General features: G+C 40.5%; 1 protein-coding gene and 1 long non-coding RNA gene across 4 annotated transcripts; one reads left to right on the top strand and one right to left on the bottom strand.

Annotated features, from left to right (window-relative positions):
* Window positions 1-16518: 16518 nt before the first annotated feature.
* LOC142055523 (uncharacterized) lies at window positions 16519-25040 on the bottom strand. 3 transcript variants are annotated; one of them, XM_075089558.1, is made up of 4 exons: window positions 24465-25040; window positions 22564-22651; window positions 19112-19204; window positions 16519-17112 (listed from the first exon to the last, which is right to left on the bottom strand). In XM_075089558.1, exons 1-3 carry the CDS (start codon window positions 24927-24929, stop codon window positions 19125-19127), a joined length of 633 nt encoding a protein of 210 aa, XP_074945659.1. In that variant the 5' UTR covers window positions 24930-25040; the 3' UTR covers window positions 16519-17112; window positions 19112-19124. The 3 variants fall into 3 exon arrangements, 2 of the variants coding, with proteins under 2 accessions (XP_074945659.1, XP_074945666.1); XR_012659969.1 differs by lacking the exons at window positions 22564-22651; window positions 24465-25040 and adding an exon at window positions 19388-20781; XM_075089565.1 differs by lacking the exons at window positions 16519-17112; window positions 19112-19204 and adding an exon at window positions 21275-21393.
* Window positions 25041-25662: 622 nt separating this feature from the next.
* LOC142055519 (uncharacterized) lies at window positions 25663-32676 on the top strand. The gene is made up of 3 exons (XR_012659965.1): window positions 25663-27667; window positions 28716-28945; window positions 29259-32676. It is a non-coding gene; the product is annotated as an uncharacterized LOC142055519 (long non-coding RNA).
* The last annotated feature ends 39413 nt before the right edge of the window (window positions 32677-72089 follow it).

Below are 72089 nucleotides of genomic sequence, written 5' to 3'. Positions count from 1 at the left end.
CAACCTTTAAGATTCTATGATTCATAAAACACCAGCATTGCCTACTCCACCTCAATTGTGTAACAAATGCTATTCTATTATTCTGTATTCCGATCTAAACTTCAGTTTCTGCTTCCCCCAGCGCACTATGGCCTGTGTCCCAGCTCCCTGCCTCTGTATAACTCTTCACACCATCATCCTATCAGTGAAATCAGCAAGTCTCCGTCTGCTGAAAATCCAGTCAGCCCCAAGAAGAGCTCCAAGCTGTGCTGCGCTGAGAGCCACCTCTGTCACGCTGCTCTGCCGGGTTCGTGTGTCCCCCCACCTGCCCCTGCCACCAGCAACGTGCTGCCTTTCTCCTTAAAGCGGAGGGGCGTTGGGAACCCCACCTTCACAATGCCAGCTTTGGCGCCTCATGGCAATTCCAGGTTCAAGCCATCACTTTGGAGCACAGTACCCAGAATGTAACTGCCCAGACGTTTTCAAAAAGGCGTTATTTAATCATTTATACTTCAAGGATAGCTCAGCAGTCAGCCATTTACTTTGAAAAGTACTTCCTACTGCCAGGCACGCGGTTTCCATGGAGACTTCCCCAGAGACTCCAGTGTGAACACTCTTAATCTCTTGTTGTCTTTTCATTAATATCGCTTGTCTTCCTTGCAGGACAGTTAACTCAGGCCTGTACAATGAAGACATGATCAGAAAGAACACCTAAGAAGGTAAAGGAGACTGCAGTAAAGAAAAGCAGCAACTTCTACAAAATAGTGGCATGTAACACAGAGGAAGAATCTGTCGTGTAATTGGAAGAAATAGTTCTGCAACCTGATCCTAATATGAAAGAAAGCTACACTCAGTACCCGTTTCAGTTTAGCATCATCAGTATTTAAAGAAGCCAGACTTCTGCAGATATTTAACTACTCTTCTTCGAAGCATCAACAAAAAGGCAACACAATTTTGCTCATCCCTAAAGACAGAATACACAGAGCAGGGTACCTCTTTTCCCTACATGCCACAAAGGGACAGTTGCTCACATTTTATAAACTCAAATTCAAGCTTCATCATGCCTAGAGATGCGAATTAGTTTCCCTTAGTCCATATCTGATGTTCACAATATTTTTACTTCGTCAGAACAATGATGCCCCAGGAGACCCTGCAATCAGAAACTATTTGTTCAACAAGAGGACCAGGCACCACCTTAGTAAGCGAGCAGGTTAGGCCAATGTGTATGTGTATAGACATTCCTGCTGTAAATGGTATCACTTGCAGCTTCCATAACTATTCCTCATGCCCCTGCAACTTGGGAAGCATTTACTCTAACTATGTAGTTGATGACCAGCTTCTCAGTTTTTGTTGGTGGGTAAAACATATTAAAAGCTATTCCTAAGAGTTATAGTCCACATTACTTGCACCTAAACAGAACATACTTGATGCTTCAGCTTCTGCAACTGGACCAAGAAAGTGTTTATTGTGTACCAGGTTTTAGCTTTCTGTCTTTTTTCCCCCCAAGCAGGTGGGGAGACACAGAAAAATCCAAAAAGATGCATTCCCACAAAAAAAAAGTTTTATTTATTCACTAAGTTCTGAACAACTGTAAATCTCAAATGTCTCAGTTTTGCCTTGCAGTTATATGTGTAAATCTCATCTGTACAAGCTCCATGGTAAGTAACAAGCTGGAGTCACATTCGTTCTACTTAGAACAACAGTAAAAAAATTGGGGAAAAAAAAAAATGCCTCTCAGGACATCCCACTGAGACAATAAAATCCAAGTTGTAGCATCCTTTGGAACTCCAGACCCTACCGTACAGCAGCCTGCCACTTCTACTAGTCATATACAGCCTTAGAAACTGAAATTCAAAGACAAAAGTTGTCTTGTCTACGTTCTTTCTTCCTTTGTGCCCCTGCAGCTCTTACATACAGCTACCCTGAAGAGCAAAATTTGAAGGCACTGTGTTTGCCAATAGTGTTATTTCAGTCTTTATAGAAAAGCTTTACCTAGAGAGGTACCACCCTTGCTGGTGTTTTTTTTTTCCCTTCAGCTCTCATGTTTTTCTAAGTGTGGTTTATCATCCATAGAACAAAACTGAAAATGATCCAGCCACAGCTCTCAAATTTAATTCTGCACTGAATTTTGCCCTTAGGGATCAACTTTTTATTTCTACCTAACTTTTCTCCACTAAGTCCACGTTCCCAATTCATGCAGTGTAACCCAGGCAGTTACAGGTGCACGCTTCACTGCCACTAAATTCAGCATTCAGTCATTTAAAAATCAGGGCAAACCTAGGCACTCCTAAAGGTCAGTAAGGGCTGAAGTTTCCATCAGTCAGGACTCCCAGGCACTTATTTATAGATCGTTAGCAGCTACACGCTGCCAGTGCTAAGCAGGTGACCTACCTCACCATTAGGTCCCACCTGAACCAACAAAGTGAAAGGATGCCTAACAAATCTAAAGTTCAGACCAAAAGGCGGTAATTTGGTCACATCTTATGTAAATAAGTATCAAAGAAAATGAATGTAGACACCCTCATTTTCTTTAATACCATTTGTACATTCAAGATGCAAGTGGCTGTCTGGCTATGTCTGCTTGACACAGATTCAAACCTTCCATACCTCTCCCAGGCAAACATGTAAGATACTACTGTGTTTGTGAAGTGATAGGGCTATGCAATAAAGTCTAAGGTTATTCCAACATGCACTGTAATAGTTGTAGCAACTGGTATGGGGGAGAGCAGAACCTCAGTCTACCCAGCTGGGATACTAGAAGTAAGGAGTACTGGGTGCTGGTCTCTTTCTACAGATGCTCAAGTATTTCATCTTAAAGTGCTAGCACTGAGCTCTCTCTGCATTATAAATCATAGAATTATTTAGGTTGGAAAAGACCCTCAAGATCATTGAGTCCAACCACTAACCGAACACTCCCAAGTCCACCACTAAACCATGTCCCTAAGCACCACGCCTACATGTCTTTTAGACACCTCCAAGGATGGTGACTCAACCACTTCCCTGGGCAGCCTGTTCCAGTGTTTGACAACCCTTTCAGTGAAGAAATTTTTCCTAATATCCAATCTAAGCCTCCCCTGACACAACTGGAGGCAAAATATAGCCATAACTTCCTATTGAAAAGCTGTTGAACCTCCCTGACTACATCACATGCTTTTTATAGATCGGTCTATATTTAGCAAGATGCAATTTCCATCAGTACACAAAACCTTTAGGAGCTTGGGAATGAAGTTCACAATACAAAAAGTCAATTTCCAACCTTACATTTAATTAAAAAAAAAATAAAAATCACACTGTGTAAAGATGCTAATGCCTATCTGCCCATAGCAACTTGTTAACGGGTATTTCTCTGGTGTTACAGGTATGAGATATCAGAAATGCCTCAGTTACAGGAAAAGCTTCAAGTGAAAAATGTGATTACTTTGGATACCAAAGCCAACCACCACACAGCAAGGTTTTGTGAATTCTGCTGCCCCTGACTACTTGTGAAGCTGTACTTCAAGTTTATGTCCCACTTTGTATTAAACAGACAAATGAAACTAGAGTACGGAAACAGCCCCAGGTCCTCATTAAAAATAAAAAGTGCTTAAGGAGTTACTTAGCACCAATTTTCATACCACATCTTGCTGCCACCCAAAGAAACTACATTTACTCTTACATAGGAACAAAACATTTTACAAACTGAAACTGCGAGGCTTCCCGTCAATGAGCTGAGTAGTCTCAGCATAAGGCATATCCCGGACGAGGATCTCCAAATTGTGTGTTTTTTCCTGTCTTGCCAAGAGCATTAACGTATATTGGAAACCATACATTACATGTAAGTGACCTGGAAGTCCACTGTAGGAACAAGAATTAGACATTGTAGCATGTAAATGCTTTGAGAGATTAGCCTGCTTTTGCCCACTGACTGTTCCAGAACAGTGTAAGGACAACACAAACATGTAAATTTAATCTTAGTACTACATGGTTTCAGTAGAATTTATGAACACTTAATACCTTAAAATAATAGAAATATTGGGAAAAACTAGGCAAATAATGAACAAAGAACATATTTGGAAAGTGTTTTATAGGCTTAGAGGAAAAGCTAAGGCAGCCTTCCAGTAAATACTGTACCTCTAACTACATTCCAGCCTTGCCATCAAGTGTAACTCTTATGACTTGAGTACAAAAAGTTAGTTTAAAAATCTTTATTTCAAAAGCAAAAGAAAAAAGTATGTGAGGGTAGGTGTTGGAATGATACCCTTTTTTGGGCTTAATTTCGCTAGAATATGTTGTTTGATAAAACACTGCTAAGATACTATGATGCTATAACAGTAATCAAAACTGACATACAAGTTCTGATCAGCAGGGCTATTTTTGTTCTTTCGTCTCCTCCAGGAGACAGAAGGAAACAAAAAAGAAGGGTGTTGGTAAGAAATTGCATGTTGCAAAGGCTCTTCACACTCACACACCTTTTTTTCACCCCCAGACAGAACTTAATCAGCATGTAACATTCAACTCTGCAGAAATAAGATGCTACATGCCAACGGCACTCACATGTAGCTTTGGGTCTCTACATGATTTCTTTGGCCTGCGGCTTGTTAAGCTGCTCTCTACCTCACTCTAATTTGGAGGGCTAAGCTGTACCTGCAAGGCTGTGTTCCCCATGATTTTGTCCTGCAGCGCTTTCCCACCATAAGCTACAGAAGTTTTGAGAACAAAGCATGGTAATACAACCCAGATGAGAAACACGGCACAAAGGAAAACAGGAACAGAGTACCTACAGTAGTTCAGGATGGCATAATACAAATATTTTAGTTAAAATAGACAAACTGTAGCTTTCTACGGGGTGGGGTGGGGAAGTCTACATTTTCCTTTTCCCCTCGAACATGGAAAATAACTCAGTGAAGAATGTTCCATCTCGACAATCATATTTTCTGGAGCCAGAAAGTTAGAAAAAGTAATTGCTGGAATTTTTTAGTCTTATTTCTACACATTTATCCAAGGCTTTCTCCAGACTTCTAGGACTAATACTTTCTACAAAGTTGTCCATCTTACTCAGGTCTTGTTAAATGTTCCTGCGATGTCTGAAATAACAGCTACTCAACACCTGCCTCTCTGTTAAGAAGTTATCATCTTGCTCTATCAAACTCCACTGCCCGCTAAATCCTTTATTTCAAAGTCTAAACAAAAGTGCTTCCCTTCTTAAGTACGTAAGCAGGTGTGTGAGTAAGTTTAAAGATTGTCTTCATGGTATTTGCTTATTTCTGCCTCTTTTCCAGCAACCGATTCTTCAACTATTCCCCCCCTCTCCTTTTTTTGGTAAGGAGAGCCGTCACCTGTCTTGTCTGTACAATCCTGCAATATGGAGCAGGAATACTGTAAGCTACGCTGATTTTAAGAATATCACTACTGATTCGAAACTGGCATTTTGAAAAGGAGCCCCTTATATTTTTTTCTTAAGCTAGACAGGAATACTGCAGTTTACACTTATTTAAAAACTAAGAAGGGTATTTACATAGTGGCTTAAAACGCAAGTTGGAAGTGTTTGGTTATTTACTAAGCTCCTGATTCTGATCTTTTCTTTAAATTTCTGACTAGATCAATACAGCTACAACTGAATTAACTTGTTTTGGCATTATGTGTAGTGACAGCTGCAAGGCATTGGAGCCACCAACTGTTCAAACATGGCAACAGCTACCTAACTTCTATTCCAGAGTTTATACAAAACACAATGTGCAAAGTTCTGTCACCACTGAGTTTCCATCATTACTTAAAGACACAATATTATCATATTTATGCTATTAAAATTCTGAAAACTTTGTATTTGATAAAAAAGTACATTTATCTCAAATGATTATATTGCTACTTCTAAAGATGTAACACAAACTTAATACCCTAGAAGCTCTTCCAGCTCTCCCTTCAGTTACACAAAGACAGTTACTGATACAGGTACACAGCAGATGCAGTTCCTTGTGCATCCGTTCATAAAAACAAGTTTATACAAGCCTTTTATAAAGAATTTTACACATTTAGCTCTACAAAAACCTATATAAAGAACTTTCAAATACTTAACGGAAGCTAATTAATACATTAATCAGCAAAATGGAAACAGAGTCACTTCAGAGCATACTGGTAAAAAACCTACATGTTCTGATCAAACTACATCTCGACACAATTGCCAATCATTTTGCCTGATTTTTTCTGAAGTTTACCTGAACTTTTATCTTCAAATCCAGATATATATTTATTCCCCCTATTATATTTCCTCACAGTGCCTACTTTAACCATACATTTCAATCATTGAGCTGTGCTAACTCAGTTGAGGCAGCTGAATGGCTCAGCTGTTCCAAGATCTGTCACTCTGTGGAGCTGAAAGCACCATTAGCAGGTTTGCTGATGATACCAAACTGGGAGGTACTGTTAACTCACCTTAAGGAACACGAGGCCTTGCAGAGGGATCTAGATAGATTGGAGTGTTAGGCAATCATCAGTGGCATGAAATTGAACAAGTCCAAATACCTGATTCTGCACTTAGGACAGAGTAACACCCGGCACAAATATAAACTGGGAGAGGAGTGGCTGGAGAGAAGCCCTGCAGAAAGGGATCTGGGGGTGCTGGTCGACAGCAGGCTCAATATCAGTCAGCAGCATGTCCTGGCAGCCAAGAGGGCAAACCACATCGTGGGGTGCAACAAACAGAGCACCACCAGCCAGTCAAGAGGTGATTATCCCGCTGTGTTCAGCATTGGTGCAGCCTCACCTGGAGTACTGTGTGCAGCTCTGGGCCCCCACCACTAAGAAGGGTGTGAAGGTCCTTGAATGCATCCAGGAGGACAACAAAACTGGTGAAAGGGCTGGAAGGCATGTGCTGTGAGGAGTGGCTGAGGACTTTGGGCTTGTCTAGTTCGGAGAAGAGGAGGCTGAGGGGCGACCTCATCGCTCTCTGCAGCTTACTGAGGAGGGGAAGTGGAGAGGGAGGTGCTGAGCTCTTCTCCCTGGGATCCAGTGACAGGATGTGTGGGAACGGTTCAAAGCTGTGCCAGGGGAGGTTTAGGAACTGGACGTTAGGAAGCATTTCTTTACCAAGAGGGTGGTCAAACACTGGAACAGGCTTCCTAGAGAGGTGGTCAATGCCCCAAGCCTGTCAGTGTTTAAGAGGCATTTGGACAATGCCCTAACTTTTTGAAGTGGCAATTGTACTAGATGATTGTTGTAGGTCCCTTCCAACTGAACCATTCTATTCTATTTTCACCTGAATTCAATCCGCACAAGTGAAGGAACACCTGCACAATGAGAGCTTTTGAGAATTTTAGCCAGTGTACAACAGTATCTAGTACTAATTTCAGTTTGCAAAACACCTTGGAACAAGCCGAGTTTATATTACACCACTGCAGTCTTGAGGTAGCAGCCATGACAACAAATAAACTACAGAAGCTGGCTACTAGGTGAGTCAGCCATACAGCTCAGCCATGAGAAGCCTACTTCTTACAAACCAGATGAGTTTTACTTTGTTGTAACAAAGTTGCACTCAGTACTATGAAGTAATAGCTCAAGCACCTAAAAGAATTATTATAAATACAACTCAGGCAGACTCCCAGCAAGAAGAAATACCTTATTAGATCAACTATGAGAAGTTTCATGACACAAGCCTTTCTTTAGATATTTAAGCCATCCTCACTCTGTTAATATTGTATGACCACCTAATTCCCTGATGGAGAAACAAGACTCCCCCAAGAGCACACAAGAAGGGCTGTGGCAAGCTCTGTTCACTCAGTATCCCAACTGTAATAGCCAATCCCTAGGGAAGAATGTAACTTTTCCCCTCCGTGTCCTTCCAACAGTCTGTGACTTCAGAACTACTAGAATTACTGGTCACACTTTCTTTAAACATTTCTTGAAGGATCCCCCCCAAGCCCCAGTTCTGTCCAACTGGACCCCCACCACTCTTAGGGCATTCTTCCATGTTTACAATCCAGCTAAGGTTAAAAAGGCTCACTCTGCCAGCATTTCAAAAAGAGGAAAAAAACCTTATGTGCTTCCAGGTTCAGCACCTGCACTGTCCACAGCTGAGTTCAGTCATGAGAAAATGCATTCAAAATTCATTCTTTCCCTCCCAAAGGTTTTCCTGGTGGTGGCTATGAAACTAAATTCACGAGAATACACGCAAAATGCTGATGTTTTGTCAGGCTACAGTGATTCCTTCTCCATTTCCTGATCATTTGTAGCAGATAGTGTGCAGGAAGTAATTTCACTAACTAAACTGTTCCTTGCCCTACATTGTGTGGACAAATATATACTAGCTTTTGTATATTAGTACCATTCCCCATATGCATATATTTACACACACAATATGTATATGTACCTATACAGAGCCACATATACATCGTAAGACATAATATGTGTAGACTCGGGAAACAAGAAGCAGCTGTGAAAAAAGAACACTTCCCGAAGTTTGAAGAAACTAGGAAAGCTCCTGGTTTGTTTATAACACATTTCTCAGGCCCCTCAAGGGCAAAGATGTAATGTCATTTGTGAGCATAGTTAGTTTTTTGACCTTGTATGCTCAGGGAAAGGCTAGCCCTGAAAAAAAAAAAGTCAAGGGAAACCAGAGAAATTGAAAAATCAGAGATATTGTAAATATCTGTAGCTTTATTAAATGCCTCCCAAAAGTGTTCTTTGGAATCCACAGTATTTATTTAAATCCTGCCCAACATACAGCAAGTTTAAGCTAACATTTTACTATAACTAAGCAATGCTATAAAAGGTTAATTAATTATCTATCCATGAACAGAAGGATGGACAGCTCTAGGTAAGGGGAATATCATTAGATTAGCACTTCTTGCAATGACTAACTCTGGAGAAGCATGGGTGTGGTATAAGAACAAAGATATAGTACGAAATGTTAGCAGTGCCTAGGTCTAATGATTTACTTCACTTGAAGCTAACTGAAAGTGAACTTCCAAAGTTGTATTCAAATCTAAAAATGGGATTCCTAGCACCTTAAAACAAACAAAAAAAAATCAAACACATCAGTGAGTCAGAAAGAATATTCTCTACATACACCCTTCAACCTCAGTTCTAGAATCCCGAAGTCATATATGAGATATCCAACACATATACAACCCCTTGTATATACCTTTACCAAAAAATTTAAACAGTCCATACCTCCACACAGTAGATCAAGGACCTTCCAACTACGACTCCTGTTACTCATGATGTTGTGCAAGTTTGTGTATGAACACAAAACCACCTGCTCAAAGGATTAGACAACCTGTGATTGGAATGTGATGATTTGGCAGCTGTAAAGTCAACCGAGTTCCATTAAATATGATCATGTCCCTGTACTCGGCACTGGTGAGGCCGCCCCTCGAGTACCGTGTTCAGACAAGAAGGGCATTGAGATGCTGGAGTGTGGCCAGAGAAAGGCAACAAAGGTGGTGAAGGGGCTGGAGAGCAAGTCTTATGAGGTTGTTTAGCCTCGAGAAGACTGAGGGGAGACCTTATCGCTCTCTACAACTACCTGAAAGGAGGTTGTAGTGAGGTGGGTGTTGGTCTCTTCTCCCAAGTTACTAGTGATAGAACAAGAGGAAATGGCCTCAAGCTGCCTCGGGGGAGGTTTAGATTGGATGTTAGGAAAAATCTCTTTACTGAAAGAGTGAGCAAGCATTGGAAGAGGCTGCCCAGAGAGGTGGTGGAGTCACCATCCCTGGAGGTATTTAAAAGACGTGTAGATGTGGCACTTCAGGGCATGGTTTAGGAGACATGGTGGTGTTGGGTTGACGGTTGGACTTGATGATCCTAGAGGTCTTTTCCAACCTTAATGATTCTGTAAATAAAGGTAGGTCTTTTACAATGCATGCTATTCGCATCTTCACGAATCAGAGCATGTTTTGGAACTATATATCAAGAAAGGATGTTTTGTCAAAGCCTGAGTGTTTAAGCTGTGAGATCATAGCTAAGGATCTCCAAGTTAATTTCTGATATCCCTGGACATATTAGTTGGGAAGACTGGAAGCTCCAAAGGCACTCAGGTTGGAAATAACAGACACCAATCAATTGTGTTTTTACCCGCTTTTTAGGCTGCCTAAATGAAGGAATCTGAGTATCCCTTCCAGGTCTGAAGACCTAATGGACATTTTGCTAGAGGTTGTTCAGCAAAATAAGAAATGCAACAGGTACTCCTCTTTATCAACGCTCCTCTGCTTAACACGTTCCCTCCAAGTTCCCTTCCCCCCGCCCGTAACTCACTTTTACTTTTGAGACAGTGCAACAACACTCCATTGCACTCACACACAGAAGTAGTACTGGCCCTTAGTACTCCGTCCACATTTGCCGAAGAAGTATGCTTAATATTCTGGTATTTTAGGCAGAAAGTCTTCTTTTACATTAGCATCACAGTGGACGAGAACACACTTAAACATAACAAAGTCAAGAAAGACTGGTACAAATGTTGCATTTTCAGACTTGCTGGCAGACCTTAGCAAAAGGCAAACATAACCCCGATACTAGAACAGACCGACCAGGTCAATCAGGATTATCAATGTCTCTGTCTTTACCATTCATGAGACTCTCAGAATAAGGTACACACAAGCTTCCTAACTGTAAATCTGGAGCACACCAGAGACCCAGACACCAATGAAGTTCTGATTTTGCTGCAGCCATACAAAGCCAATAGATGAGGATATTCCCAGTCTAAGTAAGAAAGAGACACATGTCTCATTAGCTGCTTCGCTCTTCTGTTCACTATCTGCAGCTCTGACAGGGTGTTCAAATCATACAGGAGATTCAACTACTGATTAATGCACCAGTTCTACAGGTTACAGCTACCACATGAAAGACACCGCACATGCCCTGCCTCGCCAGTCAAACACAAGGTGGTGTTGCTGCCCTACGGAAGTGCCACTCCAGTACCTTGAGCACACTGCACACCAGCTCAAGACCTGGCATAGTGAAGTACAGCCTTTATTTCTCTGAACACTAGTGAACTTGGACATCAGGCCAAAACCAAGACACCCAGAAAGAAGGAATTCAAAGCAAGCTGGGTGAGCAGAAGACCTTGAAAGGTCACGCCTCCAAGCACAGGGCTGGTTTCATCACAACGGCAAGGACCACTTAATCCCAATGAATGCTTCTGCCATAGTAGCACCTTGTCCCAGTCCAGAACCGTGGTCTGGGAGTACCATCTGCTGGAAGCCATAAAAGCTGTTACAACAGTGGTTGTAACAGTGATTGATGTGGGGTTTTCTGTTGTGGGCACAAAGCAAAACTTAAAAGGTTTCTCACTGTTGCTCATTGCTCAAGGCCAATATAAAATAAAAACAAACCACAGATCTGAGAAGGGACAAAGGGACAGGTATTTTAACTCCCAGCTTAATTTCACTGAACTCATACCTTTTTCTTTCAGCATGTTAAGGTGACTTCCTATAACCAAACAAAATCTAGTCTTTACCGAGGAGGGACCTTTACTGTCCCCCACTGCTTCCTCCCCACCCCCATCCCCAAAAGTGGCTCTGCATGGAGTCTCTGGCTTAGAGACTATTCGAGTACCCTTAACACTCCTTTGGTAGCCCCCCTACAGCATCCAGCTCTCAGTTATTTCCTTCCCTCCCTATCTCTCAGACAATGGAAGAAACACAGATGCATGTATTTATACAACTTCAATCTAGGTTTTGTTCCACTGCGCTTTATCAGAACTCTCCAGAAGATCACTAGTGTCTTGGAAGCTAGACATTTCTTTCTGCAATGTCTGTAAGAATATGCTTACATTCTTGTTGGCTCCCCATGCTTCTTATAAAAGAATAATATAAGGTGGACTGTAACCTAATTTAAACGTCCTAGAAATCTGCAGATCTCTAGAAGTAGGTGATCCCCAAGGTACTATAGCTTCCCTATCCCCAAAGGGGAACAGGCCTACAAATCAATACACATTTCAGACTTCGAACTCTGATTTAGCACTAGAGAAGCACTTAGCAAGCAGAACTACACATATGCATAGATAGAACAAATAATTTTTAAGTGTAACTCCACATGGTTGCAAACACCTGAATGTGGCTCGGAGATACAGACACCATTTACCCAGCTGTCAATGCCTCGGTATACACAGTGCTGTTCACAGCTCCCACAAACTGTTTGCCCAGGTAACCACTCACATGTCAGAGCATGAATTATGTCTGTCAAGGCCACTGATGTTGCTTGAGTTTGGGTGGGAACTATACCAGCAGACGAAGGGTAGAGCTCAGATTCCAGGTTGTGTCCAGACATGCTATTTTGACAATTGCTACATGAAAGTAACTCAGAAAAGCATCCAATCAGTGAAAGAAGGCTTACTTTTTGATATGCTAGGCTACGCTGCCTGCAACTTTACAATTTGGGGAGACAGCAGTGTTAATACAAGAGTACAGTCATCAGTTGGAATCCAGGACAGTCTTAACACACACCATCACAAAATAACACAGAATGCATTTTCCAAGGCTTTGATTCCTTTTTAATCACTACTCTACATTCCCTCAGTGAAAAATTAAATAGACAGAAGTTTCTGACTTTTGTGAAGAAAAAAAAATAATTTTGAAAATCACCAACTTGAAGGAGCAGCCTGTAAGGATTCTCAGTATCCAAGAAATGACTATCAACTCATGTCACAAGGAAGGGCAACTCTTCACTTACCTTCTTCTTGGAGTAGTTCAGAACTAGAGCACTCTCACATTTCCTCAACTGTCAAAAAAACCAAAACCCCCCAAAAACCAAACAAACAAAAAAATCCACTAAGCCTCTCATACATGACCAGAGCAGAATGGGATACTTTAGAAAAGTCAAAATACTCTTGGGTATACTCAATAGCCATGTTAGGAAACGACAATGACTAAGAACTGAGAATATTCAACTGGCCCAGCAGACAAAGCTCTGCAGGCTTTTTTCACCCCTCTCATTTCTCTGGAGTAAAAAAAACCAAACAAAAAACCCCACACAACCCACAACACAAAAAAACCACACCCACACACCAAACCCAAACAAACAAACAAAAAACAACAAAAAAGCACAAAAATGGATTTTGTTTTCTTTCAATGAAGCTAGATTCGCAATATATACCACTGTTGCAGTATTATAAACCCAGAGTGGCAAAACACTGCTTATCATTCTAAGCACAGCCTACCTCAAGAGTTTCTTGGAGAAAGCGTAGTTCTAGCCTCACCAATATACAGGGTTCTCTTCTGGTAAATATGTTTCTCCCCTTTCCTCCCCTACTCTAGCCCTAAGCCTTAACCTCCATCCATCTCAACCTCCTCTCACGTTGAGAAATGCTTTAGTCACACAAATATCGTATGAATAAACTTACTCTTCTCCTCTGAATTCCAAGTGCAGTACATTTTTTAAACCATGTATAACTGCATCTTTCTGATTGGGTGTTTAATTGTTGGCTGAATTTAATAAACAAACCTTAAAGAGGGACAAAAATAACTTGGAATAGTAGAAACCAGCAAGTGAACATCTGCTGTCAAAGTGATCAGTACAATCCTTAGACACGAGTTGCTAGGAAATAAAGGTAAAAAGAGACATCCTAATTCAGAATACAGCTTCAAACAGGAGCTGACTCAGACCTGGCCAGACAAAGAACACGCTCACTTTTGTTTGCGCTGATCTCCGTGGATAACCCATATTAAAGACTGCTCACGCAGTCTCCCTAAGCAAAACCTGCTTTCACTACCCTGCCAAAGCAGCCTCTCAAATGCTGCCTACTAGGATTTATTCATAATTCAACCATTTGTTTTCGCCTGGGATCACTGAGTTTTCTGCAAATGGAGACAAGCAAGTGGGGAGAATGGGAAAGGACTACTTCCCTAGGCACTCAGATATTAAAGCATGGAGACTAAGGCAGACTTAAGAGCCACTTGTTTATTTTAGCATCTCTAATCCCTGTTTGCCACAAAGTCAAAGGTGTTCCAAGCTTACAGGCTGACTGCTGAAAATACTCCAAGGAAACTCCAAAATACTCTCCACATTCATTCTTGCAATTATGTCAGTAAGTGTATTTGGGTTTGTAACACCAAACCAGTTCTTACAGCATACTCACATGCACAGAAATCTAGCCCAATACTTAGAAACACTAGCTATCTGTTACTGTAAGATCATGGCTAAATCTCTACTAGAAGATACTGACAAATACAAGGAGCATTTATTTGGTGATGTACAAAAGAACATTAAAAAGCAGCTGTACGACCTTCAGACTGGAACCAAATTATGAAGCGAGCAGTTCAGAGGGCAAAACTTGCTCATGAAGGTTAACCACCCCGTGCAACACCATACTGCAACAGGGGCTTCCAGAATTTCTACATGGTGGCTGGAAGGGGATACCTCTTAATGCAAAATGCTAAGAAAGACTATTTCCTGCAACAGATCTTGAGAACACAAGCATAATGTAATTTCAAAGAGATTCATGACTTGCAGCAGAACAGTTGTTTTGACAGACACACTGATACATGCTTATGACTTGCTTTTACGCTTTGTCTGATAATATTCATGCAAACAAAAGAAACTACACCTCAGAACTTTAGTATATTGATCATTTTACTATGTCGTATCAAGAACTGTTTAGCATAATCCAACCACACAGCTTCACCCCACATATAGAAACTTCCAATCATAAAATCTAGGTATCAACTCCTGTTCAATCAGCATGATTTTCAAAAGCTTTTGCTAGATGAGGATTAAAGAGTTTTTACCTAAATTAAAAATCCATTAGCAGAGCTTATCAAACACACCAACACTCTCTTATGCAGTTAAGAAAGTTGTTCCTAAGTCATTCTTCTTTCATTATGAAGCCTTTCATGTCAATGGTTTTACCGAATAGTGGGAAAAATCTGATCAGCCACCTAGTAGTGCCAATTTCTAGAACTTGACTGTAAAGAACGAGAGAAGACACCTAAGACCCACCATTTTTTGGTCTTTGGAAAACAACTAGGAAAGCAAAAAATGAAAACAAACAAAACACAATAAAACACAAAAAAGCCTCCAAACTTAAGCCTGCAGATGTTTACAGGGTTTAACACAAAGATACTCTATTTCACAGTATTTACAAGCTTTTCAAGTATTACAGTAATAATCAGAAGCTACAGAGTTGAAGTTGATTTCCTACATAAAACATGGGCCTTTGCCAAAGTAGCGTGGGGTGGAAAATAGAGAAAAAAGGAAAAAAAAAAGGCGTATCAAAACAACTGGTGACGCAATACTTAGTTCTTAAGTGCTCATATTTTACATCTCTGGAGAGGACAGCTAAAGAACTAGAGAAGTGACTAGAAGAGTGCCAGTCCTGTACAATAGTAGAAGCAGCTTTCCTTCTGCATGAAGTACACTACGCAGGAACTAGTTAATGTGTTCTATAGCAGGAAAAAGCAATGCCATCAACACACTTAGATGATGTGGGTATCTGGATTCTTTTAAAGGTTCTATAACATGTCACCCAAAGGATTTTATTGTTGTCCAATGCCTTATCCATTGTTAAAATCCAGACCATTTCTATCCAAACTGCTGACATGCCCCACAGCAGGACAGTTGCTCTAACATTCTTGTCAGTCAATGTAACGTACAAGGCATAGAAAATAGATTAAGTAACCCAAGTTGTACTAGTCTGCCTTAGCTGAGACTTCTACTCTCCTTTTCCCCCCCCCGCAATCCGTTCTTGGTTTTGTCTTCCCTACGTTTAATTACATCCTTGATCACCTCCTATCTCCCAGGGAATATCACTCATTTTTCAGCAGGAAACAGGCCCACATATTTCTACTCCAAGGGGGACGTGACCAACTGCCACTTATCTGCAGGTCAGATTCCCCAAAACGCACATCTCCAACCAAACTCACAAGAGCAGACGTACTTTCCAGTGACTACACTATACAATGACTAGCACTCAAGCATTTATCATAGACTACTTTTTGTCTTGTCAAACACTGCTCCATTAGTTCAGACTATACATTAAGAGCTAGCATTTATCAACGAGCCCAGCTAACAGTAATCAAAACCACAGTCTGAATCCCACATATGCCCAAAACACCCATCACCAAAATAAGCATTTCTTCAGTTAGAAGTCTCAGCTAGCTCTGTTCACCAAACTTGTGTAATAATCCTGTTCCCTACAAAGCATGTTGGCCTCGCATAAGAGCCATTTAATTTTTTTTTTAATTAACTAGGGAGATTCCTCCCCTCAGCCGCAGTAGGTGCCTAAACGTGGTACAATTTGTGATGCTTGAAGGAACCAGTCCTTCTAGTGATGAACAGAAATGTTAGTATCTTCAAGACACAAAAACCCCATCTAAAGCTACCCAAATTACAGATATTAGATTTACAGCTTTGACTGTACAGTTTGCTACCCCATTTAAAGAGCCTGATCCAGTTCCTAAGAACCCCAAAGTCAACCTTTAACCAAGCGTTCTGTATTTGGACACTTAGACTTGAGTTACCCGTGTGTCATGCCACCCTTGTGAGTTAAGTGTAACAAAAACCCCACAACACCCCACCCCAAGAAACAAACCAAACCCCAAAAACCCCCCAAAACAACAGGTGAGCCCAAAATGAGACTGAATTCACAGAATTGTTCATCCATTAAATCACTTCAGGGAACTATACAAAATTAAGTTTAACAGTAAGAATGAAATGCTATGAGGTGTTTTTTTTCTTAGAAAAATGGAAAATCTAGAGTAACTGAGAGAAGATCCATTTCACAACTCTCCATCTCTACTCACACAGCCACTAGTCAGTTCCCCTCCAGCCAGGAATCCTGCTGGCTGTAGCAATTAACAACCTTGTATTAAATCCTGTTAAAAACCTAACTTCACTCAGTTTATGAAACATTTTTTGTTTGCTCTGTGTTTAAAACAGGAAGCTTCAGAACTGGTAGCGTGTGACACCAGGGTGGGAACACGCGTCCAGCCTCGCCAATTCCAGACTGACAGTTCTTATGCACCATGTTAACAGGAATGTCTCAACTCTTCCTGCTGACTATATCAACCGAGGGGAGACAGATGCTTGTTAACACGGCAACACAGATGTAAATGACAAGCGCAGCAGATAATCCATCAGGAAGAGTATGTTGTAGATAGAGTAGATAAGAATCCTAATGGCACGTTCTTATTATTTTCCCCCAGTATCTTCTCATTTAGGCATCATCTAAAAAAGCAAACAGGAAAGCAAATGACCAAAAATTAAGACTCTGAGAACAAAACTGTAGATTTTCATAGCAAGGATATGATGAAGTCACAACTTGATGTGGTCCACTGCTTTATGATCAGTTGCTTTGTCTCCTGTATCCATGACATCTGTGTTTCCTGTACTGAATGCTATTTGCCTATTCGTCTGAAGCTACTAAACCCAAACATATAGAGGAGAAGGCTTCAGGGAATGAATTCTATTCTTGTGATGGGAGGGTAGCGAGGATAAAAATGGTGTGAAAACAAACCCTGTAAGCCAAATTGCAGATCTGAAGCAAGCTGTGGATCTTTGCAAGGCTTTGTAAGCAAGACCACTTATGAACTACATGAATACAAGTGATGTATGTTCAAGATGAGAATTAGTAAAAAGCAGAATGTGGAATGTTGCAGTCATTTTCTCATTATAGTATGCCAGCTATGCAGGAGATACAGCTCTGCACTGCCACAGCAGGGGATGTCCCCTCCTAGTCCTCTGTGTTCATTTAATGCCTATGAACTAGCTATTACTCAAAATGTCTGCTCCTGACAGTCATCTCACTAGTTGCTTTGGTATTCTAAAGTCAACACAAGAAAGTCAATTCTAAAGAACTGAGCTGGTGTTTCAGTATCATCCAGTGACAAACTGGTGAAAAACAACTGCTTAATTTCCCAGCATGCTTTCAGATACCAAGAGTGTACAGAGAAAAGTTTTCTATGGTTAAAAGACAAGGTTTTCCTTATAAGGCTAACTAACTGAGCTATACTAAACTTCAGACAAGTATTAATACTGCTTGGAATTTCTTGCTTTTTGTTTAGAAAGGCAGACTAAGTTATGCTCTTCCTGTAAAATACACATTAAAAAATTCATTTTAGACAATTCCTAAAAATCCATGCAGGGTTATCTTCGTTAGTGCTAAGCTCACAGAAGTTCACATGGCTCAGACTAATTCATAGCAGTTCACTTGAAAAATTACTACCTGTATCAAAGCCAGTAGAAAGAAATAAGCTTCTCAACCACATGACAGTGTTTTAATAGACTCAGTTGAACACATCTGCAGAAAACGCTTCTTGGTATTTCTGTAGGATTTTCAAATGGGCACTTGTTTTAGCTACCTAACCACTCCACTCCAGTCAACCTTCTACAGAAACATCAGTGACAAGGCTCAGATTATTTCAGTAAAACCAGCTGACCTTAGCAGCATTACTTCTCTCCCTACCATCTTCTGTCAGCTGGAGTTACAATGTCTCAACTATGCTAAAACTAACTTACACAGGAACAACAATCATTTCTTAGGAGATGCTCAAGTGACTATGAAGAAAAAAATAATTTACAGATAACTTGATGTAGAGGGCAAGACTATATTCACTTATTACATACCCAGGAGAAAGCTACGGATACATTAGGAGTTCAAGCACAGTATAGAAGTATTACAAGTATTTTCAGAAAAGAGACATGTGATCAACCTGAAACTTCTGAAAACATCAGTTATATAATTAATAAGCCAAAGTTGTACTGAAAGCATGCAAGTAAGACTGATTATTAGAGTTTACACAGGCATCGTTGTAACTGCCCCTTGACTAAAGCATAGTTTACCATGTTTTTAAAATGCTGTACGAGTTACAAAATGATTCCTCACTGACTTGCACCATGTAAAACCCTTTTTTGGAGTCTGGGCAACTAAAAGATTAAATGACAGAAACACTAACAATGTCACATAGTTTGTTTTCACACAAAGGTATTAAATCTAGGTACAACTCCAACTATCTGATGGACAATTTAAGGCTCCATGGGTATCAAAACGGCTTCTGCAAGCACTCAAGTTTTAATAAGCTTCATTGTCTAACAGTAATGCACACCTTCAGGCATTTCAATATGTGATGCTTACACGGCAGTATAAACACTATCACATATTAAAATGCTTCCTGTGTTTCAACTTTTAAGAATATTGCTTTTACATTCAAAAAGGAGTTAAACCCACCATCAACAGTAGATTATTGCAGAAACTTATGGTACAGGAATCGGGACAAGACACACTTCTTCCATCTGCTGACTTCACTGACACAAGCTTCCTCTAGTCAGCAAGAATAAGAAGAAAATTTTAAGCTTGGGAAAAGACTATTTTGAAGAAGAAACCTATCTGAGCAATACATTCTGAAGGAAGGAATAGAAAAAGGGGTAGAAATTGAATAGCGCATAGTAAAAGCCCAAGCTGGTTTGGCTACTTCAGAAAGAAACTTAGAGATACCAAACCCACCTAAGAATTTTCGATGTCTTGGTAGAGGACGGACTGATATTCCAAGGCAGCACTGCAAGATACATGAACTGATTCTGGAAAGCAGTGTTCAGCACTCTTAGGAACAACGACCTATTTAGCCTAGTATTTCGCTTTAATTTGAAGACCAGCGAAGGCAGCGTTGACCCAAATATTCTTCATTTTCCTACCATAAAGGTACTTTAGAGTCCTATATACAGTCTGGTGGCTATAAGTGACAAATCGAGTACTTTGAATTTACACCATTTGTCCTCTAGAAACCTGTTTTAGGAAATAAAACCATTAATGTTTGAGCCACAGGTGTAGTTTACTAACACAGAACTCATTCAAAAACAAGATGTGTTGAAAGCTCTCCGCTTGCAGATTTTTACACCGCCGCTTCCTTATGGAGCTGGTTATCACGCCCTCCCCAACCAACCTCAGCTTCTCTGAAGCAGTTATACAGATGAGTTTTCCCCCAGGTAAGTTCTTCAGGTAGCTCAAGAGACATTTTATTTCGTTGCTATGCATCACATGCTAAGTGATTCACTCCAAGGGTTAGGACTAGACTACTGCTACGCTCACCACGAATGCAGATACCCCCACAAAAAAGTGGACTCCTGACTAGTCTTAAGGACTCCGCAGCTGAGGAATAATTCCGGCCCTGCCTGCAACCTCATTTATTACTCTTGAATTTGTCACCTTCAAGAGGAAGAACCAAGGCTAAAAATGTGCTGTTACCTATTAGAACATACACAAGGCTTTCAATGTAATAAAAAGCATTACAGAAGAAAGCTGCTGAATCCTCCATGTAATTTGAAATTGAGAACAAGTCAGAACTTTCACCCAGATTTTCTGATACCCAAGATCCATTTTTTTCCCAACAAATTCATAAAGAAACCGTAAACAAGTATCCACCTCAGTTTAATAGAAAGCTCATAATAGCCTTAAAAAAAAAATCCACACTCAATGATTTAAGCAAATACATATTGTCAGCAACAAATCCAGTACATACAAACAAGAACCCAGATACAGAAAATGAAAGTCTGGTTACACAAAACAATGTCATGATGGTTTTTTGAGAAGAAACTTAAAAATCTTAAGTTTCCTGGATCAGTGAAGGAGAAATTCCTTAAAGCTACGAAGGTGTTTCAGCCTCTATCCCCACCAACCTCAACAGGCCGGGACAAGTGCAATACCACAGACACACACAGCATTGCAACTGATCCCAACCTGTGTAGAAAGGGGTACAATTTTTCCACACTCACTGACTGACTTGTCACTGCCACAGTCAGTTTTGCATGGATTTGCACAGCAGAGTATCACACAGCTGGATGCAAACCTGCAAAACTAACCAGAGAACAGTGTTCAATTAAACAAATAAATTGTAAGACATGCTGAATGCGTAGTTCTACAGCTAGCAGTACTTTAAGTGCTTATAATGCAGTAGATTAGTGAACACTACCTGCACTATAAGCACTTTAGTGCTACAAGAGCTGTCATTCGCTAGACTGCTGTTAAAATAAGGAAGGCCATAAAATATCCCATACCAGCAGAAAATTCAAACTCCTTGATGTAGATTATAACAGGCCACCATCAGTTTTGCATAGATTTGCACAACTACACTCTTCTTGTAGTGCAACTATGCAAAACTAACAGAAGACTGCAAAGCAGAAAGCTACTGGAACATCTACAGTCTTAACCTGAGTGACTGGATGAAGACATAACTTCTTATGCCAGAAGGAGCACTTAGGGCAGTAGATGCTAATCTACTTCACTATCTGCACTAGATGCACCTTAGTACAAAAAGCACTTGACACCACCACACTGTACCTTTCCAATCTCTGAAGTCCTGCAAGATCTCCTGAGGCAGTTGTCAACATAATGCTACAAGTGCCTTCACTGCAGTAGGTTCTATATATCACTACCTGCACTGTAAGCACTTTGACATTACTCTGACGCAACCAGCGGTTTTAGTTATTCAAGATATGTTGTCTACCTTGTACCTGCTGAAAGAAAAGAACAAAGTGAGTATTTGATCAGGTTTTGAATTGCGCACCTCTGACAACCAAGCTTTGGAGCAAATATTCACGCTTTGTTTCTGGGCTAAAGACCTCCTTCAGAGCAAGCTGAAGAGGCGCATTAGCCCAAACCTGGACTCTTATATGCAATACCAGGAATATCCAAATCAATGCTGACTGGCAGCAGAAGAGCCCAATTGTGAAAATTAGTTAACTGCTCCTGCCATACCATTTCTCAGAATGCCATCACATATTGTAGAGATAAAACTAACTATTAGCTTTCAAAGACCAATCTGAAACAGGGTAAGAACTCCCACCACCTCTCCTCAATAAAAAAACAGGATGAGGCCAAGTAAGTATTGCAGCAAGCATAAACAAAATTTATGCCCAATTGTAGGTAATTGGGAATTTAAAAGTTACATCGAACAGATGATACCACTGGCTTTCTGAAGTCCAGAAAGTACCTTAGGACATGCCAGGAGCTCTCAAAGTTTTCCAATTACTCGCTTTGCTGGCAGGTTAGAACATTTGCTGCTACTGCCAGAGACACCCTGCCTGAAAATACAATTCATACCATTGTATTTAGACTGGCCTATTAAGCAACAAAAAGCAGTTTCTCATGATGGCTGTGAAAATATACTACTACAACCAAACCAAATTACAACTACTTATTACAGACCCGAGGTTCAATGAAGCAGGACAGCGCTATATTCGAAATCTGAAAGCGTATTTTATTCCTCCTTTAATAGAAATAGGGGCTTGAAGGATCAGGGAAACAAAGTCTCTCTTACTTGATATTTAGAGCAAGCTTAATGTAATACTTTGAGACTACAAGAAAACTATTTTCTTCTAGTCTAACAAAAGTTACAAAGTCTTTTGTTAGCCTTTGCTTAAAGAAAAAAAAAAATTCCCAGATATCCAATTTAAGCATTTTTAAGACTCTCACTGTCCAGCTGCTTTAGTTGGATAAGTGAGTGCCTGAAAAACTTGTATTATTCTCCTCTGAAAGAGAGAAATTGTGGACTGCTACACATGCCTCCAGTCCCAAGGAACTCTTTGGAATTTAGTGGTCCTAACCAACGTCCCAGGTTCAGCCCCAAATGCACTGGTTCTGCCTCTACATTTAAAAAAAAAAAATTATTAAAGAAATAAACTTACCGTTTTCTGTAAAAAGTAACTTCCTCCACAAATACACCACTGCAACATCCACAGAAATCTTCATTATTTCCTGCTGCACGTGTCGATACTGCAAAAAAACCACCAAGTTATCTGCTTTTTTTTTTTTTTGTTTCTGAGGAGAGAACAAAGTCACCGAGCAAGTTCCCGAACGCCAGGGCTCCCCATCCCCACTCCACCCGCGGGGAGGGCGCGAAACGCTCCGGCACCCCCCTCCCCCCACCCGGGCACCAACAAACCACCCCGTGCGACACCCCACGCGCGGGCTCCCACCTTCCCACAGAAGCAACTAACCCCCCGCCCTCCCGCCGGCGGGTACCCCCCTCCCACCCCGGCGGGGCCCGGAGAGGCCGGTGCCGGAGGCCGTTCCCGGGCCGGGCCCGCTCCCCTCACGGCGCAGCAGCACGTGCTCCTGCGAGAACAGAGGGGCGGCCGCGCGCCCCGCGCCCGCCAGGGGGCGCCGCCGCCGTCAGCGCGGAGGTCACAGCCCGGCTACGGCGTGACGCCCCCCCCCGCCCCCAACCGCCCGCCCGGCCGGGCCCGCCGAGCCCCGCGGCCCCGGCGGAGGGAAAAGGGAAAGGGCCGGGGCCTATCCTGCCCGCTCCTGGGGGGTCGCCCGGGCCGGGAAGGGGCCGCGGAGGGGGGAGGGGAAGCGGTTCCCCGTGCCGCCGCTACCCACACGCGGCTCCGGGCCTAACAGGGAACAATCGGCCCCAGCACGCAGCCGCCGCCATGTCCCCCGCCTCCTCCCCCTCCCCAGCAACATGGCGCCGCCGAGGCCCCGCAGCTGCCGCCGCGCCGATTTCGTAATGAAGCCCGCGGCTCCCGAGCGGCGGCGGAGCGGGGCCCGCCCGCTGCCCCCCTCCCGGCGGCCCGGGAGAGGCGGGGAGCCCGCGCCCAGCCACCCGCGCCCCGGCGGGGAAGGGGTGGGGGGGAAGAGGAGGGCCCGCCGCCCCCGCCCCTCCTGCGAACAAAAGCCCATGCGGAGGGGCCCGGGACGCGCTCGCAGCCCGCCGTGCTGCCACCCCCCCGCCCCGTCCCTCCCCGGGGCCCCGCACCCCCTCCCCCGGGGGCGGCGGCGGAGCACAAAGCGCCTCCGCTGGGAACTCCCCGAGAGCCGCCCCACCACCCCCCGCGCCCTCCCTCCCTCCCCGCCCGCCGCCGCCGCCTTTTTTACCGCCGTTGCCGTTCCCCGAGCTGGGCGTGGGCGGCGAGCGGAGCCCCCGCGCCGCCGCGGCCTCTGCCCCATGTGCGGCTTTGTTCTGGTGCCGCCAACTCCCCCACCCCCCCCAACCCCCTCCCGCGGCGGGCACGGCGCAAACTTTCTCGGACGGGCCTTCCCCCGCGGGCCGCGGGGGGCAGAAACACCACACCACCCCCCCGCCCGTTCCCGCCCCCAGCCCCCGGCAGCTGCCATTGTGCCGCCCGCGCCGCCCTGCCCGCCCCGGGGGCTCGGCCGCCGCCGCCGGCCGCTCCCCGCACCGGCCGTGCCCCGGGCCCGGAGCGCGGCGGGGGTGGGTGGGTGGGTGCGGGGGGAGGGGGGGCGGCGGCGGGACTCACTGCAGCGGCGAGCGGCGCGCACGCTTTTTCAAATCTCCCTCATTCCGGCCCCTCCCGCCCCGTGCGCGAGCTCGGAGGCGCCGCCGCCGCGGCGGCCGCTGCCATGCGCCCTGCTCTAGCTCCGCTACCCCCCCCACCCCCGCCGCCCACCCACACCCCTTCCCGCCGCCCCGGCCGCTCGCAGCGGCCCGCCAGCACCCCCTGCGCCGCCGCCCCCCCCCCCCCCCGCTGCCGCCCCGGTCTCGCCCCCCGCGCCGGGCGGCCGCCGGCGCCTCACAACAGGTTTCCTGTCAGCGACACGCGCGCGCGGCAGCGACACTCACCAGCCATCGGCGGCCGCCGCCGCCACCATCTTCCCTCCTTCCGCGGGCCCCGGCGCGGAGGGGCCGGCCCGGACGAGGGGGAGCCACTCCGCGCCGCTTCGCTCCCCTCCCCGGCGGGGCGGATGGGGGGGGCGGGGGGGGGGGGGAGGGAGGGAGGGAAGTGGCGCGAAGGCAGGTCCCGGCGGCGGCGGCCGGGCTCGGGGACCATGTGGGTGAATGAAGGGCGGCGGCTCCCGCCTCAACGTAAATATCCACAAGCCCCGCTCCGCCCTCATTAGAATAGAAAACAAAGTGCTTCCGAGCGCCGCGCCGCCCAATCGCCGGCCGCGGCCCCCCGCCCCCGCCCGCCGCCGCCGCCCGCTGCGATTCATCCACACACCAGGCATGCAGCGGGCCGCCCGCCCGCCCGGCCTGCGCCGCGCCGCGCCGCCACCTCCGCCGCCGCAAACTTTGTGTCCTCGCCATTCCGCTGGGGCCGGGCCGGGCCGCGGCGGGGGAGCGCGGTGCCCGCCGTACCGCACCGCACCGCACCGCGCAGGGCTCCCGCTGGGGGCTGGCGGCGCTGCGCGCATCCTGCCTGCGCAGGCGGCGGCGGGGAAGGGGAGGGGAGGGAGGGCAGGAGCGGGGTGGGGGATGCACATGGTGGCCCCGCGCTCCCGGGAGGGCCGGAGGGAGGCCTGGCCGCGGGGGGCGGGGCGGGACCGGACGGGACGGGCAGGGCAGGGCCCGCCCCGCCAAGTTGCGCGCGGGGGGCGCTGCGCCCGTCCCACCCCTCACCCCCACACACACGCACACACCCGCCTCGCCGGCCCCACGCGGAGCCGGGGGCGGGGGGGGGCGGTCCCGCGTGTAGCTGCACTTGTCCGAGGGAAACTCCCGCACTTGCGGCGGGCCGAGAGCGGGAAGAGGAAGGCGGAATGGCGGGGGGGCGCCCCGCCGCTGTTGGCTGGGAGTGCCACCCGTGACGGGCGGTTCGCGGGTGGGAGCGCCGGGGTGCCGCAGCGGCCCGCAGGCCGCCGCCGGGCGGGCGGGAGCAGCGCTGCCCACGGGCAGAGGTGGCCTTCCCGCAGCCGCCGTCAGCCGCGGCTCCCCGGGGCGGCACCCCCGCGGTGCTGCCCAGCAGACGCTGCCGGGACCGCTCCGGTGCTCTTTGTAGCGAAAGCGGCGTGGACGGGGGGGGGGGGGGGGGAGTGTTCGAAATGACACGTGCGTAAAAAAATCACTGGGTTTCCCTATGGCCCTCTGGCATCGCTGCTTTCGCCACAGTTTTCTGGTCTCAAAATAGATAGAAAATGATGGTTAGAGATCAGCACGCTTTTCCGTGACAGAGGTACTTATTTTGCAAATTCATATTTAATTTTGTATTTGGGAAGGGGAGAGCGATGTATATTTTAAAACAACAGTAATATTTTATAGACCGACATTTCTGCAGTTCCTTACGTTGCTATAAGTGGAGAAATCACTTCGTCTTCTGAATAAAAAGACCAGAAGAATTGTAGTCTGAATTCGCCTTTTCCAAAGAACTTCTGAGTTTTTGTTTGTTGTGGTATCACTCCAGTGATTTCTGCAGACAACAGAATATTTGGGTTTTTAATCGGTTATTCTAGTTACCTTCACTATATAGCAGGAAAAGTATTCTTGTTCTCAGTGTGTCTTGTAGTTGTTTAGAATAGGAGAGCTACTAAACTGGTAACTGTATTTCATTAAAGCTATGACATTTTCTTTTCAGGTAGTTTTGTGGTGTTTGAGCCTTCAGAAAGTAATAAACATCCAGAGAATATTTTTTTTTCAGCATTTATAGATGATGTTGAATGTCACAGAAGTTGACCATGAGGTTTTTTTCATCCACACTCTTCAGGTTTTGGGTTTTTTTAGCTTAGATCTATATTTACTGGTATACACAAAAAATTATTTTACAGTACTGTATTTGATAAAGGGCTGTTTCAGCTGAAAACCAGAGTTGCTTTCTAAAACCACAGTGATGCAAAATGTAGTTGGTTTTGTATTGTATTTTAGTAATATCGAAGTTGTTATCCCTTGCAGCTGAGGCTCCTTTCCCACTCCTTAACCCTGTTCCCCCCGCCCCTTCTTTATTTTTCCTTTTTTCCTTTCTCCTTTTTTTCCCCCCGTTCTGTTACTTTTTGCAAAAGAGGCCAACAAAAGGTAATCAGCAAGATGCAAATATAAGCATATTTTTGTTCCTACCGCTTTGGATGAACTCCAGACCTTACCAAAGTTGGTGGCAATAGTCTGCCTGATTGAACAGGTAAGATTTCAATCCTTGTCTTGTATCCAAAGGTTCCAAATTGATTTTGCAGAGCTGGGCAGGTATCGTCTCCCCAGGATCTAGAGTAAATGAAGTGATAGGGAAAGTAACGTCACATTACACCGAACTGTCCGTTGGCTGAAAAGAGGCAGCAAAAGCGTATGCGAGGAAGAATACAAGACTTATTTTTTTCTTTTTTTCAGCGACTTTATTCATTTACAACTGAGGGGAAATACTGAATTCAGGACCCGTCTTGTGTTCATCTCACCACACCTGGAAGAAACATGCCATTGATGAAGAAAATGGAACGTATTATTTCACTGATCCAAATGGTTATGCCCGTAGGATCTAGTCCGGCTTCCGCTGTAACCAGCGGAATGGTCTTCATAAAGCCCCGGGCACAAGGTGTCCGCAGGCACGCGTGTCACTGTGTTTTGTGTTTCGTAGCTATAGTGGATTCTTCTACAGGTAACTTTCTTGGAGTGTAGCTTTGGGGTAGAACCCGCTAAATGCGTAGGGGTTTCCTAAGAGGGAAGCTGACCCAACTGCGAATTCCCTTAAAGCGGAAATTTGTTAAATAGTAAATACTGTTCGGTATCTTGCAGAAAATACTCAGAAATGAAGGCCCTAAGGTCACTCGTCTTTAACGTGTACTAACTCATCTGTTCGTTCTTTATGGAGTGCTGCCCATCTTATTTTTCTGTGCTACAGTAGCTGAGCACATCACATTTATCATAATATTTACCTTCACGACACAGTGTGACATGGCAATTACTATTCCCATGTTACAGATGAAGGATCTGACATAATGAGGAACAGAAGTTAGCGCTCCCAAAGCCAAGGCTGGCGCCTTAGCTGAGGCCGGTTTTCTCTGTTTTAATCGATATAAAGAATGTGGAATAAATCGGTACCCTTTATACATCACTCAAGATCACAGGTAATATGTATGTTGTGCAATACATGCTACTAAGAAATCTTAAGAAATGGCTAATTTAGCAAGCTACCCCGCAAAAGGAAAGAAAAGAAAAATATTACCTGAAGTAAAACTACAACTTTTAAATTTTGTTAAACATGATTATCTAACAAGGTGCACTGAAGTGATGCCAGCTCCTTGTCCATTTGCAGTTCCTGGACTAAAGAGGGTGAAGGCTATTAAAAAAAGAGTATGCAGCATTCTTTTTGGTGATTTTAGTGTCGCTTGTTTCTAATAAAATAACTGAACCGAGTAGTGACAGACCAACAAGGTGCTCTGGTTTGGTATTGTGCTCCCACCTTTAAAAATTCTCCCTTTTTAAAAATCTGCATTATTATTTGAAAACTTTTTAAACTGTTCATCTGTAGCAGAGGTGACAGATTTAGTAGACTTTGGTCAGAAAGAAGAAAACGGGATGAAGAATCCCCCAGGTACCTTTAGCAGGTACCTAATGCGTGAGCCAGTTAAAAAACAAGAACTTGCCTAAAGAAAAGCATTTTGGAATTACTGATTTTTCAGAGCTAATTCTTACTACCCCACCCCACTTATAGTTTCAAGAACACTAAATAAAATTGGCAAGACAGCAACCAGAACTGGTGTAAAAAGCCTTCTCTGTTTTTAGGAGTAAAATATACTTTCCAGTCGTACCATTTTTTTAGAATTGAGCCTTTAATTCCTGCACATTTTATCATACTCAAGTACACATGTATCATAATTTCAAATATTTATATTTAGAAGGAGGCATGTACTCTGTAGGGAGGTGAGTTATAACAAGACACAGGAGTCCTCAGTCACAGGCAGTTAAACTTCTATATCTGATTATTATTCTTGGGAGTTTAGCACTGTTACCGTTCAGCCATTAATTTTATTTCCCAGTGTTTATGATGTTATCCTATCTGGAGATCAGCGTTTGCACAAACTCTACCTATTCATTTCACTTGTAAAAATGTTCCCCTTTAGATGTTAGTTTTGTTTGAGGTATAGAAGTCTCTAATTTGTGGGGATATTTCAGCATCTGCGGAGAGATGAAAATTTAACAGCTGAAGCAGCATGGAAAGAAGGAGCGTTTGTAACTGGAGAGCGTTAACATTTGCAGCAGTGTTTCCCTGTTGCAGCAGAGATTTGCACCCTCTGAGGCTGGAATAGCTGAGCACAAGCAGGAGGATTCTTACCCCACCCTCTCTCAGGCTGGCCGAAATCATCTGCTTCCGTGATTTTTGTGGAGCCAGGTTTTGCTGCAAGGTGTGCCTTAAGTTTCTTGAGAATGCTAATAAGAAACAGGAAATACTCCTCCTCATTAGGATGTTGGGCTATTCTGAAATCATTTGGAGGGATGTTACTGTTTCTGCCATCCAAATTCACCTATAGGAAGCGAACGTGTTGCTGGGAAAAGGAGAACTGAAGATAAGCGGCTTCATCTTCAACTGTTCTGTTCTCCGTCTCACAATTTTACTTTCTTGGCTGTTGAAACTCTCTCACTGCTTACTCTTTCAAGCCATCCACTGCCTTTCCTTTTCTCAGTTTCTAAGTATCTTCCCTGTGCTCTCTTAAATAGGCAGTCGAGAGGGAGGTGGCATGAAAAGCACTGAACAGCTGGAAAACAGGAGAAGCTGTGGGATTTACTTCTGAGCAAAGCAGATATAAACACACACATGGGAGGCAAGCACAGGTGTTAAGAGTGGTTTTTAAAAGAAGGGATTTGGAAAGTAAGAAAAAGATGCTATAAAAGAGGCTCTTTAAAATGGGGAGAGAAAAACTTGAGAGTGATAGGGACAGGATCTCTCCGGGATGAAGTTGTGCTCTGACACTGTTTTTACAAATGTCCGATAAATCCGTTCATATTTTAGCCTTTCCAGGTACCAGTAGATGTAATCTTTGCCTTCTGTTCCCTTTGCATCCATGCAAAAAGCATGTACTTTTTTTCTGCTTTGTGAACATTCAAAATGACTAAGAGCATGGTTTCAAGCCTCGCAGTGCTTTATCGAGGCTAAATAAAACCACATGCCAGGAGAGATAAAGCAAAGTGGCTGTTGTACCCTTCCTCAAAATCCCCTCTCCACACTCCATGGGGTAGTTTTTCCAGTGTTGTATAGGAATGAATCCTGGTGCATTAATGCATATAGTTATGTAATATACCTTCACAGATGTGTAAGAACAGTTACTGAAACAGATGCAGTTACAGAGAGATGGTTATCTTTTAGGGATTGCTGTACCTGGGTTAGCTGATCCAAATGCTTCGTACAGCTCCTGGGTTAATTAGAGAACGGAGATGAACAACGAAGGAGTGGAAAAGGTTGAAAACGGAGGATGGAAGGACTGGGACAAGGCACGCACTGTAGGGACTTGGGAATCTGATGGTTAACAGAGCGAGGGAGAGCTAGTGTGTGAGAGGGAATTACTGTGTAACAAAATTATGAGTGGTGAACAAAACGGAAATTCGAGAGACTATATTCATGTGAGAGCAGTAGCTGAATGCCACGAGGCAGTGGGACTTTGAATGCTACAGTAGCACCTGTGGATATTATAGATATTCTTCAGAATAATATCTACAAACCTGACATTTGTATTTAAGAATTTTACACCTCTGGCTGTCCCCTGAATCTGCAGAAATAATATTAAACTGTACTTCAGGTCGTCTTCTGAGATCCCTGCTCTGTTAGTGGCCTTTGTCCCTGAAATTAGTCAGGGAGTAAAGCCAGCAGCATGGCGCCGGGACCAAAGTAGTGCTTCAGAGGAGCCGATGCTGATGTTTTTTGAAGCATTTGACAATTTTGTTGGCCAAACATAACCCTGCTGTCCAACTAGAGGCCTGAATATTTGGGCTGCACAATGGACTGAGATGACTGAAACATCCCTTTGTGGATGATGTGCAGTAAAAAATGTCACACTTCCACATATTGCCTGCATCTCTACAGGCAATGACTGTTACAGGTCTTAAGGCGTCCTTTGATAGCCCCTCCTTAGTGGTGCATCTGGAGCTGGGCAGACCCAGGGTCTCCTCATCCCAAGGGAGAATGAAGCTGTCCAGCCTCCGCAGGCTGCACGCTCTCAGTTATGTCACCATGTGCCCTCATTTTGCACTTCTGCAAACACTCAGTCCTTGTCCTCTCCAGTGCCGTCCTCAGCTCCTACAAAGCCCCGTGATGGAACCGTCCCTTCTTCTGAGGTGGGGAACTATGAGAAGGATATAGATGAGTAGGATATACATAAAATTGTGTTTTCTTCTCATTTTAAATCATTTGGAAGTTAATAACATTAGCCAAAGTAGGATCAAACTTCGGGTATTTATTTCCTCTCCTTTTAACGTAGCTTTAGCTCAATCATCTTTATCTATCACAACAAATTAAATAGTTGTTTCATCGTTTGCAACATCACCTAGGCAGCTGGACTAGCTGTGTGCAGACTTAAAAAGCGCTCTCTCTTGTTAAGCGAGAAAAGTCACTCGGTAAATTCAAGTGGATGGCTGTTCAGATGTGTACACTGAAGACCACAGTGTCTCTACCCTTCATTGAAGGACTGTGCTTAAAATGCTGCATTCAAACATACGTATGGACGCACATATACACCAACAAAAATGCTAGTGACACCATAAGCATTCAACTTGCTCTAGTCTACTGTAGAATATTTGGCCAAGATTTTAGATTTCTCAGTAGCTTTGTGTCAGTGAGGGTAATGGTTCTTGGAGACGTCAGTGTGCATGTAGATGAATATCCTTCGTTGGGTCAGCAGCTTGTGAGAATTTACGACTGTCGCAAGCTGGGTTGAATACATAGGTTCTAAAAAAGGGTGATAGGATGTTTCATAAGAGGATATTCTTCTGAATTGCTTAAGCCCCATTTTAAATAGCTTCAGGCGTTGAACTAGAAATATTTTCATTCTAGTGGTGATTTTTCACTAGGTGTTACTAACAACAAGTTGTCTTTATCAGTCAGTGCAGCTGACGTGACGAGTGCTCTGTTGCTTGTGAGGTGTTCTTGACTAGCCCACAGCCCTCCGTAAGTGTAGCGTAGACAACTTTCTGCCTAATTCTATGCCTATTCCTTGCCTTCTCTTCTTGCCTCCTACTCAAAGTGGTATGGAAACCCCTAAGGGGTTTAGAAGTGAGGCACTGGACTGGGTGCCGTCACTGTGCTGACAATACACAACTCTCCATTCCCCCTGTCTCATTTTCTCTGATACATGTTGCTTCAGTAGAAAAGATAATTCAGTGTCTGCCAGAGACTGAGGCTTGGAGAAGAGCTATCTGGTCACCTAACTTTGCAGTCACGGAGTGGGGAAAAAGGAGAAAAAAATGGTCCTGTGTCAGCACCTTTGATTAATGCGTTTGACCACTATTTGTGACACGTATTTTAGACACGCAGGCTACTTCTGCAGATAGATACGTATGTATCAGAGGCAAATAAAGAGATGTCTTCAACTACATTTAGGCAAATTCTATCACTTTTTTTGTCAGCAAACCCTTCTCCAGTTGTGCACGTCACTGCTGTAGCTCAGTTACATTTTTGCAGTACAGTCTGCAGTCAGCTACTCTGAAGCTAGTCCAGATTCTCTCCTGAACAGGGAGACTCATCTTAACTGAGTATCGTATGTGTGTTCAAGAGCTGTGCCAAATTGTCGCGTGGAACTTAAAATATTGAACTACAGCAAAACAAACGTCACGTTCCACGGGCTTTCAGATACTACAAGTCACTTTCACACCCTTTACATATGGTGTTTATTAGCAGAATAAATGTGAAAAAAATTGAATCCGGGTCTTGTTGGTTTTTCAGAACAAAATAAATCTCCATTTTTTTAATCTCATAAATCTATCGAAAATAGCAAAGTCTAGGAACAATTATAAATATGGATGTACTGAGTGAATGAAAATACAGATATAATAATGTCACAGACAAATGCTGTTTTGAAGGATACAACAAACATTATTTGAAAGTTAAAAATCCATAAATCACAACTTCCATATTCAGAGGACAGATACTTTTTTATTAAATGCTATAATACCATTTAATTAATTTTAAAATAATTTCATTTATTCAAACATACTGTTCACTGTTTTGCTTTAAGAGACTCCTTCAAATTATACGGCAAATTGATCTTTTTAACGTAGGCTTAAAATTTTGCTTTTTAATATGTTATATGTTAATATGTCTTCAGAGACAGCGAGGGAGCCCATAGTTTGTTTTAGTGGAAGAATAGCAAAACTCCACTGACACTTAAGGGGTTCTTCTTGTTACAAGAGGATTGAATTTGACCAAGCCATTTGATGGAGTGAAGTGTAGAAATAGACTCTGCTAATTCAGAGGATCTGCTCCTTGCATATAACCCGTGTCATCTACCCTATTGGTTAACAACATCTGTATGATATAATCCTTATTCATTAAACTTGAAGAAAAAAAAACTGTCCATGAGAGACTGCGGTATATTTTTCCCGATTTTATTTTCATCATCAGCAAGGCTGTTAAAGGAGTTTAATTTGTAAAAGCTTCTTACTACTTCAGAGGCATAAACCAACAGCATAGTTTCATATATTTCAACATTTAGTAAGCCACTACCTGAAGATAAAAAGGAAAAACCTTTTATGCAGCCAACTACATTTGCCGTCTTCATCATTTTATTTAGGAAAATTTAACTACATCTAGTTCAGGTGATGAATTTCCCTAAATTTCCTTAAATGAAAGAAAGCACATGAATAAAGTTAGAGACTTGCACAACAATGTCTTAAAACTGTTAATCTTAACTGGCAAGTTAAAAATTGAAGCCAGTAATGGTGAATCGTCAGCATGTGTAAATGTGTGTACATGTAGAAAGAAAGATTGAAACTCTTTGAAAATGAATGAGCTGTTGCCATTTCAGTTAGTTGTTTAGTCATTTTTTCAATGAAAAAAGTCTGACGATAGTGTTAAATTCAATAAATAGCATATGATCACTCAGAATTATTAAAATGAAAAAAACTACAGACATCAGACAGTGAAGAAATCTGTTGTTTTTCTTTTTGTCATGGAATGATAAACTAGAAAAATCAAAAAAGTGTGAAATAATTTGGCTGATGTGCCAAATAGTTTGCAGTACTTTAACAAAACATTATGATTTAAATGGGACAAATACAAGACAAATGAAGAGGTAAAAATAGACTTTTTATGAAGAGAAAGAAATAAAAATATCTCATCCTCCTCTAAGAAATTATTGTAGTCATGAAGACACATACTAGCTATGACTGTTAGATATACCTTTAAACAATGTTTTGTAGAATTATACATTAATTAAGCTTAGTCATGTTCCTTTTGGAGCAATGGTAAAGCTATTTTTGACCTCAGCTGCCCTATTTCCGTACACGAGCAAACAATATTATATTTTCTTTTTAAAAAAAGTGAAACAAAATGAGCAAATCTCGTTCCACCTTCTAAGATAAGAAGTATTTCAATGAAAACATTTTCAAGAAAAATCTCAGATATACACTTTCACTACTTATCCTCAAAATACTGTCTCATTTTATTTTATTCCATCGTCTTCTCTCCTTCCATCTGCATCACACTCTCCAGGTTTTTCCCACAGAAAGACTTTTCAGCCCCCAAAAAGCATAATGAACATAGTAATATTGTTTCTGGCACACAAACTAGGCTCACTAACAGCCAGCTGTTTCAGGTATCGCAGCATCATGCTGCATCGTAGTACCCTGCGGACACACTTGCAAAGCGCATTTTTTTTTTTTCCAAAAGTGCTGAGCACCAGTAACTGGCAAGATGCTACGCCCTCTGCTCCCGATTGCTCATGCTGGGCTGTGAATACACTCATGGCTTCCCTGTGTGCCCAAGTAAGAGTAAATCAGAATTCTGAGCACAACATTTTGGCCACGGCATCTTACTTCATTATTACTAAGTTCAGAAATGTACTTAGAATATTGATCATATAGTTGTATTTGCACACTGATATGATCCACATATCTTACTGTGTCTTTCAGTCTTGAAGACTGAAAATGGTGATTTGATATAATGTCAAAATAAAAAATAAACAAATTTATTTTCACAATGCACATATGCATACGCTATTGATAAAATATATTGATGACAAGAAATCTGCATTGATAATTGTGGTTAGAAAGCTGAATATTTCTTTAGGGATTGTCTCATTTTTCTCTGATGAATACAGCATGGGAAATTATCCATTCCTTTTCTTTTTATAAAACAATTTCAGCTCTGGTCAGTTACACCAGTCAACTTCCTCCAGTAAGTTTATCTGGTGACCAGGCAAACGATATTGACAGCTGAAAAGTAATCTGAACTTAAATTCTTGCATTTTGAATAGGATGAACTGGATATATTTGCGTTTTGAAATGAACCTCTGCCATTGTGGCAGCTGCAAAAAGGTTTGCTTTTTATCATGAGGAAGAAGATTTTTAGGACCTCTGAACTGAGAACTTCAGGCTCAAACTCCTGTGAATAAGAAACATAAGCAATATGAAAGAATGAGTTTGTACAATATGTACAAACTATTGGGTTTTTTAAAAAAAATTCAGAATCTAAACCATTTTAAGATACTGCTTTACCAGAAAAAAAATGTTGCACTGCTGTATCTTTCAACAGACCAGTATCTAAGCAAAATATTTGATATAACATTGACTCTTCTCAATAGCTTTTTCTGGCCAGTAACTGTGGGACAGATTTATCAATAGTATAAATTTAGTAGACTTTTGACACCTTATGGTAGCTAGCAACTTGATCCAACAAATGCAAGACTGAAGATAAAAAACCAAATTCCTTGCAGAATGTAGAAAAGTGTGCAGTCAAACTGATAATGACAATATGAAGTGAATTACAACCCAAGTCCTTATGCTGAATCGAGCTGAGGAATCAACTTTGTAGACAACAGAAGAGAATAAGAATGTTGTAATCAAAGCAGTAAGGACACGTAGAGAGAAGAATGGAAGAAACGTGATGATATTTAACTGTACTTTCACAAGATACTAAGATGTTCAGTTAGTTCATCTTCAATATCTTTGTCTTTATTCTGATTTAGAAGATCGTGGTTGATGTGAGATGTGAGTTCTCCCATTTCTTTCCATATGTTCCTAGACCAAAAATAGTTTCCTCTCTTCATATGGATTTCTCCAAATAAGGAGTGAAGAAACTGTAAATTAACTTCTCATTACTACAGAACAAATGCATATTTCCAATATGCTGATTTGGGGGGAGAGGAGGAATGAGGACACAGCTCTTTGGAAAACTCTGTTGAAATCTGTCTTCTAGAAATTTCCCACTTAATTACAGATTTTTTTTAAAGAAGCCAGTATTGTCTTTATACATATGGAAAAAAAAAACCCAACAAACTAGAAACAAAAACAAACCCCAACCCCAAACTTCTGACCTCAGCAGAAAGTCAATAAATTAATTAAACCAGATTTTCCAATGAGTTTCATTACATTTCTAAATCCTTGATTCTGGTTAGAATGTGGTAAAACAATGAGATGGGACAATCCTATCAAAAATCCCACACTATGGGACAACAGAACTAAACCAGGAGAGGCGACAGACAGGAACCCAAAGCGAGAACGTCAGGCCAGAGCTGAGCTACAGGGCCTGTTGTAACGAGATCCACAACAGAAAGCTAAATAGTTTTCTTAGCGTGTGCTGTTATCCAGACCTGTGGATCCCAAGAAATGATCTCTGGGAATGGCAGATTCTACCTTCTCTGTATGTTTTGATGACTTCTTCAGCACCACTTGTACTTTAACGTACAGGAAATACAGCATCTGTTACAAGATGTAACATCTGTTGGCAGCTGTCGAAGGCAGATAGACTGGGATAGATGCGCCAAATGATCCAGAATGACAGCATTTATGGGTCTCTAACACAAATACATACAATTAAAATAATTAACAACAAGCGTAGATTTTTACATACACTAGGACATTAATCGCTACTGTTCTCCTCTGAAAAAAGATGGTACGTGGATGGAATTTTTTCAAATGGCTGTGCTGTAGCTTCATGGAAACTAAATCCCAAAGTGTAATTGTGTATGTGCATATGCACGTATATGTTTACATCTAAAGACACCAGACATTATGTTATGACAGTGTTGGCTTTAATGTCATTATACTTTAGAAAGTACTAATGGTGTTTTTTTTCCTTCCAAATTTATAAATCGATACAAATTTCTGTACATGAAGTTAATATTCAAATAGATACATGTATTTTTGTCTTGTTAATTCAAATGTTTTGACCTTTACAAACAGCCTATTTTCCTGACATTCTGGCTTGATATTCTGCTTGAGTTAAAAAACAGCATCTGCTCCCCATTGTTTTATAACAAATCTTTCGCAGAACAAATAAGTGCTACATTCATTGCAAGCATGGAGGTTAAAAACAAGTTCCTGACCTTAAAAGTTGGTAAACAGAATTATCTGCTATAGTCCTGTTGTTTTTGCCATCTTTCTTTACATCAACAGAAAGCATCTAATGTCTCAACACCGTTAGCCCTTTTTGTTGATGCTGCTACCTTTCCCGGTATCTTAATCTTGTTTATTTTGAAATACCTCAATACAGAATTGTTCTGTACTTTTCAAGCTTTTCAACACTATATTTTCAAACACATGTTTTAATTCCCCACATGTAAGATTTACTTTCCTTGTTCCTGCATCTTCTTTTGCATAATAATCTCTGTTTTACCTGCTTCCTCGAAATGCATGGAAGTTGCTGTATAAGCTTGCTTACAGCTTTTCTCTGAATTCACCATGTTCTCAGTCCATGGTTCTGAGAATTAACTGTTCTCCCACTACAAATTGCTGATAAGTAGAGGTGAATTTGAAATTTGTCTAGTGTGTTATCTCATTATTTGATTACATATCTTACCAAATGCAGACAATTGTTGTGGGAGATTTTTAAGTGCCTCCTCAATCATATGACAATTCAACTTTCATTTTTAAAAGTTTTCACCTTCCTGAATGCAGAATAAAACTTGAAGTCCTATATCCTATAGGACTGAATATAAATAAGAAAACAATATTACTGCTTATTACTTTGCATCAGTGTTTTGGTTTGGGTTTATGGGGCTGTATTTTGATTTTGTTTGGTTTTTTTAACAATTTAGGCTTTCAGTATGATTTCAGGTTTTGACTGATGTTTCATCTTTGCAGTTCTGTGAATTTGTATATTTTTTGGTATTGATGTCTCATCTCTTATAAATGATGATTTAATTGATAGCAAAGATAGCAAAGATAGATATGCATATCTAATTTGATAATAGCTCAAAACTTACTAAACCTGAAAATTGAAAAATAGGAGAAGGCTGCTGGAGACTGTGATTAAGGGCGGAGCTTCTCAGACACATTGAACAGCCTGCCTGAATACTCTGACCTTACACATAACTAGCTGGAAATGGATAGAGAATAAAAAAATAACTCTCAAGGGCTTCAAGCATTGTATGCCATCAGATACTGGACGCTACATATAAATGCTTATGATGTTAACCTATGCAGCAAAATTAGTTTTGTTAACATAGGAATCCTGACTGGCAACCAGATCTTGTTTCTGTGCAAAGGCATCCAATGAAAATGAAAGGCAAATAGCAAGATTGCATATTCAGCTATGAAATGCTGTTTGAGAAACTGAAGGCATAATGTAGATGCCCAAATGCTGATATAATACGAAAATGTGTGCAGTTCTTTAAGTAGCTCTTGGATGACTTCAGGGATGTTTAAAAACTGTCCCCTCTTCGTATGGACAAAATAGAACAAATTGCTTATGCATCATCATTAACAATATCTGAGTGTCAGCAAGCTCAAATAGAGAGGAAATTTTGTTTTTATTTCATGCATGTAACTCTATTTCTTTATTTATGGAGAGGCATGTGCTATTAACTGACATTAATCAGAAAACAATTACCACTATTGCCAAAGAAGATCTAGCAAATGCCTTGCTGTACCCTGAGAATATGGAGATTATTTATTCATAGTTATAAATACAGAACGTAAAGGCCACATACAAGTGAAATGAGGTGAAAGAATCCATGTGGATGACAGACGAAAAATGCTCTCAAAGCATATATGTTTTTACACCTTTTAAAAATAGAATAAAAGCCTATTTCACTTGTTCTAGACTTTTTTCTCATCTTCAAGCAGTAGCTCAACTAGAAACTACATAGGTGATTGCACATCTGATCTGTTTTTATAGATGCTTGACACAGACTTCAATTGTGATTTAATGATCATGAACTTTCTTCCTTTGATTTGAAATATAAGTTCAGGTATGCAGGCATGAGTCACATTTACTTTATCTAATACATTGTGATCATTGTTAAAGGACTTGGTAAAAACTGATGGCAAAACAGATTCTAGTCCACATTTATCATTTAAGTTGTAGGATGGCACTCACAAAGTACGTATTGTCGTCTCTTGGTGTTTGTTCAACAGAAACTGAAAATAAGAGTGCCAGAGTCATTTCTACTTGTGGATAAATAAATAAGTGGACAAACGAAATAAATTAACCCTTAAAGCTTCAGAGCATGTGGGACTGCACAGCCTTAGTACACCAGGGCTTACCATCTTCAGGATACAGCAAGGCTGGAGTTCTGGAAGGCTCTTAATAATGACTACTTCCCTGCAGTGTTAGCATGGTTAGCATCGAGTTGGGTATAAGTATCTGTATCATGTATTATGTTAATGTTAGCTTTTGGCATATTACATTTTTGTTTGATACAAAAGACAATGTGGGGCCTCTCAGGGCCAAGCTTCACAGAAAGGAATCTGGATGTCTAACATGAAGATCCTATCTTTATTGGCTTGGAACAAGACATAAGAAAATAGAGTTCCTGAAAACACCATTGGAGATAAAGGTGAGGTCCAAAAATGCATCTTCATTTGGCTGCCAGATGTGCTCCTGTAGCTGAAGTTCTGAAGCCTGGAAACTCTGAAGTTCAGAGCAAATCATTTAGTCACCTATCTTGTATACAGCCATTTAAGACCCATAAACAAAGTGTCTCCACAGCTACATGCCAGAAGGATACTTACATGGATGACATTACTTTTAACAGAAATAATTGCAAGCATTATTTCTATATTTCAATATGATTGCTGGTTCCTGCCTTTTCCTAATGCCATTATTATACCACTCGTCAGTGGTGAGAGACTAGACAGAGTGAAAGACTCTCTGTCTTCTTAAGTTTCTCTGTGTTCTTGAGTTTAATAAGAATCTAATCCTCAGCCTTCTGGAGAGAAAATAATAATAATTTTAAAAAATACAAAAGAAAACAACTATCGTGTGTCTGAACAGTGTAGGTATGAGATACCTCCACTTCTGTCGTCAAAATGTCCCTTCAGTGTACAGGACAGTTCAGCTCATTCATAGGCGCGTTGGTCCTTCTGATCGACACCAAGGGAGCCTAGCTTAGTACATTCAGTACCATTTCACACATTTAATAGCTAGATATGAAGACGTTAAGTTTTGCCATGTAAAGTTACTTCCTGGATATGGATCCTGAATACTCAATTAATTCTGTACTGCCCATTTTTTATCCTATTGAACAAACTGGGAAGCACTATAGTCTGTGGTTTTTACAGAATGGTTCCTTTTGTCACCATTACTATATACAGAATTTTTGGTAAATTCCAATATTTTTTGTCTTGATGATTTTCCACCCTGTGCAGAATTCATCTTAAGTTTTCTCTAAAATCTATAGGGTTTCTCTCTACCTTCTATTATTCTTGTGAAGTTAATTTGCTGTATACATGCTGGATTTGTTGTTTTTAAATAAGGACTATCTACCCATGATCATACTGCAAACTAGAAAAAAACCAACCAACCAACCAACCAAAAAACCTCTTAAATGTTTCCTGCACCAAAAAATAACCAAGGAGTTAATGTGAAATCCAACCCATTTCCTCATCAGTCACTAACTCAGAAACCCTTCCAGTGTTTAGTTACTATCAGGTGTTCAGCCAATATAAGATAAATCAAGACCTTTGCTGGCCACAGGTGAAGTCAGCTCCAACACTCTTGCTGGGATTCACCTTATTAAAAACATATATGTAAACTCTAAGTGTCTACACTTGATCTAGTCGTCTAAGCTGCCTTTTTACACAGCAAAGAACAGTTTGTTCTACAGTGGACTTTTTACATAGAAAAGTCCATTAAAAATTCCTAAAAGTGCTTTTTCCTTTCTTTTAAGTATAAAGGAAGTCTGCGCTGACTAGCTCAAGTTTAGGTATTGTAGATACCTAAAACTACATGAGAGGTATTTACTACATACTGGCAAGATGTTTTGTTCTGTTTTCCACTCAAAATAGCATTTGTTCATGTATCTGTGTATCAGCCACCAAGATCTGATCTAAAATAAATAGCTTTCAGCCCTGAAAACCACAAGAACCTTTGATCACACTTTGTTCCCAAAAGCTGAACACTGTATGTAGGCATTCACAATAACTGATTTATCATGAGTCTTCAAACTCCTCCCAGACACCTGTTGAACAACACTCTTTTATGCTTTGGCATATAATATACTATATTTGATTTTGAACTCTGACTGAATATGATACAACTTCCAAGTTCCTTAGTGTCTACATTACTATTTCACTCATTTCTTCTCCAGGTTTTATGTCTCTAGAGTTTGAAACAACCAGATTATTACTACTACATCAGTGTACTTACTGACTGAATACAGAATTTTCAAGAGCTTCAAACTGAAGTGACAAAACTGCGCAGCTTTAGAAGTTCAAAGAGAAATAATGAATTTTGTCAAAGTACACCTCCACAGTTTCAGTCTAGGACTACACGGACAGGATGTTTCTGTAGAAAGAAGAGGCTCAAGGTATGTTACCAGAAAGGAGTAGAGGCAGAAATTATTATCTTCTGGTGCTCTACCATTGTTAGTTCATGATCAGTTGAGGAGAACATGGATGTGAGCAGGTATCTCCACTTAAAGCAAGGAAATATGTAGCTTTGTAACTTGAATGATTGTGAAGTTGTGGTAAATATGTACATGTGAAGACATGGTAGAAATTGTTCAGACTGAAAAAACATGGCAGGGGCTTGGAACCTCATTCTCATAAAAAGAAGGTATTTTCTTTATAATTATCATGGACAGTATTATGAAAAATTTGGCGTGTTACTAATCTGCAATCTTAACATCAGATGAGGGTAGCTGTGGTACCGATAAGCTTGTCCTTTCTCCCCCACTTCTACTTCCTTTCATGTCTTTCTTTCAGCTATGCTGTTCAGGCCAGAGAAAGGAAAATATGTTTCAAGATTATTTTGAAACTGAAGAGGACAATAGTGCTTTATTGGAAAGAACATCTATATTTATGTAGAACAACAATATTTATATAAATGTTTAAGAGAATACAGCTATGTCCTTAGCACACAATAAATTACAAGAAAAGTGTGGTTAATTACCCTCAGTATTATCTCAAGCCCCTTGAATAATGCAACAGCCTCTTGTCGGCATAGCACTTGCTCTATCATTATTCTCACTCTAACCAGTTTCTGGAAAGTGATGAAATATGCTTTCTTAACTCAGTAAGAGATCCATGAGTTCTGAAAGCATTTGATAAAGCAAGCTTCCTTTTGCTGTCATTGTAACTTGGAACCCCTTCCCATTACTTTTTTTTTCCCCAAGGCTCATACGAGATGTCTGGAATAATTAGCCTTTCCTCCACTGGTTCTTGAAGCAGAACATCATTTTAAGGTTGCAGAGGCAACTAGAATGATAAGCTAGTTCCCTTAATAGGCAGCGATGCATGGTCCTTCATATGGATGACTCCTGTCTTCTGAGATAGCTGTTTAGGATAGCTGGCATGCAGTACCCTTAGATGTTCCTGTTTCTCTACACTGACAAGCCTAGATGACTGGTATAGGCCAGCTATAGATTTAGACTGCTACAGTTGAAGCCTGTGAATTCCATCCTCAGGAGTTAGACTCCTGTTAGTTTTCCTTCCCAAATCCCTTTCCCTCCAGAAATATTTTGATTAGATGGAAGGCAAAACCTAATTTCGTATGTCTTCATATTGTATTTTTGGAGAACAACAACAAAACTTTTTTGTTCCAAAGTATCTACCATTGGTATGACTGTGCCACTGGGGACTAGTTTCACATTGTGAGGAACATCAGACCAAGGTTTGGCCACTAGCTAATCACTCCAGTGGTTGTGTAATGAATCTGAAGCACAACACCAGAAGATGATGGATGACTTGACAGTGCTGCCAGCTGTCAGACATGCCAATGGGATAGAAGACATGAAGGAAAGAAAGAAATTAAGAAAGGAAGTCAAAGAGATTGAGGAGAATCACAAAAAGGCCATAAAATGCGGCTTCCAGATCTCTAACATGATTATGAAATGAACGGGCAAGACATCGATTTTTCACAGGATGTGCTCAAGAGAATATGCAGTTAGAAGAGGGAAACCTCAGTAATATAAACATCTGTGGTTTTGTTTCTGCATAATCATGGACTACAAAATATGCAAGCAATATTTTGGAAAGGGAGAACTAGCAAATGAGCCACAAACCAGCAAACCATTAGCAACAGAGACTTAATTCTATCTTTATTCAAGGCTCTGAAACACAAGCAGATGCAGTATAATAAGTGCCCCTAGTTACAAGGTTTTATCCTATATCTGACGCTTGGCACATAACTGACAATAGTTTAGTGCAACTGTATGCCCACTTTTCTGAATTTAAATGCAAGTGAAGAGAAAGGAGATTTTATTTCCTTAGTAAGTAAAAAATATTAGAATTGAATACAAAGACAGTGGACTCGAGGTACCACACAACAGTCCTAATTTGCCACGCCACCTGATTATTCAACCTGATTATAGTCTCCAGGCAGCCTGCACATGTGACTTAAAATAGCATCGCCAATGTCTTTGTAGTAACATATCATGTGAGGAAGAAATCCAGTTGGTTGGTTGTATGTAAATGACACTTTCATAGCCTATAATTCATAACATCCTAAATTTAGGAAGCTGATCCACCCTCCCTAAAGATCATAAGCATCGCGATGTACTCACCATGACCCAATCAAATGAAACACAGCAATAATGCTACAGTTCAGATGAGTCAATTAGAAATGCCATCTTGCTAGAGGGCACCTTTCACCACAGTCTGCATTGCTCAGAAAGCAGTTCAATTAGACAGATAATGCAGTCCAAACAGAAAATTTCCCAGCTGTCCAGTTTAAAGACTAAGCTTAAAATTGGTGTGCATCTTATTTTAAATTTGATTATAACACGGATTTCTGCTGAAAGGCATAAAAGTTTGTTTTAAATAAACATTTCAGTGATACATATTAATTTCTTCCAGTCATAAAGGGCAGCATAAAAGAAACCATGAAACTGAAGGTAAGAGAATTTAAAATGAATTGTTTTAGACAGAAGTTCTATGGAAACAAAAAAATTCTTTTCCGTTTTGTTTATGTTAGGGTATTGCTGCTTCCAGCTGGTTACAACATTTTTGGCCTTTGGTCTTATGAAATGGTAAAAACGACACTAGCTGAAGTTGAAAGGTCTCAAAGAGAGTCAGTAACCTCACAGCATGATAAGCTGGGAGAAAAGCACATTTCATTTTGTGTGTTTTGTGATATGTGAAACAACTATACTTATGAAGCTTTCATTTTGCTGTAACTCCTGGAAAAAACTTACTGCTGTTTAAGTCTATTATCACCCTGTTGGGCTCTCACTTGTAACAGTTTGTGAACATTCAACCCAAATGAATATATGTAGAAAACCTTCAGAATGACCAGTCCTGTGACTCTAAGGGCGGAGGTGGATGATGAGAACTTTTGGAAGATTTTATTATATAATGCCTGATACCTTTCTGTATGTTTAACATGCTTTATTATTCCAATAATTTTGCTTCTATTATTTCCTAAAAAAACCCAGTTTATGAAAATACTGCTATAAGTAAGCAAACACGATACATGATAATGAATTATTATCAAGCCAACTGTGCATCCATTCTCTAAAGCCTGGAGGCATCCTGAACGAACACTCATTTCTTCACCAATATCTGAAACTGGCTATCAATAAAGAGATAATGCCAGAAAGAAAGTCATCATTCCCAACAAAGGCCACAGGTCCTTAAATAGTCACTTAATAGGTATATCTGTAACATTTTTTAAAATTTCTAGAATTTCTAGAAGGCTATTTATACCATCACACTAAAGCAGTTGCAGTACTTAGCAGGACATTACACTGCCATTGCCTTTGCTGATTGTTAGTAAAAAGTTTTCAGATGATCCCCTAAGGAAACAAGACTCCTGTGGCAACACTCGCTGTGTGGGTATGGTAGTGTATATGCTGCTAACTTAATTTCAGTCACTTACTGCTTAATGTCAGTCACTTCTGACAGAGATGGAAGTATCAAAAATACCTAAGTTCTTATGTTTGTCATCAAAATAGGTACTTGGGAAGAGATAACCACATTAATCTAAATAAAAGAAAGGCTTCAGCATGAACTCAGCCCAGGGAATGCAGAGGGGGAAGGGGTGTATGACTGGAGATGTACGTACCACTGGGAAAAAAACCAAACTAAATAAACAACTTTGGTAAGGGCTCCCAATTCACTGCCAGGTGCAAACTCGTCAGTAAGAGAATTCAATTTACCTGGATTAGATACCTTATTTCTGCCTAGAGCCTAGATAAGAGTTACCTCACCAGCAGTGGCCATCTGAAAGTTATTTACCCCAAACTAGTCACATAGGCTATGTCTGCAGCGCTGAGTGAAACAGGGCTAGGGACAAGCCCTCGGTCCTGAAAGTGAATAGCACTGAAAAGCAGTGACTAATAAGACTATTGCCTCTGCAGGAAACTTAGGTACTTGTTAGAGAAGGACCATTTCTACGAACATGCGAAACTTAGGTGTAAGATGTCTAATAAAGATGGATGGAGTTCTGCTTCAGATTTTAATTAATTTGGGTGCTCGCTGAACAACTTTAATACCATTAATTGCATCTGCGTCTTATACAGTGAATTTGGCTGGGAGAAAACAAGTTGTAACAATCCAAGGCACTTCCAGGAAGACAGTAAGCAATTAAATACTGTGAGTAAGTAAGTATCCAGTGTTTGAGCTCATTCCCTGACCACCTTTTATTTCACAGTAGGGTATCTATAGTCAGTGGAGCTAACAGGCATCTCCAGAGGATGAGGTGAATTATCCTTGGAAAGACTTACCTCTGCTGTTGATCATAGTTGAAATGTAAGCAATAAGCTTAGACTAGCAATCAGCTTTTAAACAGTTTAAATTAGGTATGATTAATCCCATCCTGTAAGCTACTGAACTGCTCTCAGGGCACCTGTGTTCCTTGCAGAGTCAATGAGGAAGGCTATGTTTTTCTGAAGATACCATAAGGAAATCCAATTAGCTTAACTTTGCTTGTTAAACTGAAGCAGGCAGAATCACACTCCTGAGGCCTTTACATGAAACAAACTCTTACTATTGACTGTCCAGGAAACGTAAGCGCTTGTTTTAGAAAGATGGCTTCAACAAACTCAGGGCATTTAAGTGTAAGGTGTTTCATAAAGGTGAACTGATTTCTTTTTCAGATTTTATTAGTTCTGGTGCTCAGTTAAGAACTTTAACATCATTAGAGCTGCTAAAGTTTAATATTTAGTATTAAAATTAATATTTATACTGTCATTCTTTACTATCTGTTACCACAACGGCAGAAGATCAAAAAATTACAAAAGGTGTGCAGAAGGAGACAAAACATTCTAAACCATCTGATTTTTCACCCATATTATTAACATCATTTGTATTATTAACATTAAGGGCTTGCCTAAACTGAGGAACCTAGGAACATTTCCCAGCTAGTGATCCAGGTGTATAATCCAGCTGCTTCCTAATTGGATGACAGCAATCATAGCCCTGTGGATGAGTTCAGAAGAAGCTGTACTATATTCCAGAAGGCCCCTGGCTTGGCACACCTTCTTCATAGTTTAGTCTGTGAAGAATTAAATGAAAGTTTAAGAATGCCAGTTTGGGGGGGGGGGGGGGGAGGAGTCGGGGTGTGTATGGACACATACACATACATACACATACATATATATAAAGATACTTCTTTAGGTACATTCATAAAATGTTATAGGAGTTTTGAAAACATAAGGCCAATTAAGCTAGAAACAACATGCAAATAAATAATACAGTAGGAATCAAACAATATCCCTGAAAGTAGGATGAGGTCTACTTGATGAATTTGCTCTGAACAGCTGGGTAAGTCAGGCTGAGAATAATAGCAGATTAAAAAAAAATAATAAAAAGATACATTTGTACCAAAGGGAAATAAAATTGCTCAAGGCTGCAGCACTGTGGAGGCTTGGGAGAAATGGTAGTGTTTTCCCATCCCTGCGTGAGCTTGGAACTGATTCCAAGAGGCAATACTCTGGTGTGGGCTGTAGCTGAATTGTTTCCTCAGTTTTTACGGCTAACATACACATTAAGAAATCCTTACGGACAACCATGAGCAGACTTTAAGAAGTTATTTTAAGGCATATTCTAAATTTGCCTTGAACTTTTTTTCTTTAAATGGCTTTCGTAACTTTGTTTCCAATTTTTTCACTGAGCGGTCTATCCTTCTCCTTTGCTACAACAAACTTGTTTCCTCCTTCAGGCTTCTCTGCAACATTAAGCAGAACCTCAGATAGCAAACAAGTCACAAGCGCTTCCATTAAAGTGTTGCTCTTTTATTTGGTTATCCTCTGGCTACCAATCATCTAGGGCAAACCCTGACGCTATAGCTATATGCATAAATACAAAGGCCCTGATGGCAGTGGCAAACACACCCATAATGCTAAAGTCGTTTCTCACTCCCACACAGGATGACATCATGTTTACTGCCTAGGAGAAAACAGTCTCTGTCCAGTGGCACTTCCTAGACAGCACCTAAACATTGTCTGACAGAGCCGTAGTTAACAAGGGCAGAAAGCATAGGAGCTTATGTGCTAGCAAATCGCATTGTATGGGAGATTGCACACTAGTAGCACTTGAGAATCTGCTATATGCCCTCACCCTGTTTATTAGTACTATAGACATGGCAACAGGGTCCTGGCATCATTCAGGGGACAGCATTTTTAACAATTCTGGTTCCTTAATTTCCTTAAGTTATTACAGCATTTGTATCTGTTGTGTAATAGAAATTCTCCATACTAGGAGCTGAGAAGTAGAGCTAAAAGAAAAATACCAATACCCTCCACCTCCCCCCTGAATACTTCAGGGTTCCTTCCAAGCCTCCTTCTTCCTCCACCTCCTGCCTCCGAAGGCATGCTGGAAAAAAATAGGGGGGAATAGCAACCTTTAATATACAGTCACTATTTCCAATATAAACCCAAAACCAATCTGCAAAAAAGAACAGCAGTGGAGTTATGTCGAAAGTGCCACTTAAAACATATAAAAAAAGACCAGTTTTACTAATGATGGTATTGAGAAAAAACCCTACATATTAAATTATGCTACATTATAGATAGCTATATTCTTAAAATATTCAGAATAATCAATTACTTTGTTAATAATATACAACATATTACTTCTCTTAGCTATTATATGTCAGTGTGGTTTGTCACAAAATACCTAAAATATTTTAAAGTATTCACAAGCGGCTGCATTCATCAAATTCTATACTTTTGGAAAAAAGTAATGAAATATACAGAAGAACAGACATGTTTGAAAGTGGATCTATATTCTCAACACTATATTTTCAGTAGTGCAATTTCTGGTTGGAAACCAAGAATCAAGAGTTTTAGCTCATCATGGGTTTCTAAAATATCTGGTTCAGATGAGCTACCACTGTCAATGCTGTTTAAAGGCTGAGATTCTACCTCACAAAGCAAGGTTTCCTCTTACTCAATGTTTATATAAGGATACAGTAGCTTTTTCAATCGATAATATCTGGGACCTCACTTTTACTCATTGGAAAGGAATAGCTAACAAATAATTCAACTGGAATTCAGTTTTGGTTGGCAAGGTTTTGTCTGTAACGTCATATACACAGTACTTTCTCTAATGAGTTCAAGCATCCTTAACAGATATATATGACATTAGGCTGTCAGTTCCTCAGTCAAAACTACTTAATAGTGCCACTGTGTAAATTTCAAGCAGTCTGAAGTGGAGTAAAACTCATCCATGTAAGTTTTGGTTTCTGGACAACCATCTGTTTAAGAAAGACACAAATTTTAGGGTAAGTGAAGTAAGTAGGTGCAAAGCCAGCCAAAATGAAATGACTTTTCCAAACAGACATAGCAACAGTCACTGCACATACTTTGTCAGTTCTATAATTTTACTTTCTAAAAATAGGAAAGCTAGTAAGTTAAATAATAGGTTTTTTTGAAGTTTCTACTGGTAATATTTTGATAAAGATTTCACTTGAAAATGACAGTGCTACTGAAAATTTTAGAGCTGCAAGGGTGGGAAATTAAAGGTTCAGCCTTGAGAAGATAGATTTGTCTATAAAAATATTAATAATGTATTAATCATTTTTTCAAACTGACATCCGATGGATTGGTCCATGCCTGTTACGACTACCTCTATAGTAGATTTCAGTCTATAATCACCCAATATTGCAGGTTTTTCCACCCAGGGAAATATTAACAGAATAGACGTATTGTAAAACGAAGATTGAAACAGCTTCTCATGCTGATTAGCAGAGAGCTGAACATAATTAATGAGTCTCCTAAAAATTTGAACGGCCAGAAAAAAATCATTCAAAAGATGGATGCATATCTGAATTTTTTGTGCCTGGAAGCCTGGGCTTGAGATTTTGTTGAAATAATTCTGATGTAAAGTGGATAAAACAGAAGGGCAGAGCAAGACAATGCAGTCAGAGCCTCAGACATGGAAACAACAGTGAGGAGACAGTAGAAAAGGGAATAATGTGAGAGTTTCCCTAGTCACCAGGCCGATGGATGTTTAACTTCAAATTTACACAAAATGAAATCTTATGTTACATTTTTAATTTTCAGGCTTTTTTTTTCTATAAGGAATTGTATCTCACTTGATATACAAGTTGATGCTGACTGTTCACGAAAGCTCTCATAAATAAATATAATCCCTCTTTGCCTTAGAAGTCTGTGATAGAGTTGTTCGGATTTTCTACTTTTGCCCACAAGATAAAGTTATGAGGTAAAATTCTGTAAACCGATGTGTCTCTCAGTTATACTGATCAGATATACCTTAAAATTACAGACTGTGAGTGCTGTACTGTTTTTATATTTATGTTTTTGAGGTAGCGACAACATCTTCCAAGCACAGAGGAGCCCCAGGTAAATGCAGCTTTGGAACATGTTCTTGTTACACTATGTCCTTCCCAAACTCAGTATTTAGTACAACACACACTCAAATGCTGGTTCAGATAGCACAGTTCCAGTTACATACACAGATCTTCCTGTTCAGCAACTTCTGTGTGAATTTTGGTTTTCATGCCTGCATTTGTTCTCTTGAAGTGATGAAGATTTCTGTTTTAGACATGCAAAAACCCGTAGAAACAAATTCACAGTATCTGTAAATATTTCAGAACAACTGTTGAAAATCATAGACGAAAAAAAATCCAAACCAAGCCAAATAAAAAAAAGAAAGGCTAGTATTCCAAGGTACTGCAGATAAAATTAATGCTGGTGTATTTTCACAGTAATTTAGGCTCCAATAGACAACTCAAATGATAGTGAAACTGTTAAATGTCAAAATACATAATCCAATAAATCTAGCTTTCTAGGAATCAGGCAAAATCTACCCTAACTATCATATTTAAATGCAAGGCAAAGCTCTAAAGGACAGCTGAGTGACAAGGGGTAGGATGTATGCCAGTCATTTCTTTCGCAATCAGTGGAAGGAAACAGGTGATTCTTTGGTGTAATTTATCACACATTAATAAAGAAACCTAAAGCTGGCCAGATGAATTGTACCCCAAAAGTTCCTCTCTCCTTTGATTACAAGGGCAGCCTAGGATGACTAGCTCAGATGCCATTGGCTACATGACTGATGCCTAAAATCTGCTGAGAGGAATTTTACCCTGGAAATCACCATGGAATGAAGCTTCATTGGTTGTGTACACCTGAAAGTTTTAAGTGTAAAAAATTTGAAACCTTTACGGAGGTTTCAAATGAAACCTGAATTTATTAATTCTGAGATTAATTGAACATGCAAAGTAACCTATTTGTGGAAAGAATAGTTTTTCTTCCAGTTTTAATTTTAAAAAGTAATGTGAGCTGGTACTATTTCCAGCTGTTTTAAAATTAATGCATATAATGTATGGAGCATAATCATGCTCTCTATGCACATGGGATAAAGTGGGGTATGTATAAAATGTATATTTTGTGTTTTATAATGCATAAAACAGTAACTTTGTTTTATTTACACTATTAACAATGCAATGTTAAATTTAGCTGAAATAATTTATCCAAATACGCCTTTTTCTAAAATTCCTTTCTTAATTACCACTTTGTCTGCACAATGAACACAGACTGGTTAATTTCCATAAGCACCACTTTCCTGTCTAAATACATAATACAGTCTGTAAAATTTTTTCTGCCATTTAAAAATTATTTATTTTCTCTTTATATTCTGAAGAGATCCAACATTATACTTCTCATTAAACCTAATTTCTTCCACCTTTATATGTATATATTGTTGTTTAGTGAACCTGTAAGGTGGTATTTGTTTCATTAGTTTCTTAAACTTTGAACAAAAGTCCTTTGGCACATTCTGAAATATGAAGAATAACCCTTTGATTATCAGAAAGCTTTTCAAAGTTTAATGTATGACTGGATGTTGCCACTGAAACACTTCTAAAATAAACGCACTCTGTTTATAGACTTGCCTCAGAAACACACTCTCATATTAAAAAAAGTAGAATCCAACATTACTAATAGCAAAAATTGCCATTTGGTGTAACTGGGAAAGTGATCTCTGTCTGAATATCATTAAAAGCTCCCATCTAAGGCTACTTACAGGTCAGCTGTGTTTAATTCCAGAAGTGCTCAACTCTGTTCTCAATTACAGAAGTTATGTGTTTGACCTGATCATTCACGTGTTGGTATTTCCTTATCACTTTGAAAAGCTGAAAAAAAATAATCCATATAAACCATTAAACCTTATTTAAATTTGTTTTTGGATGCTTGTGGAAATCTTTAAATCTCAAAAGGTACATCCACAGCATCAAATGGCATACCTCCCTGGTTCACTCCAGAGCCCTCATCTCCTTATCGTTCTCACAATGTAAACAGTAGCTCATTTATGTGCTTTGTTTTGGCAAAAAAAAATTACCCGCTTTCCTCTGAAACAAAACCAGATACAGTTTTGGGGATAGTCCGCTCTACTGGCAGTTCTAGTGTTTTTTAGGTGTAACACTATATGGCTGTTAGCAGAAAACTTTGTAGTCAGCTTGTGCATACATGCAAATGGATATCCACACCAGAGGTTTGATAAAACAAAGCTGTACAAAGCACAAACAGTACTGGTTATTCATTATCACAACACTGACAAAAGGAGAACATTCAGTTGTTTTATGTTGGAAAAACCTAAGAAATGAAAGGGCTTAGTAACTTTTTCCTATGCTCCCTTCTTCATGTTTAGCTTGAGCTGCCACACGCCTGCCTCTGTGACGTTGAAAACAGACGGTGAAATCCCCGTGGAGGACGGCACACACCCGCTCTGGTGTTTACATCTCATTCCTGTGTGTTGCTGTGCCAGGCTTATTGCTAGCACACGCACTGTCTACACTTAGCACAAGAGGGGAACAAGCCTGATAAAGCTTTTACCAAGGCTTTGAAAGATTTGAGGAGATGGACCCCACCATCTGCAAAGGAAGAACCACCCACTGGCTCACTGCAAAGGCTGTGCAGATAGGGCCACAACCCTTCCACCCTCTATCATTCTCTGATGCTACTCTGTGCTCTCACATATTCCCATATATCTCCATTTATGCTGACAGCACATAAGGTTTTTTCATTCCTCAAAAATACTTAACATCACTAATAGTGCCTGAATAAAATCTGCATGCCTTTTTTATTTTGCTTCGATATAGGCTGTAGAACAGTATTAAGATCATTAAGGTGAAGAACAATGTCATTCAGACATACTACTTTCTTCTATTACCACTTTGTTTTCAGAGAGAATCAAGAATTGGCATCACATCCATGGGTAAGGAATTCCCTTACACCATTCTTCACCTCTTAGAAGTGTGTTAGTACATGTTTCTTGCTTAGTTATCTTACATATTGAAAAAGGAGCTTTCATAGGTGATATTTACCTCCTAGGGAAACCCTGATATTCGTGATCTTCCGTGGATGAAGTTAACAGACTAAGTCATGGCACTCCTGATGGACACCAGCTGAGGGCTCAGAGCACAGAGATCATGTAGAATGCAAGAGTGAACATTATTTAGCACAAGATCTGGCGTAGGATGAGTTCATTTTTTACCTCCAGTCATTCCAAGTGACTCAGAGACACTAATCCTAAAAAAAAAAAATTCAGCAGATATCTTGATGTTGAAGAAACAAACATTGTAAGCTGTGTTAAGTCTCTTATGTAAATGAGTTTTTTTAAGAACGCTATTCTGATTTGTACATTTAACTTATGAAGTTGGGGTGGTTTTTTCACGTTTTTTTTTTTTTTGCTTTTGTTTTGTTTTTTTTTAAACACCTTGGAACATATGTTTATTCCATGACTGTTGAATCCTAAAGAAAGAAATTTTCAGATCAAATCTTTGTTACTCCAGTCATGAACTCTCACACTTTTGGATCTTACAAAAAAGCACCCTTTTTCTTGGCTAAAATGCAGCAAACCTGGGATACTCTTTTCATATATTGACTATTACTTAGCAATCAGTAACTTGATAAAAACACCCTACTGCCTTAACTGTCACTGTTAAAATTTAAGGAGATTTCACCTGCTTATCCTTTTCTTCCTTGCTAAGTACTGCAGTTGGATATTTTCCATTGTAGGTGCCAACAGTAATGCTTCAAATGTCTACTTTTGACTAAAGGTCCAGTTTCTGAGGAAACTGAGACGTAATTTTGCTTCATAAGATGAAAAGCATGGAAAACCACAGCTTTCAGGATTCAACTGGAATTTTCCAGATGAACTTTTTGTTGTTCAAGACTCATGTCTGCTTCTGGAGGACGCCACTTAAATATAGTCAAGTGTATTATCACAAACTGTATTAATTTTGTGGTTTATACGGCATCTTGATAAACTAGGCTTTGTAGTCAGGAGTTAATAGTTATGGTTTTCATCAGTAGTGCTGGCCCTTGGTGACATTGAGGTGAAATTTCTGTGTTGTCTAAATTCAGATTTATCATTTGATTACTCCCAGTATATATTAAGAGACCTACATCTTGCAACCAGGAGGCATAACACCTACTTCACAGAATGGTTATCTTTTAACAGCACGTAGTGTCTAAGGCAAAGTTATGGTCTTTTTAATACTAAGATTTAAAGTGCTTTAGAAATCCTACCCACACCTATTGAGCCAAGAGATTCAAAATAGGTCAACTAATTTATTTCATAAGTAGTTGCAGGACAGGGATGCTTATAAGCCAATAACTCCTGTGTTAAGGTTTATCCCAAAGGAATTTTCTTCCATCATGGAAACAAATGAATGCTGAATCTCATTCACTCAGCTATAAATGCGTTTACAAATGCAGGGACACGGAGCAGTAATATACAACAGTAATAAACTATGTGCTGTACCGCATACTTTGTACAACAAAATACAAAAACTTATTGGTAAATCCCAGTATGTTTTTGTGCTTTTCTGTGTATTCTTAATTTGTATAGAAAGCCAGAACTGTCAAAACTGACGAGCACACGAGCCATGGAATCACTAAACGTTGGTTGGAAGAGGTTTCTGGAGACCACTGAGTCCAACCTCCTACTTGAAACAGGACTGTTACTCCAATCCCAGGTCAGCTTTGATGTGTGAAGACCTCCAGGGAAAGACTCCTTGATGTCACTTGGCAACCTCTTCTAGTGCTGAACAATCCTCCAGACTGGTTTTTTCCCCTGATGTCCAAATTGCACTTCCCAAGATAAAATGTGCAGTATTTGTCCCTGCTTTACATCATCTGGCGCTATTGTCATCTTTGTAATGTCCTTTCAAGTAGGTACAAGCAATTACTAGGTCCCTCCTTATCCTCCTCTTCCCCAGACAATAGCGCCAGGTCCCTCAATTCTGTTTTTGCAGGGTATGTTTTAGGCCCCAACCATCTTGGTCACCAGGACCAAGATCACTGGACCAGTTTCTCTTTATCCTTCTGTAACTGGGGAGCCCCCGACTCTGACTTGTTATATGCCAGATCCTGCCTACTAGTGGCAAGTAGGGTGGAACAGCAACTCCCCTCGATCCGTTGGCCACCTTTCTCCTCGTCATGGAGGCCTCGTATGTGGTTGGCCCGTGAAAACATGCCCTGGGCTCTTGCTGGCCATGGCATCTGCGGTGACGCCCGGTGCTTTCCTGAAGGCCAGGCCCAGGCCAGTTGCTCACGGGCTGGTGGGGCTGTGGGGCGACGCCATCTCGGGTGCCGACCTTAGTCCTTCCCCAGGAGGAGCCCCGGGAGGTTTCTGTCAGCCGCACCACTCTTGGGAGCTTTCTGGCCCGTGACCTAACACAGAACAACTAACAGCTCCAGCAGCGTTACCAGATGGGAAATACTTAAGCGATTACTATTTGAAAGTAAGAGTCCCTCGAAACAGAAAGTGGCGTGATCTCAGGCCCGTCCCGGCCGTGCTGGCGGTCCCAGCGCCGCTGGGGAGTGGACGGGCTTTTCCTGGCGGGGCTGGTCTTTGGCTCCCCTTGGCCTCCCAAGGCTGTAACCTGCCGAGAAAAACGGACCGGGAGAAGCAGTGCCCGCGGCCGACCTCCCAGCCGTCCTCCGCCCGCCACAGCTCGGCCCCTCCGGGGACACCCGCTCCTCGGCCTTGACGGGGAGACGCCGATCCCGGCAGCGGGCGAGAGCGCCGCGCAGCCCAAACGGCAGCCCCGCCGCCCGCCCGCCCCGGCCCGGCCCCCGCCGCCCGCCCCGGCCCGGCCCGGCCCCCGCCGGCGGCGGCGGGCCCTCTGCTGCCCCTCAGCGGCCGCGGCCGGCGGGCGGGCGGGAGGATCCAACGGCCGCTGCCCCCCGGGCCCCGCCGAGCGACGGGGGAGAGGCCGGGGCGTCCGCTCCGCTCGGCTTCTTCCCTGGGGCGGTGAGGGGGGCACGGAGCGGGGCTAAGCGCCCTTGTCGGGTGCGGTAACGAGGCGTGCGTCCCATTCCCCCCTTCCTCCCCCCCCCCCCCCCCCCCGTGAGAGAAAGGCTACGTGGGCACTAGGCTGTTTTCTCAGAAGAAAGGGCTTGAATGAAATCAGAGGAATTAAATGAAATCAAAGAAATTAAGCCAGAAGGGAGTTTTGCCTGCAAACTGTGATTTTCAGTAATCCCAGACTCAAACTGCTGTCAGCAAAATGAAAATCTATAGCGGTCATATCTAAATTGGTTGATGCTTTGAACTCTATTAATTCTATTTATTTGTTTCAGGAAAAGGTTCCCGTATTATTTAAAAAGGGGGAGCCATTTATTGTGCACTGCCTCTTTAAAATGCTATATGTAAAGTTTGGTTGCCAGGTCCCTTTTTTTTAATGGATACCAGATGTAGGGAAAGAAGTGGCTTATGTTCCAACAAGTCTACAGAGTGGATGTACATTTTCTAGCTGTTAGCAAAACATTTTGCTAATTACAATACTTATTCCTTCGTTCTCTTTAAAAATGTTGATATCTTGCAGAGTGTGCTTTTTGCCTAAGTGTAGCTGAACATTACATCAGTACTATTTTTCAAAGAAACGATCCAGTAAACGTTGAAAATTCAGCTAAGTTCACTAAATACCTTAATGGAGATTGGGAAGAGCAAGTTTTGTTTTTGTTTTCCCTGTTTAAAAGCTAGAGAAAGTGACATCTGAGTCGTGAACAGATGGCATAAATCAGTCAACACAAATCCTGCCTAACCGTATAGTACTTTACACAAATTAACATTAATTTTGGACGCCAAAACGATTTTAAAGGAAGTTTCTTGGAGTAGTTTTGTCCATGTGGTGTATTGCTTCAGTTATTACAAATTTTATTTTTGGAGTGCCTGGGTAATTTTTAACAAATAATTTTTAACCCATTTATCTTTCTTAAATAGGTGGAACTTTTTTGTTTTGTTTAACAAACACAAGTTTTAAATAAAGCTTCTGATAATTGTCTGATAAGAATTAGCCAATGGATTATTTCTGTTCTTCCTTGTTATATACTAGGCAGACTGCTCTATCTTTACCTTTGGTCTAATTGGCTTTTTGGCCCTATTTAGTCTAGCTTGCCTTTTCAGTGGTGTATCAATCAGTCTTTCTCCTATTTTTTCCCCTTGGCAACCCACCCTCTGCCCACATGCATGGGAAAGGGGAAAATTGCCTCACGTATTCTTGTTCTCCCAGCAGGCGAGTAGGAGGTGTTTCATGATACCTTATTCCTCTGTAATAAGGAAGCCACAGATCTGCCCTACTACCTACACTTATTTAAATCTCTTTTTAATCCAGATATCTATGTATACATTTTAGGGAAAAGCTAGTTTTCAAGAAAGTAAGTAAAATGTGTAATTTTGGTCAGGATCTAGTTTGTGTATACTTACCGATTTAGGGTTATGTTTTCCCCTTTTTCCATAAACCCTTGAGAATGACTGGAGTAAAGGCTCATCACGATCTGTTTTATTTCCATGCAAGCTGCAGATGTGGTGTGAAAGAGCTTATAGAGCTTTCTCAAGCTTCAGGAGGGGGAAAGTAATACAACTTTCACTGTCCACGGGGCGCAGCTTCTTTTAACACCCTTTTGCTGTGCAAAACAGTACTTCACCACCACCTGGGAACCTAGGGAAGCCAAAACTCACCCTCTGCTCCAGCTCCTGGAGCCCTGCAATCACAACCACAATCTACCCTATGCTCCCCGATACCCCCGGCTCACATTTCTCACACCAGCTACCGTCACTGCTAGCTATCGTGTTTTTATTACCAGTCACAAGCTACTTGCTCTTTTCAGTTATTGTGAGCAGACCCCAGGGCTTCCGCTTTCCCACAGAGACCGGAGAATGAGGCTGCTTCTCGCTGGCTTTCTCTCTTGAGCTCATGGCACTGTTTCCTGTGGGGTGACCCAGCAGCCCTTCCATACCTGCTCTTAAGGCACTTTCCAGGAAAAAAAAGTTACTGGTTGAAATCCCCTCTGAAGGAGGCTGGCCAGCACTGCAGGTCTCCTGTTTCCCAGGTGGGTGCTCTAACTGTGAGCATCTCCCCCACCAATGCCCCTGCTTTTCCTGTCCTGCACCCTGGGAAGAGGATTTTGCCTCCTGAATACAGAGAAGTGCTGTGAAGCCTGGGGTCAGGACCTTTTTTGGTTGCACTTCTGCTCCTAACATCTCCTGCTGGCCTGCTTTGGGAAACTCACTGTGCAGCATGGTAGCACTCCATCCCTCTGCAGAGGCACTGAGGCTTACAGTAAGCGGAGACAGACTCTCCCCTAATTTAGACATTGCATTATTTGTTGTAGGATCGCAGAGGTGCCTTAGGAGGAGGCTGTAGAGTTTTCTTCACGAATAGACTAGTAATGAGTTTAAATTAATGTTTTTAACTCTGGTGAGTGTTTCATATAACAACAGGTAAGAGAAAAATATTAAGGAAAAATGGCTTGTGAGGGAAGGAGAAAGATGTCTCAGTCATCCCAGGTTCTGGCGTTAACAAAAACCACACTGTTATAGTGGGTGGTAAATTTCATCCAAAGCCTGTTCAAGAATGTTGTCTTTTTACTACAGATTATATTCAGAATGCTCAGGATATATTAGAATACATTCTAACTCGTGCTAAGTATCAGGTGGCTGGGTTTACACGGCTGCCCTTTATGTCTTGCAAAGTGAAAATTAAGAGCCTAGGCTAGGCAGTTTGAACATGGTCCAGAAACAGCTGCTTGTCAGAGAATGACCTGTTTAGCTCCTCTCATGGCTCAGAATTCCTAACTCTGTCAGCTCTACCCATATCAGCTGTAGGTACCATGTATAATCACCTAACCGAGCATCAGCTGCATGGGTACTGTACAGAGCAGCTTCATCATGTGAATCACACTTGAGGTTCACATGCATGGAAATTTGATTTCAGAATATTTTCATTAGTATTACGATAGAAAATTATTCCTTCTCACAGTATGCTTGCTAATGTGGGCCCAGACTAATGTTAAATGACAAGAGGGATGGTGATTTCAATGGGTTTGCCTTGTATAGGGGAAGTCATACTATGTCTGATAGTATTTGAAGGAGGAGACCAAGCTGTAATTACACTTAAGAAGAGTTGTATTTTTCCCCTTAGATGAATAATCTGGAAGGGAAACGAAGTCGCAGGTGTTGAAGGAATGAGAGAAAAAAAAAGATATTGAGTGCTCAGCTGTAACCAAACAGGAGGTGGTATGTTTTTTACTCTAGACTCCGAATGTTACTGCTTTTCCAAATCCCACGTTCCTTATTACTGAGGAAATACATAGTAATACTTTTTTCCTAAAAGGTACTACTAATTTCCTTTTGAAAGTATTTTCAACCAATCATGAACCTGGAATATTTTATTCTGCAGCATTCCACAGCAAATGACTTCTACTTACTTTGAAAATAACAAACAAAAATCTCCAGATATGATGATATTCAAAGATGATGTTAAAAAAAAAAAACCACACTCAAAAGCAAACTAAAACAAAAAATACCCAAGAAAAAGTATAACAAAGAAATCCTTTCCTACAATGATTAATTTTTTAATGTGAAAAATGTTCTCATTTGTATAATGTACGTGTGTATTTGTAGATGGGTGTGTGCTTGCAGATGTATGCTATGACAACTGAGATGTATATTCAATTATGCTGTGAAAGAAGAAAATAATGTTTCTCAGTTGTTGGCCATTTTAGTAATCTGTATTATAAACTGAAGAATATGAAATTATCTGGATTATGTCAGAAAAGAACAGTCTAGAAGGAAATGTAGCCATTTTCCTTGAAAAACTGCGTAGCAAGATTATGTATGCATGTTTTGTTGCTTTAAAACTAAATTTTTTTATCTTCCAGAAAAAATTGCCAGTAAAATGCAGCAGAAATGAGTGCAATCTTCTATGGATAATAGCAACCTACCTACATTTTCATGGTTCTACAGTAAGATCAGAAAGAATCCTCATGAGAAAGAAGCTTTAACTTGCTCTAGCAATGAAGAAAGATGTTTTAAATATTTTGAGGAGAGACAAGGATTTTATCATCAGCTTATTTTTTAATCAATCAATCACTCCAAATTCCATTTGTCAAATCCAAGAGAGATTCCTGGAACTTCAAGAATCTGAGCATGATGTAGGTAGAACAGATATATTCTTACCTCCTTCTTAAGAAGAAACAGTCACTTTGATAACGATCTTCAGGTAGTAAAGTAATTCAAACCCAACATTCACAATTTTAACACAATTTTAAGCCAAGAGTCCCAACTTAGCTCTTTATTGAAAGCACAAAGTGAAATGGAAGAAGAAATATACAGCTGCAGCAACAATAACAGGAAACCAGAAGAAAAAAGGGGTGGGTCCTACCTCTTGATTTGAATATATTCAGAAGTAAATCTGTCCTGCTTTGATAAGTAGTTGCATGACAGATGTCCTGCCATTTGGCACATTTTTTTGAGGGTATCTAACAGTTAAAACTTGGTTGCTTTAGCTCTTTGGCAATTTTTGGAAATAGCTTCTCGACTATTTAGACCTGGACTGCTTTGGGATCCTGAGTAACAGGACTTTGGAGTTTGACTCAGGATTGAAGAAAAAGAGGTTGGGGAGTCCCACAAAATCATCTTTTTGGTGCAATCCCAGTTTTCCTGTGGCTCCAGGACAGCAGAACCATGGAGACTCTCCGGGGACCATGGACATTAGTGTTTCACTTCAGAAACAGCTCTCCTCCTGCTTTTTTCCTCCCCTATTTTCAGTAAAATTAAGATTTGGAAAAGTTAGTGTCGCTCATCTTAGGAATGAAATAAAAAATTAGGAAAGTAGATTATTTTCCAAACCAGGAAATATATTCTATTTAATACTGGGATCCTTAAAATTTCCCTGAATCTTCCCAGTTCTATTAGGAAGGGTAACTGTTACTGCAGCTGTCTTGAAGGATGGCAGCTATGTCCAAACTGTAACGCTCCTTAAGTTTAAAGGTTGGTTTGATTTTTCTCATTTCTCTTGGGCAAAAAATGTTTTTGAAGAGTATGTAGGAAGTGTATAGGACAAGAAAGATCTACATCCTCTATTCTATTTTGGGTAGGTTCAATTTTTGTTTAGAGTGCATGCTCGCTCTGAGCTGTGCATGCTATGCATGTATGTAGGAATGTGCAAAATATTAAAACACTTCAGAGTTTTGGCATAAATAATCATCTATTCTGGGATCTGTGTGAAACAAAGAAACAGACAAACAAATGGATACCAGAGCATGTCTTCATTCCCTCACACATATTTGTATTAATTGTTCAGACACTTAGAACCGTAATCATGAAGGACTGTGTCTCTCCACACCTGCAGTGTGCAACATGAGCAGTTTCTTCTGGTATGTCCTCACTCCAACCTTGACCAAAAAGGAATAAGAACAGAATCTACTGAGGTCTGGTTGCCGACACTTGCCAAGCAAAGGGAATCTGGGTGCTGGATAACAATCTGGGACAGCTTAACACTAAAAGGATTATTAATTATTTAACTTACCATACTTACCATACTATTTATTGAGTTTTCCTTGAAAATAGGGCCAGATACTATAGCTACGGACATAGAAGTTTTGATTAAATTAAAGTGTTACAAGTGGCAAATTAGTTTTTCCTTAAGGACTCAAAAGCTTCCATGAAGTGTTAAAACTTCATTGAAAGTAAGGCAGTAATTGACATTTCTGGTGTGGTCTCTTTAATCTGTTTTTTTTTTTTTTTCTTTCTTCCCTGTCATGGACATGGTAATTTAGTCACATATTCTCTTTCAGTCAAGATGACCTTTGTCACCTGCAGTTCTTCTCATGGTGCACGCAAATGTCAGCTAACTTGGAAGCAACAATAAGGATGAGCTCAGTTCTAGTATTGAAACCAGCTCTTCATTGTTCATTTAAAAACTGCCATTAAAACAACATACTACTAAATAAAACACCAATAAAATACAAGCAGTAATTTAAAATATATTTGTCTGTCTAGAAGATATTTCTATTTTGTCCTTTCATGTTGAATATGAAATTCAGAGTAATTTTTCTGGAACGATCACTATGCATGCTTATAGTGATGACGGGTGGCAAAATAGTAAAATGTAGCTGGAAAATGGGCAATGCTTCAGTGTTATGATGAGTGACATGGTCTTATGTAGACTTTGAGGGTTTTGTTTGGTTTTGTTTTAAACTTGGTTGTAGTAACAGAAGTGGCAGGATGCCTCCTGTGTGCCTTCACTAGAGCAGATGGTTTTGCAGTGTCTTCAGTTGAACTGAAACAAGGTTTAAGACAAAACTGACACTTTTTTTGCCTGCTTCAGAGGGGAAAGAAATTGGTTTTATACTAAAAAAAAAGACTACTACAGTCAATTGTTTCAAATAAGTTTGAAGCAGGCTGTCCCTAATTGCAGATACACAGTGAGGGCAGAAGTACAGGTAACATTTCACAGCAAATATAGTCCCAGAGGAAGGGTGACAGTGCAAAGAGAAGGTGGCAAACAAAACATGAGAAACATATAGAAAAGACGCCAAAGAACAAAATACAGGTTGCCATGAAGCACTTTGAAGAAAATTATGCAGAGATAGAAAGAGGAGGAAGATTGCTTGTAGTGACATACAGGGCTATGAGGGAATAAGACCTCAAGAGTTACTTGGGAGTCTTGGGAAGAAAGTTTTTGTTAGAAAAATGGAAGTTCTTGGCTGTCGCTTCTTTCACTGGCACCCTATATGATACCCAGTTATTCATTATCAAATGACTAATTACCATTATATTTGCACTGAATTTTTTTTAAAAAGAAAACATTACCTCCGTGTTAATCTGGATTTGGTATGACAAAGGAAGAAATACATCAACTATAATGAGTTTTCTTATTTTTTATATATATAAAGCACGCTAGCTCTCTTTTTCTTTCAAATAAATAAAATAGCTGATAAGGAATTAAGAGGTGCCTTTGGACACCTTGTGTAATTATACAGATTTAGAGATGAGGTTTGAACAACGTGAAGGAACTTGCACTTATCCTTGGTGTGCTTCAGTCACACGCCACATACCTGTATACACCTTTGCTTTCAGGAATGTACAAGTTGTCTGTGTACCAGTTTTTCAAACACTGTGCTTATCTTCACCTTTTTCCATCTGTTTGGTTGCTTGCCTGTAGGCTGGATTTTCAGAATTAATTCTCTATCTATTAATTCTCTATCTATTCTAGTTAGATCCTGTCACAGCATCTCAGTTTCAGCAGTGAACAGCCACGTCACTACAGCCAAACTCACTTCTGAAAAGCTTGGTTTTGACTATAAGAATATGCTCTGTAAGCAATGATTACTTAAACTTGGTAAAGTGATGCTTTTAATGGCTGTGGTTTGGTTTTTATGAAACACCAGTGGTATTAAATTTATGGATATTACCAAGACTAGCCAATCTTTAATCTTAGATTCACTCGGCATTGGAATGTAAACCATGTATTTTCTTCATGTTTCTCTTCTTGTGTACAAATTACAGCAATCCAAACAAATCCTGTGTTATTTTTAACAAGTCTCAGTGGACTGATGACATGTACAGTAAAAGCTGATTGTACATCACCCCTGAGTTCCTAACGTCCTTCTGGATGCCCCTAAAAAAATAGCATGGTTGGAAGTGCTTTCCAGCAGGCACCCTGTTCCGGAGGGTGGAGTATCAGCACTGCAGAGCACGTCATGATTCCACTTTCCTTCGCTTTAGAGACAGCTGTAAGTTCTATATGGTAATAACAATAGAGGAATATATAAAATGTACATACAAGATATATTTTCAAACAAGGCAACAATATTACAGAAAATTATAAAGAATCGCAAAATGCAGCAATTCCAGCGTTTTCAAGACTGCTGTCAGGGCATGTTTAAGCTAGCTCTTAGCGATGCCAAAGCACATGCAGGCAAGATAACAAAACAGTATCAACCACTTATAAAAGTCCACTTTCTTGTCCTCTTGTTTAGGTGAGTACTGTGTTCGTTCATGTCCATAGAACTGTAACAGAAGCTGTATCTAACATATCTAAATACACTCAAAATCTAACAATTAGAATAAACTATTTCAGATAAATCATGCCTTTTATTAGACTCATAGACTGCCTGTTTGTATTAAAACACGTATCAATCACCAGCCAGTAAGTCTCTGCATATTGTCTAAAAATAATTTTCCAGTTTTGTTTGTCTTCTTCTTTATATTTTCTTGAAGCACATTATTTACTGTCTTCTGTCTTAAACTTAATTACTTTATTCCTTCCTTAATGTTGTAATAATTCAAGAAATCAGTAAAAATGTAGACTTCCTATTTGCTTTAATTTTTTTCTTCTCCTCCCCACTTTTTCAGCTAGCTATACTACTAGAGACAATTTTTCTTCACTGAAAACTCCCATCAAATGTCATTTTTTGAGATATTTTTAGGCATTTAAGCATAAGACATGATTTTACCTGACTTTTAATTAAAAGTGAAAACAGAATATAATTAGATCATTATGACTAAATTCTTTTCTATTACTAACATTAATATTTACTACAAACCGTTGCTGACAAACCTCATGAAGTCTCTGTTAAAGGTAATATTTTTATATTGCTACCTAAGTTACTACTGATTATCTTATAAAAAGAACAACTTTAGGAAAGGAGAACATATATAGGAAAGGTGAATATATATATTCAGTTATATATATATATATTCAGTTATATATATATAATTAAATATAATTTAGTTTCCAGAGGCCATCCAAATGCAATACTCATGTCAACAAAGGAAAGTTTTTCTTTTCCTTTATCTTAATAAAGTCTAAGTGTTTTAACTGAAAAATAATTCAGTGAGTTTCTTGCTAAACTACCCGATCCACACTTCTTTGAGGCACCTCTTTTTTTTTTCATTTTGGAAGTCAAATAGCTTCAAATGCAAGGAAACAGTATCTAAAAAAGTTCAGTTCTTATCACTTTGTGTTTTTCAGGAGGAAAATGACCTCTGACCAAAATCCTTGCTGTGAATGCATGATTTGCTTTTTTTCCGGACAAAATGTAAAATTATATGCTTGTATTGCTTTGTGTCAGTGAAAAAGAATTTAATAAATTTATAATGTGTGTCTCAGAAGAAACCGGAAGTGAAAATTAGGGAGTTCTCAATCTCCTCTGAGAGAGATACTAAGACAATAATAAAAAGCAATGGAGGTTGAGGCTTCCCCTGCTCTCTGCACTGGTCATCAATATATACATATTTTCCCCTCCTGAAGTGGCAGAATACCAACTATGCATATTCATATCACAGAATCACAAAATGGTTGAGGTTGGAAGGAACCTGTGGAGGTCATCTTGTCCAACCCCCCCGTTCAAGGAGGGTCACCTAGAGCAGGTTGCCCAGGACTATGTCCAGACAGCTTTTGAATATCTCCAAGGAGGGAGACTTTACAACCTCTCTGGGCAACCTGTGCCAGTGCTCAGTCATCCTCACTGTGAAAAAGTGTTTCCTGATGTTCAGAGGGAACCTCCCCTGTTTCAGTTAGTGCCCATTGTCTCTTGTCCTGCATTGGAAACCACTGGAAAGAGCCTGGCTCCCTCCTCTTTGCACCCTCCCTTCAGGTATTTGTACACATTGATGAGATTGCCCTGAGCCTTCTTTTCTGCAGCTCTGTCTGAGTCCCAGCTCTCTCAGTCTTTCCTCATAGGAGAGATGCACCAGTCCCTTCATCATCAGCTTCGTGGTCCTTTGCTGGACTCTCTCCATTATGTCCATGTCTGTCTTGTACTGAGGAGCCCAGAACTGGACACGGGACTCCAGGTGTGGCCTCACCAGTGCTGAGTGGAGGGAAGAGATCACCTCCCTCAACCTGCCAGCAACACTACTCCTAATGCAGCCTAGGATACCATTAACTCTCTTTGCCACAAGGACACATTGCTGGCTCTCATTCAACTTGGTATCCAGCAGGGCCCCCAGGTCCTTTTCTGCCAAGCCGCTTTCCAGGTGGTCAGCCCCCAGCCTGTACTGGTGCCTGGGATTGTTCCTTCCTAGGTTCAGGACTTTGCTCTTCCCCTTGTGGAACTTCATGAGATTAAATGCTAGTGTCTACTTTATTATTATTATTTATATAGAAGCAATTGAAATTCTTGCTTATTTGAGATAGTTAATACTCATATTTTTTACCATGTTTTTGAAAAAGTAAGATCACAGCTTTGCACATACAGATCAGTCTGTAATTAACTGCACTTTTGGAATCTGAGACAAAGAGAACTTGCAATGGAGTTTGCTATGTGTGAGTTAGGTTGCAATAATTGACCTCATACTTGTCCAGGGGTTTTTACACTCAGTTTGCTATTTTCCTAACACGCTTTGTTATACTTGAACATATTTTTCCGTCATTTAAAACAACAACGAGAAACCTTTAATATAAAGGAATTGTAAATGAAACAGAACAAATCTTTTACCATTAGTTCATATCTAAATATACTTGAGGTAGTCACATTTACGATCAAGACCAGTATTCGAAAATAGAGGTCCTGATTCAGCAAAGTACTTAAATACATAATGTAGTTTTGAGGTCTTGATAGTCCAAATGAATTCAGTGTGTAAACTGCTTCAGAACTATATACTGTATATTTCTATTATGTGTTACATGAGAGTCAGAAGTCATACCCGATACCTTCAGTTATTTGCATTAGACTTGTATATCTCATTTATTTCCATGTACAATCAACTATGTAGCTACACAGCTATCCTGCAGTGCATCTCACTTATTTCCATTCATCTAATCAGTAAGTTTAATATTTTTGGTGCCTTTGTTGGTAAAGAGTGCTACTCAGCCTTGATTAGAAACATAGTTACGGGTTTTAGATGCACAAGTGAATAATTTAGAAACCCTTTTCGTTTAGTTTTTGCAACAGACTGAAAATTCCAATCATATTTTTTGGGCTAATATGTATGTACGATTAGGGCACATACAGTATTCAACATATGCATGCATATGTGTTATTGCATGTTTTGTTCTTATGCATTTATGTCCACCTGATTTTGTGAATATGACATATCACTTTGCCTAGAAAACACAACATATGTTTTTCACAGTAGAGCATAGGAATTATAAATAACACCTAAACCCTCATTTTTATTTTGCAGGAACATACATTTTTTTCCTCTAGATGGCAATATATTGCAAGAAATATTGTCAATCTGTTTGCAGTACTTTTAAACATTGAATTTGACGCTCTCCAGAAGGTTTTTAAAGTGAAATAACTCTTTCTTTTCACTTGAATTTTTTTTGAGGGTTGATAAGTGTAACAAAATAAATAATGAACAAAATAGGTATAAAATCGGAAGAATTAAATAAGTTAAATAAAATCGTTGGTTATAGTACATGCAATACTTAAATACTTACCTATAACCAATGATCACATGGGTGTTTATATCAAGGTAACCCGTATAAGTATTACCCAAGTATATTAGTATTTTTCACATACATTGTTGTAAGAAATGGAGCTATTACCTTTCTGTATCAAGACCTCAGAATTCCATATTTGCTCATTAAATTTTCTGTTTTGATCACTGATTAAAAGACAATACAGCAAAAATAATATTCCAAAACTGTCATTAATACTGATATTGAAAAAGATGTAAAATAAATTAGAAGTAGCAGTGTTGTTGTAGATGCAATGATTAAAGAGTATAGCAAGAACTAATCTGTCAGGAGAGGTAGCATCTTTCTTACACCAGTTGGTATAAGCAGGGCATTGAAAAAGCTGCGTTTCCAGGCATGTCAGTCAAAAGCGGTAATACTGTATTTTCCCCTTGTCCATACATTTTAATCCTGGCTATTCTTTTTGTGTTCTAGCATACCATAATAAAAAGATAGACTGTATTGTCTTGAAAACATTAAATAGACACTCTGGTTTTATGATAGCAATGCACCAGCATGTAGAAATCTGGAGCTTATATATTTATATGTATGTTTTTAGAAAACACTGTGTGCACCTACTGAAAATTAAATGAACTGAGACACTATTCAAATTCAACTATACTAACCCACTTGAGATATCAATTTTTCTATATGTGAGTTTGTTTGATTTTTTTCTCTGTAAAAAGAAAAATAAATACCGATAATTTATTGGAAGATTTTCACCTTCACTCTTTTCAGCAGAATCTGACAGAGCAGTAAATCAGCCCAGAAGGTTTATTCATCGTTTATCTTCCCCTGAAACTTCTGGTATGGATTCCTGAGGTATTACTCAAAAGAAATATTTTCCCCTCACTTTTAAGTGAAGAGATGATCTGATGACATGATCATAAGGACACTGAGGATAAGCTCTGCAACTGGGCAGATCAACCAGCTGTTAAATATGGCCACAAGAAAGGAGGGGGCAGGGCAAGGTGGCTGAAATGGCAGTTTTATGGCAACATGTCTGCAAATTTATGTAAGTTAGTCATATACTTTGCCTCAGAAAAAATTGCGTGGGTTTAAAGCTAGATCTCTCATCGCTGTGTGCCTACCTTCTCGAAAAGGATGTGCCTAAAAACCTGGTGTTGAACTGGCATTGTTTGACTTTTGGACCTGATTAGAAGGAATGGGTGGTACCTGAGGCTAATAAATAAGGAAAGGGAAGGCGCAGATCAAGACAGCTGGGCATTGGTGGATACAAATAGTGGAAAAGCTGTGGGCATTTCCTTTGAGATGGCAAAAGGATCAAGAGGACCTGACTGTTGACTCTACAGATTTTAAGATGACTCAAGCACAGAAAAGAACAGAAAAAATGCTAGCTGATTACACTGTAGCAAACAGATAAAGGCTGCAGATACAGGAGAGTTAAGAGCGAAGTAGAGGAGTTTGATAGCTGCTTTCTTTGAGATAAAAACTGGAAGGTTAAAAGACTGGTGGAGGAGCTGAGCTGTTCAGGGTAAAGCATGAATAGCATAGGGAAGCTATACATCTTTCTGTGGACAAAACACTTGTGAAGCCGGGAAGTTAGTGCAGGAAGAAGGGAAGACGGCAGAACTCTGGGGTCCCCCTCAGCTAGCTAGAAATCAAAACCTCCCTCTGAATGGTAGCAGTTTTGGAAACTGTTGAATATGATGAGTTACTGTGGTGTACTCAGGCTTCTGCAGCCTGTTTGTGGTGTCCAGCCACAATGTACTGCAAGTGCAAGCCACACTGGAGCTGAGCTCTGTGGTGAAATTCTTGATGTGCTATGAAAAGAGACAGGGTATGACATTGCTGCAGTGGGGCATCTTCTGGAGTAGGTGTTGGTGTTTGATCAGCAGTATGAATATGCTTCATGTGATACTTTTCCTTTCTTAAACACCTTAAGACTCTAGTGTAATGCATTAGCAGTACCATACTTGCCATTAGGAATTAATGCTATGCTCTCGCTGCTGCTAGTAGGAAGTAAACATCAAAACGACCCTTAAAAAAATCTTGCCCTTGATAGTGAAGATGCACATTTAGGGCAGAGCAATTAAGCCCTTTGTATGAACCTACAAGGCTGTAATAGTACAGATGTGCCATACCTCTGGAGGAGATTTCTTATGGTATAAATTTATTGGAGGGCAGGTTTGAGAGTAAAAAGCACTAGGATAAAGGAAATATCCAACCCCTGGTCTAGAATGGAGACAAGTAACTAGCAGATGCCTGTTCTTCCCACTGTCTCATTTCTTCCTCCCATGACTCAAGAGACTGCTTTCTTCAGGACTTAAGATGGTACAAATAGCCAGGTGTGGTGCAGCTTTTACTGTACAGCCGTTCTTTGTTTGTAGCCTAAGGGAAATGTATTTGGAAACCTGCTGTGCTTTGGCTGCTAATAAGACCTGTAGGATAATTTACAAGTCTCAGGCTTCTCTTATCAGTACTGAGACCTTGTCACCTTTCTGTCTCTGGGATTAGTGAGCTGTGCAACAAAAGCATCAAACTCTCTTTGCCATCACCATCTTTGTTACTTATATTGCTTAGAGAGACTAGGTCAGGGAATTATTATGCCAAAGTGTTATTCAGTAATTATAAAAATATATATTATTTAAAATTCAACTATAAATCAGAGGTGGCTGCATAGGAGTAATGGCTGGAATTCTCTGGCTAAAGTAGATTTCTAAGAGGTAGTCATCCATTGTCAAAACTGTCTATCATCTCAGACTTCTTTGATTGTTACTATGAAAAACCAGGAAGATCCAAAAAGTAATTAATTTCATCCAAAATTAAGCATTTAGTACAGATTTGACCAGAAAGTGACCATTTCTCTCTATTGACTAGTTTTAGGCACTGAAGTTAGGTGAAGCAAATCTCACTCAATGTCTGCTCTGACAATATCAGCCCTACTCTGACTTGGCGTTGTCAAAAAAACTGTAACTGCTCTAAGACCTATGCATATTAGGACTTCTATTACAACTGTAATGAAGCTACAGCAGTTACAGCAGTTTAAACTGCGGGAGAGATGGCTTGCAATGTTGTTATAATGTTGGCCGCATTGCATAAAGTCATCCTATTTTACTTGGAACAGTATTAGTTTGTAATACATGCTTGCTAACCTGTTATAAATCAGGGCTTGCACTAAGGCAACTGAATTTGTTAAATATTTTCATATGCAAACTTCTCTAATGAAGACAGACCCTTAGATGCTGTGAAAATAATACTCCACTGCCTTGAAGCTTTTAAACTAATTTCCATCTGTGCTAAGTTGAAATGTAAAGTGCTGTAAAACAGCAGAATCTACTCAGCACTTGTTTTGAAGAGGGGTAGTAAATGAGATAAAGGGCAACGAAGATAACAACAGCGATATAATCTTGCTGCAAAAGGTTGTACAAAATTGAATTAATTCATTGAAGAATTGGTTCTTTACTCCGTATTCAGAGGAGAAGCTACTTCTATGAACTATTCCTTAAGAAATCAAATCTTTTATGTTAGTACTAAATAGTTATCATACACTTATCCACTGAGAAACTTATCTTTTTTCCCCTTGAAAATATCCTGTCTGATAATTTCATTGTGTAGATTCCCATTCAAGAACTGTTTTTTCTTGTATCACCTCTGACATAACAAAGAATGCGTCATTCTTGAAATTCACAATGTCTTCTCTGTAATTTTAAAGATCTCATTTAGTATCTATACATATTTAGGGACCTGTTGCAGTTTGGGACAAGTATGGAACATCTTTGACTCACTTAAAAAGTAAGGTGGATGCCAGAGCGTTATGTGCAATACTAGGATACAGCTGAAATCACAGGAATTAACAAAATTCCATATAATTTTTGAGGAGCAGATGTTTCTCAAGGAGCATCATCGTCAAGAGGTGGCTGCTGTCAGTATTGTCACCTGTACCAATATTCATCTGTGGATTCAAACCAATGCTTAAAATCCTAGACAGATTTCTGCAGTAGCAGGTCAGAGAGGGTCTTTCCTTCTGTACTTTACATATAGGCTCATTTCAGCTAGTCACTGAACTCAGAAGGGGGCTAACTTGCCTTTGGCATTTGACCAGAGTCTTTATGGAATCCTGAGTCAAGAGCAGCAATGTTCACCGCTGAGCTGTTTCAGATGATACCAGCTTCTGAGCCAGAGGATTACATACAGTCATTCCCACCCTGCGAAGCAGACAGGGTACAGTATGGCTCAATTTATGGTGAGTATGTGTACTCTGGATTCTTACATCTGAAGTTTGCTTTGTGCAAGTGTTAGACTGAATTGTGAATGCTTTCATCTTTAAGATATTTAATGAGAAAATGATCGTTAGCCTTTATCCTCTAAAAGTGCTGCCTGTCGTCCCCTGCCAGCACCACAATTTCCACAACTTTGCTTTTGCTGGTACTACAGTTTGCAAGGCTATTACCAAATCAGGGAGCTACCCTGGCAAAGATCTGGCACCACACAGATACTTTGTTGTTGGCCCTAGCGCTGTCAGTTCCCACAGCTGTCTTGATGCCTGAGTCCTTGTGTATGCACAAGGAAGACAATTAGAGTGAGGGAAGGATGAACTCATCAGCAAAGTCAATTTGGTTTAGACTGAAGTAACTGTCTTTAGTCTGCACCAGCACCAGCACCATTCAAAGTTTCACATTGCCAGTGTGTTCTTCTCATCATATTACTAAAACTCCCTGTGGAAAAGAAGTGTTAAAACTTTCAGAATACTGTCCTTTTGCACATTTGAAAGGAAGATAAATCAGTTAAACATTCTGACAATAGACTTCTAATTCAAAGAAAAACACAAA

This window comes from Phalacrocorax aristotelis, chromosome 1, assembly GCF_949628215.1.
Source record: "Phalacrocorax aristotelis chromosome 1, bGulAri2.1, whole genome shotgun sequence".
Lineage (NCBI taxonomy): Eukaryota > Metazoa > Chordata > Aves > Suliformes > Phalacrocoracidae > Phalacrocorax > Phalacrocorax aristotelis.
The sequence above is the reverse complement of the archived record's forward strand: the minus strand, read 5'-3'. Positions and strand labels throughout refer to the sequence as shown.

Excerpts from the sequence above, each read along its gene's own strand:
- LOC142055523 (XM_075089558.1), bottom strand. The coding sequence starts at position 24,929 with ATGGCGAGGACACAAAGTTTGCGGCGGCGGAGGTGGCGGCGCGGCGCG. Across the intron at positions 22,652-24,464 it reads GCGGCGGCCGCCGATGGCTG|TATCGACACGTGCAGCAGGA; the intron begins GTGAGTGTCGCT and ends GTTTTTTTGCAG. Across the intron at positions 19,205-22,563 it reads GTTACTTTTTACAGAAAACG|AGGAAGCTTGTGTCAGTGAA; the intron begins GTAAGTTTATTT and ends CTTGCTGACTAG.